Here is a 72089-nt window from a genome sequence, read left to right as displayed (position 1 = left end):
AATGCACAACAAAATTACACTACCACAGAAAAAGCGATGCTTGCCGTAGTTTTTGCTTACAATACCTTGTTTGATTCGATGTATTCTTCTTTTGCAGTAATTTGATTTTGAGATGAGGGATAGGAGAGGTTGTGAAAATGTGGTAGTTGATCACCTGTCGAGGATTGAACATAACGATCCCAAGACATTTCCCATTACAGAAGATTTTCCTGATGAGAAATTGTATCAGGTAAAGTCTAATATTCCTTAGTTTGCTGACTTTGTTAATTTTCTTGCAGGAGGAGTACTACCACCGGATCTTAAGTCTCATCAAAGAAAAAAATTCTTGCATGATGTAAAACATTACCTGTGGGACGAGCCCTTACTTTCAAAATTTGTTCTCACCAAATCATTCGAAGGTGAGTTCCAACTGAAGAAATTAATAAAATTTTGCATGAATGTCACTCATCACCTTATAGCAGTCACTTTGGACCTACTCGTACTGCTGCTAAGGTGATATGAACCAAGGAGCTACCTTTGTTATGCCTCATGGACCGATTACAAGATCGAGAGCTAAGAAACTTCAACAAGCTTTGCTACTTCGTGTCCAAGCGTTCTTGAACTCGACAAGAGGAAAAAAGGAAGATGTACAAGAAGTTGGAACTATGCACTTCAATTTGGTGCAAGTTATGTATTTTTAAGTGTTTTTAAGGCAAGTCAAAGTCCACTTGGTCAAGGTCAAAGTCAACTCCATTAAGACAAGTCAAAGTCAACTCATTCATTTCAAAAATCAAGTCAAACACTCACATCCCTCATTATGGACGAGATTGCACTTATTTTGGTTGGATTTCCATGTTCTTAACCTTTTCATTTGCTTGTCTTTTCATTTCTTGTAAGTTATGTCTTCTCATTTACAAGTCTTTTCATTTCTTGTAAGTTACAAGTCTTTTCATTTGCTTAAGACTTTTCATATGGCTTGCTAGGATGGCTATATATAGCCTTGAGATGTCTTGTTGTAACACAATTTGAAGTGGAATGAAAAGTGAGTTTTCTCATTAGCTTGGTTGAGAGATTTATCTCCCATTTCTTGTGCAATTTCTTGTGTCTTTAGAATTTGCATGATAGGATCATTCAAGCGGTCTTGATCATACCTCTTGTGGAGTGATTCGAATCACGAGTTTAGAAACAAGTTTTCTCTACTCTTGATATTGATCATCAAGGAAATCCGTTCTAACTTCTTCCTTGGGTTGACATCATCTCGATTTGGGGGTTTTAGCATTTGTGATCTAGGGGTTTGCATAACCATAAGGGTTCTTAGATCCAATTGGCTATTGTTTTCTTATCATAAGGTATTGCAATCTGGTCTTTATTGGCTTACCATCTTTAAGGATTGTTATACTTTAACAAAGACTTGTGACAGGTGCCAGAGAACAAATAATATTTCTCGACGTCACGAAATGCCCTTAACTGCTATTTTAGAGGTAGAATTATTTGATGTTTGGGGTATAGATGTTGGGATTTTCTCTACCTTCAAAAAGACTCGAGACTCGTGCAAGCGCACACGGTCACAAATAATACTCGGAAGTAATCCAAGGCCGAATCATCAGGGACTTGTTGCTTTTAAAAATCAAGTAATGCAGTGAAATGGTTCGAATATGCAATTGTGATTTAGGAAGAAAATAATGGTGAAATGTTGTTGTTTTGGGTTTTAACTATCAAGCAATTTAATGAAACTCAACCTCCTTGTCTCCTACCTTAGTTTTGATGCAAAACATGGAAAACACACTATGTTGAGAAAATGCACCAGGCGCAATTCTTGACTTTTCTTGGGATTTAAGTTCTACTCTTTCACTACCGCTTTTAGTTGCTGCAGAAGCTAGGGTAACCTACAATCATATTCCTATGTGTGATTACAATCCTAGAGAATATCTACCAACTCATTTGTATTATGGGTCAGAGGGCTTATGCCTAGGACCATGTTTTATGCGCTTATTCCTAAGTCACATCCCATATTGGTTTCCTATTATTTTACCTAACTCACATTTCCCAAGGTTGAGCTTTGGTGTATAAATCAAGTTCCCACTGGCCAAATGGAAAAAAAGACGTAAAGAGAGGTTTTTAGGAACCAACCCAAAAAAGTGTCAGGCACAATCTGGCCAAAATCCTGAGCATGTTGAAAATCATATCATTTGACTAAGGCATTCCACAAGGAGGTTGATAACTAATTTAGAACATAATTAAATGAAAGTAAATGCACGAAAACATAAAGAAAGTATTTTTCATTGAATTTAAATGAATAAATAAGTCGTACAAAGAGTTCTAGCTTGACCCTCTTCTCTGTCGAGCGTGAGGGGAGTTGAAACTCACTAAAGAACTTTAAGATAACAGAATGAACAAAGAACGGAAGTAAGAACCGAATTAAAAGCACTACAAAAGGTAAAAGCGTGAAAAACAAAGAATTGAACAACTAGAACATGAACATAAACCCTAAAAACGTGTTCTACAACTAGAGTGCATCTAAAAGAAGATGAAATGAAGCTTGGAAGGGATGATTTGCTGAGGGATGGATGACTTCCTTTTATAGCATCATAGGTTGGTTGAAACTCCCCTCCATTTTAGGTGGAAAAGGGTTGAGATTCACCTAACCACCTCACTTGGACTTGGACTCACGGTTTTGAACATGTGGGAAATGTTCTCCTTGCCCTTCATTAATCAAAACGTGCGTTTTGACAAATTACCCTCCAAAAATGCGCTAGGCGCAATTCTGCAAAAAACAGAATTATGTTATTTTCTTCCAATTTTGACCGCATTTATCTCATATTTTTCCTAAAGTACCATAGTTTGACTTTATGCAGAAATAATCTATGAATGTTCTACTTTAAGAATATGTGGTTCTTTTTGGCAAATAATAATGGGAAATGGGTAAAAAACGTGGTCAAACAGAACTACCGACACATGTTTCGGCAGTAAAAAGTCAACCCTAACAATAGATTTCATGGGTCAATTTCCTTATTCACATGGATATCTTTATATTTTATTGGTTGTTAACTATGTTTCTAAATAGGTTGAAGTTCTGGCCACAAAAAAGAATGATGCATGTGTAGTGTTACTATTTTTGCATATAAATATTTTTACTAGATTTGGCACTCCACGTGCTATTATTAGTGATGAAGACTCGCATTTCTGTAATAAATTGTTTGATTTGATGCTCACCAGGTATGAAGTTAAACATAAAATTTCTATAGCTTATTATCCTCAAACTAATGGTCAAGCTGAAACATCTAACAGGGAAATCAAAGCAGATTTTGGAGAAAACAGTCAAAACAAACCGAAAGGATTGGGCTTTGAAGCTGGATGATGCGTTATGGGCTTACAGAACAACTTTCAAGACTCCAATCGGTACGTCGCCATATCGATTGGTGTTTGGGAAAGCTTGTCACCTTCCGGTGGAATTGGAACACAAAGCTTATTGGCCCATCAGGAAATTGAATTTTGATTTTCAAAAAGCTGGGGAGAAATGCCTTTTGCAACTTAATGAGATGGAGGAATTTCATTGTTAGGCTTATGAAAATGCCAAGCTTTACAAAGAAAGAACAACAAAGTGACATGATAAGATGATTCAACATCGATCTTTTGAGTTCGGGCAACAAGTTCTTTTATTTAATTCTTGATTAAGTTTATTTCCTGGCAAACTAAAATCTCGATGGTCAGGTCCTTTTACCATAAAGTCAGTTTTCCCACATGGTGTCATTGAACTACAAGCAAGTGATGACAGATCTTTCAAAGTCAATGGGCAACGACTCAAACATTATTTTTGCACGGAAGAGAGAAGTTTCAAAAAAATTCTTTTGGATGAGCCAATTTGATCGACAGCTGCCCCGTCTAGCTACATACATTAAATAAAGCGCTTTTTGAGAGGCAACCCATATATTTATTTCCTTTCAGTTTAATTTTGTTTTATTTATTTATTTTATTTATTATTTATTATTGTTTTTTTCTATTGTTGGGTTCTTACTAACTTATTTGATTTTTATTTTTGTTTTTTTCTTTATGTACGGAAAGAAGATGAAAAAAAATATATCGCGCATGCTGGACGCGTGGAAGCGCCACGGCACATGCAAGGGCGCTACAACGCTTTGTAGCGCTTGGCCCAAAAGAGGAGGGCAGAGCACCATGGCGCTCACTTATAGCGCTCCTTCGCCGCTCTCCCTCCCTTTTTGCTTGGTTTTTTTTTTTATTTTCCTCTGTCTTAGGCCGATTTCATCCTCGATTCATGAGTTCTACCTTTTATTTCAGGCTTGTTGTTCTTTTGGAGTGATTTTGGGTGTTCAAGTTGTGGGTTTTTGTTAAATCCACAATTTCTTCCCAACGAAGTAAGATTTTGTTGTTTTGGGCGGATATATACACTAATTATTGGTTGTTGTTTTCTTTATTGAGATTGTCGCACTTGGGTTGGAACTTTTTGAAGTGACAGTACTTTTCTAGAGCGTTTTTTGTCGTTTTGTTGTGTTTGTACTGTTATGGCTCCAAAACGAGCACGTGGTGCTTCCTCCTCCTCTAGTTCATATGACAGAAATAAATCTGTTAATGAAGAGCATCCACTTGGTTCTCTACTGTAGTGGCCCATAAGAGTCTTATTCAGGAACGTGACCTATTGCCTGATGATGTCCACCAACAGATTATGTATGAGAATATTGTTCCTAGACGATGGGTAAGTTTTCTTCAGCAGCCCGATGTCGTTGTGGTCCCCCTTATTCATGAATTTTATGCTAATATCTAAGAGGGTTCCAATATTTCTTTTGTTCGAGGAAAGAGCGTGGCTTTTGACAATATCTCTATCAACGAATTTTATGAGCTCCACAACTTTGATCGAGATGACTATAATCGATATGCTAGTGAGGAGCTTGACATAGATCAGATCATCCATAGTTCGTGTCGTCCGAATGCTGAATGGAAAATGCTGCACGGTGAAGCCATTACCTTCAAATTTGCCGATCTTAGTGTTCACAATAAGGTATGTCATAATTTTATTTGTTCAAAGTTACTTCCAGTGACCCACATGAGCGACGTCACCAAATAACGGGCCATATGGCTTTACACCATTGTTACCGGTAAGTTTATCGATGTTGGATGGATTATCAAGCATAGAATTAAGCATGCTAGACATGGTAGCACGACAGGTGGTCTTCCCCATCCCATGCTGATAACCGGCCTCTGTAAGAAGTTTGATGTTGTTTGGGACCCCACAGAGACATTACTAGGTCCCAAAAGTGTGATGGACAAGAATTACATTTTGTCTATCCGTGGGTGGGAGCCTCTTATGGAGATTGAGCGCCTTGCAGAAGAACAGCTAGAAGTCCATACCAATCCATCTCCACAGCGCGCTCCCCAACCACTTGAGGAGGAAGTTCGTCATCTTTCATGCCAGTTCCATTGTTTTCTGGTGAACCAGAGGCTGCAATTTGACTATCTTGTAAAATGCTTTCAAGCTCAACAATCTATGCAGCTTCTTCCTCCACTTCCCCACTTTCGTGATTCGAGGATAAGGACCAGTGATGTGCATCCCCAAATAGGGCAGTTTCCTTCTACTACCTCTTTTTTTTGGACTGTATTTTCTATTTCCATTGTATTTGTTTTATTTTATTTTATTTTGTTTTTTTTACATTGGACAATGTAACATCTAAGTTTGGAGTAGTGGAATCTGGTCTGTAATAATTATTTTTTCGATGATAGTTTACTCTGAATGATATATGCTGATTTCTTTTTTGAAACCTTGAATTCTGATTAATATCATTGAATACTTTGTGGGTTATGAATGCATCTTTGAGTGGCTTCCCTATGCATGAAAGAGTTAACTATGACTATTTTTGTTTTCCTTCTTGAAAATTTTATGATGGTTTCTCGTTGGATTATTGAATAAAAATTGTCATTAACTTTACACTATTTACATACCCAGTGAGCTTTTGAGCCTTAGAGCAATTCATTACATCTTACTCATTTTCTTTCTTGTGTGTGATCGAACTTGGCATATTTATTCTAGAACTTGCTGGTGAATGCATTTTGTGACCACTTGTTTGAATTTGTGTCTAAAGATGATAAGGGCAATTTAGGTGTACTCATAATTTGAGACTTCGAAATAGCCTACCTTGTTATATTTTCCTTTAGAGAGCCATATTTGAGCCAAATTTCCCATTCTTTTTCTTGGATTGAACACATTTATTAACCATGAAGCCTGTTTCGAATATTATCCTCCATGTTTTTTTACCAGTGTCAAGACAAGGGATGAAAAGTTGCATGATCTAATTTGTTTAAGTTCAAGTCAACTTTGTAAGTTATGAAATGAAAAAAAAAAGGTATGGTAGAAAAAGAAAAAAAAAAAGTTATATAAGCATATTCTCTCTTCTTTGTTGAGTAAAGTAGAAAAATCATTTGGAGAATTATCTTTGAAGGAATAATAAATTCTTGTACTTCTCTAGGAGTGTTAGTGTTCGATGGTGCATTATAATCACTGTTCATTGGCTTCAGTACATTATGTAGTTAGCGTGCAACCTAATTTCTCATTTATCTTGATTTTGAGCCTCTTAAATTCCTATTACCTCACTTTTACCTAAGCCCTGTTACAACCTTTATCAAAGTCGCTTTGATTTTGTGCATTTAATTCATATTTGAGAGGGGAGATTTGATTCACTTGCAAGCTTATGGTAATAATGTGCTTTATTCTGATTCTGAGAGTCAAAATACCTTGAAATTACTTTGAGAGATTTGAGCGAAGTCATGTGAGAGGATCAAGTCTTTGTGTTTGATTTCATGAAGTCAATGAGATGCTTGAGTTTTTAATTTTCAAAATATTTTGTTCACTACTTAATCTCTTGATTGTCATTTGGAATTTTCTCGTAGAATGCGTGATTGGCTTCCTGTATTGTTGGAGATTAAAAAGTTGAAAGGATTTAGGAAAAAGATTTAGTATTTTGAGTTACGAGATGTTTAGGAATGAGCGCTATTTCGATGTCAGTTTTCTAGTTTGATTTAGTGGTCATTCACTAGTTTTGTTTGCTTAAGGACAAGCAAAAACCTAAGTTTGGGGATATTTTGATAGTGCATTTTATAAACCACATTTCATGACATTTAGGTGAGATTTATCTAGAAATTTCAGTCAATTATGGCTTGTTTACGTGCATAACTGATATTTTGACAAGATCGAGCCATTAGAAAGAATTGAAGCATAATTGATAAATTAAGAGGAAGGAGGGGAGCTTAATTCAGCCAAATCAGCGCCGCAGCACCATAATACAATGCCATGGCGCCTGCAGGTCAAAGTTGGGAGCAAAATCCCGAAGAAGCAGCGCCACAGTTCCAGTACACAGCGTCATGGCACCTGCAGACGAAGCTTGGGCCTCTTTCCATGATGACAACGTCGCAACGCTGTATTGTAGCGCCATGGTGCTACAAACTTGCACGTCCGTCACAAATCTGGGACAGCACCATGGCGCTCACTAATGGTGTCATGGCGCTGTAGCAATGCCCTCTCATAAAACAAACCTTAGTGCGCCGTTTTGAAGGACTTTTTGGGAGATTCTTACTTGGGAGAACTGGAGTCGTGAGAGGTTTGGCTCGAGAGTTGAAGCAAGGAGGGTGATGAGATGATTTTCGAAGGCTCGTGATCGTGGAGATTGAGTCGAGGACGGTCAATCGACACTACGACTTTAGTTTCTCTCCTTTCCCTTATCTTTTGTAGATTTATTATGAAATTCTTCGTGGAATTTTATTGTGTTTTCATGAACATGAGCAACTAATCTTATTGTTTTAGGGATTGATGTAGCCGCTGGATTTATGAGTTGGATTTATTAACAATTATCTTGATTGATTTGTATTTAATTTATTTGTGCATTTATTCGCTTAATTCTTTTAATCTCTTGATCATAGATTAATTGGTGCTAAATTTGAATCTTACGTTCGGGAGAGGTGGTTTAGATTGGAACTTGAATGCATGACTGGGGTTGTTCTAAGATCGGGAGATTTAGAATTATCTTAGAGGTTGTTAAAAGAATAAGACTTAATGCCTTGCTTGTTAATGAAAATGGATAGGGATATTGGTTTCTTAATAAGTGAGAGAATTAATTGTGCTCGGAAGAGACAATTATGGTTCTTGATTTCTTGACTTATAGATTAATTGAACATTCAATCTTGGCATGTTTAATTTGTCCACTTGTAGGTTGAGTTGGTGAAATCACTTCCCTAGGACCCGTTCTCCATAAGAGTTTTCTTCAGAGTCTTTTATTCGCTTTATTATTTGATTTTTGTGTGTCAAAAGAAATTCCTTGTTCTTTCTCTAGATAAAATTGGACAATAATATCTGTAGTACTTGAGTGACTAAAAATCTGATCCAGTGGATGATATCGGTATTGACTTACCATTTTTTTTTTGAAACTTGACTTGTACACTTGCGGTAAACATTTTCTGCTACAGCAACAAATCAAGACAAAGTTTTCCACAAGAATTTTCTTCGAGAGTGAAGAGACCACTATAGCTTGTTCACACTGATCTCTGTGGACCTATCCAAACCAAGTTCTTTTGGTAAAAATAGTTATTTCTTATTATTTATTGATGATTTCAGCCGAAAAACTTGGGTTTATTTTCTCATGGAGAAATCAGCAGTATTTAGCATGCTTAAGAGATTCAAAGCTCTTTTTGAAAAAGAAAGTGGTATTTATATAAAAGCCTTGAGATTCGACAAAGAAGGAGAATTCACTTCGAATGAATTCAAAGATGTTTATGCATAAAATTGAATTTGTCAGCATATGATAGTTTCATGGACTCCACAGCAAAATGATGTCTTTGAGAGGAAAAATATAACTATACTAAACGTGGCTCGGGAGCATGTTGAAGAGTAAGAAGATGGCAGAAGAATTTTGGGCACAAGCTGTTGAATGTGCTGTTTATTTGTCCAATCGTTCTCTCACTAGAAGTGTATGGAACAAAACTCCGCAAGAAGCATGGACGAAAAGAAAATCATCTATTGCTGACTTTAAAGTATTTGAAAGCAATACTTAACCCATGTACCAGATCAGAAGCACAGTAAGCTCGATGATAAAAGTGATAAGCATATTTTTGTTAGCTATGATGCAAGCTCGAAATGCTACAAGCTTTATAATCATGCTACATAGAAGATGGTGGTCAGTAGAGATGTCGTGTTTGATAAAGAAGCTGCATGGAATTGGAGTGATGAACCAAAAGACTACAAGTATCTATTTTTTCCGAAAGATAGTGACGAAACTAGTGATATTGCTTCTCCATCAACACCACCTCCATCACCGGTCACACCAGTGCATACCACACCTTCATCATCTACATCAAGTTCGGTGAAGGACCTCATAGCATGAGAAGTTTACGAAACATATATGATGAAACTGAAGAGTTGAGTGAGAGTTTTAATGATCTAACTCTTTTTTGTCTATTTAGTGATAGTGAACCTTTAAATTTTGAAGAAGCTTTACAAAATGAAAAATGAAAGACTACAATGGATGACAAGATAAAGGCAAGAAAGAAGACTGGCACATGAGAGCTTTCTACTTTTCCAAGTTGAAAGAAAACATTAGGTGTCAAATGGGTGTTCATGTTGGGTTTTATGCCCTAAACTCGTGGTTTGTAAACATAAAACAAATATTCATTCAATAAAGTTGTTATTCATAGAATTGCATTAACCCAAATCCAATAAACTAATATCCGAGGTTAGGTCATGTAACTGGAACAGTATATAATAGATATACAGTATATATTTAATATACATCGTATATATTTGATATACAGTGTATATATGTACAATATGTATTTGATATACAAGTGAATAATGTTCCAGGAGTAACCTAAAGGGTCTATAGTATATGGATAAGGTTGGTTACTATGGATACGGCCTACTTTGTAATAGTTACAAATGACTTGATCCAGGTTATTCATGTGAAGACATGCGAGTGGGGGTATCCTATACAATGAGTTTGTATAAAATCAGACCACGAAATAATTAATCTTTAGTTATAACACCGTTAGCTAATAGATTAATATTTCAATAGAATGACTAGGTAACTCGATCTCAATCCTGAGTGAGTTATGGACTCCTGCCTGTTAGGGCTCGTCCTTTGATTTGTATGAGTGAGAGTGGCTCGAGTCGCCGACTCAATATGCCTACCATTTTGGGGATGAGACCGAGTGGGGAGCTGGAAACATAACTACACAATATGGAATTCACTTTTTCCCTACTTTAGGTTAAGTAGATGAGTGTTCTTTTAGTGCTGACTTCGAGAGTTGAACAAATGGCCCCACCTTCTCACTGGCCCAAGAGGGACTTCCAGTTATTGGTTGGACCATGACAGGGTTGTTCAATAGAGGATCAACGGTAGTTAAGGTACAAGATGTAACACAGGGGTAAAATGGTAATTTGACCCAACTGTGGTTACGAACACTCGTGAAGGATTGACTTACCGTTAATGGTCAAATCCATGGACGCAAAATATTCTACAGTGAGAAGAGTGCAACTGTGGGTCTTTAGTGGAGTGACCGACAGTTAACGAATGTTGATTAATATGGTTAATGAGTTTAATCAATTAATCTCCCATCGTTGGAGCTTCCGATCTGTAGGTCCATTAGGTCCCTTGCTAACTCGTAAAGGATAGTTAAGAACATTTAATCTTGAAAAGAATTTGAATTGTTCAAATTTGTTAACTGAATTAAAGTTAATTGTATGAGATGCAATTAACATAATATAAATTGTTACATTATAATATAAGGTTAATTTTTGAATTGGATTCAAAATTATGAGAGAGATTTATATTGGAATTTGATTCTAATATGGTTAATTAATTTAAGGTTAATTTGATTGAATATGATTTAATTAATGAGATACGTTGATTAATTTAATTAAATTAATGACATGTTAATTTGGTTAAGTTAAATTTGATTTAATTTAATTTAATTAATAATTTTTTTTTGTAATTAATTAATTATTAATTTAATTAAAATAGTTTTAATTAAGTTAAAATAAAAAGAAAAAAAAAAAGTGAAAATGAAAATGGGAGGAAAAACCTCTCACTTTCCATCATTCCACCATTATGGTGGAAAGTGGGGAGGTTTTCCCACTTACCACCATTAATGGTGGGAAGTGTGACTTCCCCACCACTCTTCCTCCATTATAAAAGGAAGGGCTCTCCCCTCCCATTTTGGTTCCCAGGTTCTCAAGAAAATCTCTCTTGCTCTCTCAATTTCCCTTCCAATTACAAGATGATTCCCACAAATCGAGTTCTTAACGTCCAGAGGATAGCGAGGAAGACTTTGTGGTGGTGTTGATATCTACATTGAAGAGGTGTCTTCAAAGGTATGTATAACTAACTTCTTGTTATTCATGCTTATGTGTCTTTTCTTTGTTGCAATTCTAAAGCAAAATCGAAGCACACAAGTTCGCGCGCTTCTGTTGCGGGTCAATCCCTTCAATTTAAGACAGAGAAATGAAAGAGAAGTGGAAAGACATAAAGCGAGATTAGTTGCGAAATTAGGCTACTCTTAGAGAAAAGGGGTTGATTACAATGAAGCATTTGCTCCCGTTGCTTGCTTGGAGACCATAAGATTGATGATTACACTTGCTACTCAAAATAGATAGAAGATTTTTCATATGGATGTCAAATCGACATTTCTGAATAGATATCTTGAACAAGAAGTATATTTAGAAAAACTTCTTGGTTATGTGGTGAAAGGATAAGAGGATAAAGTTCTAAAGTTGAATAAGGGACTGTATTTGTCGAAACAGACTTCAAGGATGTGGAATAGCAAAATTGACAAATATTTCTATGACAATGGGTATTTAAGATTCCCACATGAACATTCTCTTTACATGAAGACTAATGATCATGGAGATATTTTGTTGGTTTGTCTATATGTGGATGACTTGATTTTTACAGGAAATTGTCCAAGCATGTTTGACGAATTAAATAGGCAATGATCCAAGAATTTGAGATGACAGACATGGGCTTTATGTCATATTTATCTTGGCATTGAGGTGAAGCAAACAAATGCATAAATTTTTATATCTCAAGAATGATAAACTAGAGAAATTCTTCAGAAATTCAAGATGTTTAGTTCTAAACCAGTTGCAACTCGAATCGAAACTGGAATGAAATTGTAAAAATATGGTGATGGAGATATTATTGATCCTTCATATTTCAAAAGCAATTGGGAGCTTGAGATATCTAACGTGCACAAGACCAGATATTCTTTTCAGCGTTCGATTGATGAGTCGATTTATTGAATCTCCTACAACTACTCATTTGAAAAGTAGCAAAGAGAATTCTTCATTATTTCGAAGGTACGCTAGATTATGGATTGTGTATTCTTCATATGGAGAATTCAAACTTGAAGGTTATTGTGATAGTGATTGGGCTGGAGATCTTAATGATCGAAAAAGCACAAGTGGATTTGTGTTATTTATTGGCAATATTGCTTTTACCTGGAGTTCTAAAAAGCGGCTATTGCGACACTATCTAATTGTGAGGTCGAATATGTGGCTGCATATCATGATGTGTGTGTCATGCAGTTTGGTTAAGGAATTTATTCAAGACAATTGGAATTGTGCAAGAAGATGCAACTATATAATCTATCTCGACAACTGTTGGAATCGGATGATAACCCTAGATGGAGAATGAATAGGGTTTTAAGTAAACTTTATAAGTTTTTAATACGGTGGGCCCAATTTAAACAAATAAGGAAACTTTTTATGAATAAATAATATTAACACAAATTATTCAATAAATTATACATACATTTCATGCATTCTAATTAGTTCTAATGTAAAGATTCACAATAAACATGAAGAACAAAATACAACAATTAATTCATGCAACAAATAAAAATATAAAATTAATTTCATAGTTAAATAAGAGAGGGTTAGAGAAAATGACACCAAAAATTTAGAGTGGTTCGACAACACCGGCCTACTCTACTTCCCAAGCTCCTCTTGGGTGTTCAATTGAAGAACTCGACTTTTTCCACGGGTTAGAGTCCAATCGGTATAATGTTATTTTTCTGGGAACAAGAATAAACCCGATCATTTCCACGGTTTAGGATCAAACCATTACAACACTCTTTTTCGGGCTTAAGAGCAACCCTCAATAATTGGAATTTTGAATGCACAAGCTTACAAACTCTCTCAATTAATAGATATACAAATTTGTAAGAAAAAATCTTATAAATAAAATCCCTCAAATGGTTAAAAAGAAAATAAAATTGGAAGCTTAAAGATCTCTCAAAATGAAATCTCTCAAACGAATTAAAACGTGAATAGAAGCTTTTAGAGATGAATAATGGATGAATTGGTAGAGAAAATGATCTCTTGTTATATTTCAAGCAAGTGTGTGGAGAAGAAAAACAAGAGAGTTTGTGAGAGTTTGTAAACCAAGTATATTTTATGAGAAATTTCAATATAAGTGAAATTTTTTATTCTCAACAAACAAGTCTTGTTGATTCTAAATTTGTGATTGTCCATCACATGCTTCCAACGACCGACGGAAAGAAAGACGAGAAATAATTGATTGTTTGAAGTTACTTAGATATGTATGTCTCATATTGAATCATTCCCCACAAGGGAGGCCCACCATAATTTAGACTCGAGTGGACTAACATCAAACTTGAATTCCAATTACTCACTCCTCTCTTGGCCATATGCGTTTGTAGACATTATACACGAGGGAATCAGCTGCCAATTTTATCTCCTATAGGCTTCAGAGTTGAAAGGGAGAAATAGAAGCAATAATGCAGCCTTATTCTGAGTCGTGGTTTGCTATGGCTATGCCCGTAACCATAACCATAACCATAACCCTTCTGGCTACGTTGTTCCTTTCCGTATCCGTGTCTGTGTCCGTGTCTGTTCCTTTGAATGACAAAATTGAGAAGTTGCCTGACCAACCAGCTGAGGCGGATTTCCAACAATTCGGCGGATACATCACAATTGATGAGAAGCAAGGAAGAGCTTTGTTCTATTACTTTGTTGAAGCACGAGCTCCGGCCGCTTCTTCCAAGCCTCTCGTCTTGTGGCTCAATGGAGGTAATATTTTCCTCAGTATTTAAGTAATATTTTAATTCCAACAAAAAAATTTCAATTAATCTTTAAATTTTTAAGATATAGAGGGATAAAATAGAGAGAGAGAGAGAGAGAGAGAGAAAAAAGGCTTTACAATCTTATTGATTTTTTGAATTTAATGGGTGCAACAGAGGGAAATAAATAATAATTGGGATTGTGTGTTTGTATTTGTAGGTCCTGGGTGTTCGTCGCTTGGAGCAGGAGCTTTCGTAGAGCATGGTCCCTTTAAAGTTAATGGACAAACTCTTGTCAACAATCACTACAGTTGGAACACAGGTCAGATATAAATTTTAAACTTTTTTTTTTCCTTCAAAAAGAAAAAATTATGAATTTCGTTCCTATATTTTAATATTGATATTATTTTATTTAATATAGTCATAATGAAATCATCATCTTTTCTATTTGTCTTTGTGTTGGTTGATATAGGATTTAGAGTAGATAGAAAAAGAAAAACAGAAAATGCGTATATTTTGGATTGAGTGAAATATGTTTTAAGAATGATTTCTGTAATTTAACCAAACCATAGGGATGAAATTGAAAATTTTAAACTATATGATTTTTATTTTTATTTTTTGAAATACAAACTATGTGAATTAAATCTTTTTTAAAATAATGAAACCAAGCAGTTAAAAAATATATATATAGTTTTTGATTGTTGATTGTTGATTGTTTTATTTTTATTTTTATTTTTCCTTGTTTGTTGGTTCAGAAGCAAACATATTATATTTGGAGTCACCAGCAGGAGTTGGTTTCTCGTATTCTGCCAACACATCTTTCTACTCCAAAATCGACGATGCTATAACAGGTTTGTTGTTGCCCCTAGCTATTTTCTCAAGTTTCTTTAACCTTGTTCTGTTTTGCAAAAATCCAAAGAGAAATTACATTTAATTATGTTAAATAACTGATAACTGGCTCTGATTATTATTATTATTTTTTTGGTTAAGCACGAGACAATCTCTTATTTCTCCAGAATTGGTTCGAAAAATTTCCAGAATACAGGAACAAAGATTTTTACGTTACTGGAGAGAGTTACGGAGGTATCTATATCCACTCTGCAAATAAATTCTATTATTTCGAATACCTCCTACATGCCTTTTCTATTGTTATTGTCTAGTAGTTTTTTCTTCCTCCTTTTTAAAGTAGGTTGGGTGTTAAGCGCTGTTATATCCTCACCATCGAGAAGTCCTAATAAAAGTCGTCTAGCTAACACAGTATATTTAGGTACAGGAATGAAAACACTCACAAAATAATAATAGAGAACAAATTACTCCGAAAATATAATCTGCCCTGTGTACTGCCAACTCTAGCCGCTGTCACAAAGATGCTGCCAATACCCTCTTGAAATCGACTGCAAACATATACCCATGGCTGCTACTTTAATTCGGCTCAAAACCAAAATGAAAGAAAAATGCCCCTTTTATAAAACGTCCTAGCGTCTTCAACGTCCAAATAAGCGTCCCGCATTTTTCGTTGCATTGCCGCGGTGTTGTGCCTGCGTTTATTTATTTTCATTCCTTTGATGTCCCGACGCGTCTTGACTCGTCCAGACTCGCTCCTAGCTCATTCCAATGTCGATTTGGTTCCACCAATCCCAACAGATTGAACCTATGACTTCAAGGATGACCCGTTAAGGATTAGAGGATTAAGTAGGTGTTATGCATTTGATTACCTCAATAATTAAAATTTGTATTGTTGACAAACTGAGCATGTTCAATGATTTGCTCTTTATGATACGGAGATGTATTTGTTGCTGCGAAACCGATTGAGAAGTTCCTGACCGTGAAAGTTTAGCAAAAAGTATTAGTAGGCACTGCAATTTGAGATGTTAGGGAACTTACCTCATCTACTTTTTATGTACACCAGCAACTATCTTTGACGTTAAACATGCACTAGGCAATTGATAACTATTTGGCAATCATATCTTTCCATAAAGTTTAAGAAGTTTTGGACAGTAGAGTGCCGCCAACTTCATCATCTAATATGGTCCCCAACTGCCCATTCCGCCTATTGTAAAACATTTTAATTTGTAGCCAATATAGATACCCATGTTGCGGTCGTTTTCTCAAGTATTATTTGTATCAATCTAATGCCTCACAACGCTCCAAGTCTTGCTACCGAAATGACCCAATTTCCATTCTAAGTTGGGCGTTGTGTTGGTCGTGGAAACAATTTGGTAATTAAGAATGCCTAAATTCTCTCCTTCCAATAAGTAAACTTGTCTAGCTGCAGAGATTGTAGATAAAATATTAGGCATAAGTTAATGGCATCCTAATGGCTCTTTGATTTTCTTGAGCTAATATCTGTGGCTATTGTTGAAAGGGTGGGACTTGCGGAATTTGAGAAACGGGTGGAAGTTGGCACAAAGGTGGAATGAGTGACGTTCCTTGGATTTTTTTTTTCATCATCATCATCATCTTGCGAGTTCTATGGCAATGACAAGTTTTCTTAATTTTAGGATGCTACTTCCCTGTCTTTGGACATGAGTAATCGATAACATCCCTCACGATAAAACACACCACACACCCTCATGAGAAAACACACCACACAAAAATCAGTAAGATAAAAAAATGTAAATTAAAACCAAGTGAGTTTTCAATAATATAAAGTAAAACTAAATAATTGTCAATAATTCCTGACAATAACTCAAATGTTTGCGATTTGTGGTACCAAAAGTGTACGGGTCCTTAGGTTGAATTTCTAGGTCACGCTTCGATACCAGAGTTACAAACACTCAAATTAATTTAGAGAATGAAGTCAAAACGAGTGAATTACGTAATTAAATGGACACAAATGACGAGAAAATATATGAAAAGAAAGTCATAGGAAATTCGTTTAGTCAATGAAGTTATGAGTTAATCAAATAATTACTAGCTCAATATTGAACCATCAGTTTGGTAGGTCAAGAGCCTTTTCAATTGCCCATCTCGAGTGCTAGTCAAATTTCTTTATTAATTAAGAAACCACTATTTTTATCTATAGTTTTTATACCAAGCAAATACTTTAAATGAACTAAGTACTTTAATGATCTCTTATTCTAAATCTCTCGAGGATCTTAAAACTCATTCAGTTATGAAATTCAATTTTGACTCTAAACCGTCTCTCTCAAGCATAAGGTTTTAAGTTTAAGATCAATTAACCTAAGATCAATAGATCAGTGGCTTGAAGAATACATGAACATAAATAGAATATTTAAAATCATTCCATCAAGATAAATAATTAATCAATTCATTTATATAGTTTGAGTTGCTACATCAATCTCTAAGAATTAGCATTTTGATCAGGTTGCATGTAATCTACTCAAACTGGCCATCAACCCTTACAACTTCATTATTACAAATAGATTGTTCACCTGATGGTTCAACAATACTTGAGTTTTCTAATTCCCATCTAAAACAAATTTGAAGACATATTTTATTTAGGGATTAGTGGCAGCTCACACTACCTGAATAACTCTTAAAGGTATGTCAAATTTGTTAAATTTCTCATCTCTACTATAAAACATCGTCTATGACCTGGTTCAAACAGTCATAGTTTATAACCTTCCACTTCCACCTCATATGGATAACCAAAGAAGATACATTTTCTTACACGTAGCTCTAATTCATTTTATTTAACACATGCTTATGCAGCATATTCCAACACCTTCAAATAACTAAGATTTTGAGGTTTTCCTAACTGTCTTCTTGAGAAGTTTTCATATCCAAGCAGGTGAAGGACGCTTAAAAGTGAACCTATATATATATATATATTAACTACACCTCCCTCTGTCTCGTAACTAATTAAAACCTCCTTTATAAAGCTGGCCAGGAGAAATTTCTCTTAAGTTTGGAGCAAACGGATAGTAGACAAAATATTCTTTCCTTCCCTCATAAAGTTTCAATTTGATTCTATATTCTTTACAAAACAATGCTGATTGTTGCCTTGCTACCTTCAAGTTACTCAAAATCTTGAAAATAATTCATGTGAGGTGTCACATGATAATAACATCTGGAATCAAATATCCACTCATCAACAACTGCATTCTCATACATAATTAACACTTCCATTGATTCATACTACTTTCATGCAAATTTGCCAGCAGTTTATCACCATTTTCTCCTCCCTTTTGATCTTATGTTTTAGTTGGGAGCAATTTATAATCAAATGTGCTCCCTTATGGCCATAATAACATTTTATCTTCTCTTTACTTCTATATTTATATCTATGCTTAGCGTTCTTTACTTGTGTTTCTCTCGCAAACCCTTAAAGCTTCAACATTTTTTTTTCTCATATTTGATTTCAATTTTGATCTCAAAACATCTTAAATAATAGTAGCTCGTAGCTAATGTCATTATATTTTATTGCAAGCCATACTTTATTAGAGCTTCTCAAATAATGAATTTAGAAGATATGATAACTTAGTTTTCATCCTCCTACATTAACGACTAAAATACATATCTAGCGTGTGTATCATGTATTTATAAATTCAACATATGTAATTTTAAGATGGTTTGAAGCTAATTTTCCAACATGTTTTACTTCCTATGGTAACAGGCCACTATGTTCCACAATTGGCGCAGCTCATTATTAAGTCTAAAGTGAATATCAAACTGAAGGGGATAGCAGTGAGTTGGAAGAACACAATTCTATATATATTTAAATGCAGTTCTAAAAAATTATATTATGATGGATTGAATTATCATTTTAATTCCTAAGGAGCGCGTTGGTCTCAATTTCGTCCCAATGATTATACCAGTTCCAAATTTTAGTTCTCATAATTTCGTTAAATTTTCTAAACCATCCTCATCCTTATCATATATATTAACCAATGTGGCAAAAGAAAGTCGATAAACTAGTATTTAATATAATGCAGGTGCAAGATAAGAAAAACTCTTAAAATTAACTATATCGGCCAAATTGAAACTTTAAAAACACTGGCTAAAATTATATGGAAAATCAAATCAATCATAGAGACTAATATATGGTAATTGACGTTGGATGCAGATAGGAAATCCTCTTCTAGACTTGGGCAAGGACTTCAACGCGAGGGATGAATATTTGTGGTCACACGGCGTCGTTTCAGACTCGGCTTATAAGCTTCTCACTTCAGTGTGCAACAGTTCACGACTTGTAGTAGAGGCCATCCAAGGCACCCTTTCTTCGGATTGCCAATTCGTTGTCTCCAAGGTTTCCAAAGAGCTTTCTAACTTCATAGACTATTACAATGTCATCGGTGATGTTTGTCCCTTCACCGACAAATCACAGGCCACAATTCTGATTCATCCACTCACCTCATTGTTCTATACCTCGTCATCCACTCGTCACCAAACAACCGCTCAAAGTCACCTGCAGGTGAGTCTAGACCTTGCGCTTTAAATTATTCTTGCATTTAGGTCTTTATTGGTATTTCATTTTAAAATATGGTACATTTTTGTTTTTTTGTTTTTAATTAGCATGTGATTTAACATGGTATTAAAAGTACAAAATTTGAGAGTTATTGAAGAAGAAAAAATGATACAAAGTTTAAGCTCAAATATTGCATTTGTTAGTCCATAAATATCTAGATTTTTTTTTTTTGATATTAGGATTTTATTTGGTATTGGAATATGGATTCAACTTATAAAAATAAATATCAATAAAAAGATTTATAATAATATTTTTAAAATAACAAACTAAATAGACACAGCCCTAAAAGATTAACCAGAAGCTTTTAACCTAAATTTTATTTGTATATTTAATACTTTAACATTATACTTACTCATGGGTTTCAAGATATGAGTAATACCCAAAAAAATAATTATCAATATTAACTATGGAGAAAATATACTGTGTAGGAGTTTGAACAAAAATCATTTTTCTGTCATTGATAACACGTTCAATCACCAATGAACTTAAAAACTTAAGATAATATAGGGTTAGAGTCCCACTAATATAAGTTGATGCTTTATTGGTGTTTTAACCTAATGAATTAGAGTAAATTTAATTATTTATTCATATTAATCTAACTCCTAAGCGTAGTTAAGAAACTTGTTCTCGTGGAGCTTTGGTGGTTTAGGAAAACTATGTGAGAGGATTTTGAGCAACAATATTGTTGAAACCCGCGATTATTTTATCGAACAAATTCTAAAGGCTTGATAAATCCATGGCGAAAACATGAAGACGACATCTTAAGCCAACCCATTCCTAACCAAACCCTCGGCCACAAACACCCTAGATCTGACTAATTACAATTTAACCTCATTTATTATTAATCCAATATGGGACAATTGCCATCTCCTTAACCATCATTGGTGCAAAGGGATTAGGGTTAATTAAGAGGGAATGAATTCAAACTCAATGATGACCACCTAACTTAGAAATTAGTAATTCTTATGTGTTTCTTAGCACCATATATTGTAGGGTCAGGTGGTTATCCCGTGAGATTAAAGCTGATCTGACACTCACGGATATAAAAAAAATTGCCCCCTCCTTCCTCCTCGATAATGTTATTCGTTTCTTATTTGATATTAATAATTAATAGTGTTGATGTGACAGGAAACAAATGGTGGCAATAGTAGAGATGCGTGTTCACAAGAAAATACAGCAAAATATTTAAATAGAAAAGATGTGCAGCATGCCCTCCACGCCCAACTCATTGGAATTACTGAATGGAGCTTGTGCAACAACAATTTGTCAGTAATGCAATCTCTCTTCCCAATATTTGAAGCCAAGAAATCAAACAAAAAAAATTGCTGTCTGCCATATCCCTTTTTGTCGTCCTTAACCATTTTAATTAATTACTTGCAGAGATTGGTATTATGATCAAAAGAACAAGTTTATACCAATGCTTGATGTCGTTGGCTCACTTGTGAAGTCTCAAATCCGAGTCTTGGTTTACAGGTAACACATCCCAAAAATCTAAAGCATGCATGAGTATATTAATTGATGGGAATGATAATGATTTTTTTAATAGCCACCGACCCAATTTATCAATATTCACGACATTCCATCTCAAAACAATTAGCAATGTAGAGGAGTAACTCACTTATATTATAAATGTTTATTAGATCCTATCTTTTAAATGTGAGATCCTTAACATGTCCCTCAAGATTGTAGCTATTTTGGTTCATTGATCTTAGTCGAATCCCAATTTTGGACTTGATGCTCGTTTGAGTTTTTTGGGCTCTAATATATATATCATATCAATATCCATCGGAATCAATCTCAAAACCAATTGGCAATGAAAAAATAGCCTATGTCTATTACAAACAATTATTAGGTCCCTTATTTTTTTAAGATCGTGTCTCTTTCGACTCATCAATCTTGGCTGAATTATTCTATTTGTGAACTGATAACCTTTTATTCATATTCTTAACAATCCTCTTATTTGTGAGCTTGAACAATTACCACGAAATAGCCCAACAAGTGAATATCAATATTAATTTAGGAGGAAATGACGGGATGGAAATTTAAATTTAGGACTTCCAACTCTGAGATATCATGTATTAAACTGCCCCTGAACTAAAAAATATATAAACAAATAGGTTAATTAATATCAATTGAATCTTTCATTTATATTTCTAACAGCGGTGATCAAGATTCAGTCATCCCATTTATGGGGACTCGAACCTTGGTGAGTTCATTAGCGAAGGCTTTGGGTCTAGATACAACTGTATCCTACAGAGCTTGGCTCGTGGATAACCAGGTTTGTTAGTTTCTTAACATAACAAAGGAAAAAGGGTGTTGTGGTAAATTACATTTTTATGATTGTCATTTGACAGGTTGGTGGCTGGACTCAAGTGTATGGTAACTTTCTATCTTTTGCAACCATAAGGGGTGCTTCCCACTTAGCTCCAGAAACTCAACCCAAGAGATCTTTGGTGCTTTTCAAAGCATTTTTAGAAGGAAAACCACTGCAAGGAGTGTGATCCTTTTGTAATATTGATGAATGTAATATCACCCAAAAACAATCATAAAAAATAAAACAAGAAGAAATAGAATAGACATAAAAGAAAAGTATTATCTAGATGAAAGTCTAGTTGTGTTATTGTTTATTCAAAATAATGGGAGAAACTGAATGGATGATTTGTCATAACACCATCACAACGTGGGGTGGCCAATGTAATCCGTCCTTAAAGGGTTTCTTCCGAGAAAAGAGGAACCATCTATGAGGTGTGATTAATCACCTACAAATAAAAAAATAGTATGCAAATACAGATTGGAATATGTTCGAAAATCTTGAAATAATCTTCCAATTTCGGACAGTGGTTCGAGAAAAGAGCTAGCAGCTGACAACACCTATTTGAAAGCGGTCACTAAATTTTGTCTTAAATTATCCCATAATTTTTATTGGTCAATAGAAAAACAATTTTTTTGTTTTATTTTAAATGTCTCAAGTTTATTAATTCATATTTTACGATAAAACATGAATTAATAAATTATGAATGCCACAAAGACCATTAGAAATATTTGTTGCCTCAAGGATATTGTTTCCAATCTCCATCATTGGAGCTTTTAAAAATAACTTGTTTTAAGGAAAAAAAAAAGTTTACTTTAAAACATGGCATATTTCTGCTACTCAAGTGTCTTGTGCATCTTGTCTCTACCCCTAGTTTCTTGAGTAGTAGTAATGCTAGCGTTTATGCAGTTCGACAAGTTTGGATTACTCTAGGGCTTTTAATTTCAAGTAGCAAGCTATTATGTTTTCTCTCTAGTTTAGGTTTTAGTTAGTACCAAAGCCCAGCATCCTTCTATGAATACTAGTCACAAACTACGAACACTTAGCTGATAATTTTCCATACCTCATCTATCCAGATTCAAACCCTACTTTAGTATTACTACGTTGGACCTTACACCCTCTTTAGACACCAGTTCTTATCCCCATCTATACGCTACACATTCGATTAGTGAAGCCTACTGCCCTTCACTTCATATCTTCTTTGCATCTTAAAGTTTGAGGGCGTGCTGGAGCATATATCAGTTTGTCCTTCGTTGTGTTGAGGACAATGCATGCTTTTAAGTTTGGAGGTGTACGCATTCACATTGCTTGGCACCCTTTCTAGCTCAAATTTGTACATCTATTTATCTTTTTAATCCTGTAACTCAGTCCTAAAAAATATTATCAGTACGAGGCTACAGGATTAGGAAGGGCTAGTAGCTCATAGTTGAGAAGCCCAAACATGTAATAAAAGAGTTAGCAATTTTTTTGCAAGGAAAAGAGAGTCTAAGAAATGAGTCTCTAGGTGAATTGAGTTTTTTGAAAAGGAAAGTAGGAAGATGCTGGAGCAAAAGAAAATAGCCTTCCCTAGGTAAGAGCAAAGTCCGAGTTACTCTCTTTTAGTTGGCAGAAGCATATTTAAGGGACTGTGTATTGTGTAGAAAACAGAAAGGAGGGCTTGAGGCAAGACGTTCCATGACTTTATAGAATTTTCATTTTTCAAGGTTTTTAGGTATACTCTTGTTCGAGGGCAAGCAAGGATTCAAGTTTAGAGGTGAGATAACTTTCCAAAAGAGAGTTATTTTATTACTAATTTGGGTTAATTTGTGGTTTAATGTGAGGGTCTTTGTCTGAATAGCATGCTAAATTTAGAGATTGAGTGAAAAAGTTTATTTCCATGTTCTAAATCCTCATTTTCTTGATTTCCACAAAATCTTGCTTATTTCGCTAATTTTGGTTTAATTGTGCAGAATCCAGAAAGGTTGACAAAGTGCAACTGAAATAGAGGAGAAAAACTGGAGTTTTGTTGTGCCACAATATGCCATGCTAGAGCATTTGTTGCAGTTTCAAATCTGGACAGTGCAGTAACTTTTCTATACTCGAATTTGAGCCACATCCGTACAAAGCATGCGCATTGCCCTAAATTAAACACATTATAGAAGCTTCTATTGAGCAAGTCGACAAGATAGATCACAAGGAAGGAATTATTCTCGAAGGTGCTGAAGACAAGGAAATTTGTCCCCATTTCGAAAAGAAGTCAATGGAAGGAAGCTTGAGCCACTGGTTTTTCTCACTCAGCTGGAGATTTCCGAGGACTTTCTAAGGGTTTTTTACCAAATGGGTTTCTTCTCTCTTTTACCCACTATATTTTTTCCCATTACCCATGAACTAAACCCAATTTTTTAGGGATCTCTCGCTGTAATTTAATATTTCCACCTTACTGATCTTGTTGGCCACCATCATCAGTTTGTGTGCTGTTGTATGACTTGGAAGAGTGTATAGAAAGCTTGTTTGGCTCTAGTTGTGGTTAGACGACTTTTTTCTAATGGGATTGTGGATGCTTAGGAGTAAGATTCACCTAACCATGTCTATAAACTGTTTTCGATGCTTGATTATTTAGCGTTGTGAATAATCATTTCAATGTGTCTCGAATGTTAAGGATCTCACATTGAAAAGATAGGGGACCTAATAATGATTTATAATATACATGGGCTACTCCTCTCATTACTAATTGGTTTTGAGATGGAACCCCATGAATATGGATATGGTATCAGAGCTCATTGTCTAACAACGTGAGTATATTGATCATGGCTTCTTCTTCATCTCGAATGTATTTAATGTTAGCTTTAATTTAAAATGCAAACGACGTTGTTTTTCAATTTCCAAATTACGTTATTTTAAAACGATTCGTGCGCGCCTATTTCTCTTGTATTACCATGACGTTTTCTAACCGACATTAATTGGTACATTTTAATGTCGATTCTTAACCGACATCAAGTATGACATTTCCGGAAAATAAGGCACCTCACTGTAAATCCGACATTATTTAGTCAACCGACATTGTTTATAAATGACTAACTTACATTGAAGGTGACAATTGTTGTAGTGGCACAACGCCAATTCCGCATCATCACAAGTCCTAAATTCTGTGAATCGCTCATCCTCGTCTTTCCCTTCTGGTAACTCCGTGTCTATTTCAGATTTGTGGCATTAGAGGTTTGGTCACGCATCTCCTTCAATTGTAAACCAAGTTCAAAACAATGTTCTATGTTCAGCTCAAATAAAAATTTCTCATTTTTGCAATGCATGTGCTATTGGTAAAAGTCATGCTACACTTTATCATAAACTTCTTACACAGCTTCATTACAACTCATTGTCTCTAATTTATGGGGTCCAGCACATAAATCTTCACGTAATGGATTTCGTTATTTCATAAACTTTGTTGATGTTTATTCTTGCTACTCTTGGATTTATTTTCTTCATAATAAGTCAGAAGCATTTCAAGCTTTTCTTAGCTTTAAACTTCATGTTGAGAAACTTTTTGGTACCTCCATTATTTGCTTTCAATTTGATGGTGGAGGTGAATTTAAAACTTTCACTCCTTTTTTAAAAGCACATGGTATTGAACATAGCTTTTCCTGTCCATATTCTTCTCAATAAAACAGAATCATAGAACGAAAACATAGACATATAGTTGATATTAGCCTTACACTTCTATCTCATGCCTGTTTGCCTTTAGAGTTTTGGGATGACGTATTTTCTACTGCTGTTTTCTTAATTAATAGGCTTCCTACACCGGTTTTGGATGGTTTCAATCCCTTGGAGATTCTTTTTAAACAGAAACCAAACTATTCTTCCTTGAAAGTATTTGGTTATCTATGCTTCCCTTGTCTCCGATCCTATAATAATCACAAACTTGACTTTCGTTCTGTTCCATGTGCTTTCTTGGGCTACAGTAATATTCACAAAGGTTTCAAGTGCTTTCTTCAAGTGGTCGCGTTTATATCTCTCGAAATGTTACTTTTGATGAAACTTTTTTCCCTTTTCTACAGCATTATCTCCTCAACCTTCTTCCTTTATTTCCCCCTCTATAACCTCTTCTATTCCTTTACTTGTGTCTCCCACTACCTCTTCCATGTCCGATTCCCCTTCCCCTATGGCGTCTTCATTACCCAATCATAATCCCCCATCTAATGTTTCCTCTCCCAATCACTTCCCCACCCCAAATTCTTCATCCTCCCCCACAGAGGTATCTGATCCTGCTGCTACTTGTATGAATGAACCAAGTCTCACTATCACTGAATCAAGCTCTATTGGTAATTGCCATCTTATGGTAACCACCGACAGTCACTGAGGCTTTGAAACATGACCATTGGAGAAAAGCTATGCATGATGAGTATACAACTTTAATGAATAATAGTACTTGGGATCTTGTGTCTCAACCTCCAGATACGAAAGTAATAGGTTGTAAATGGGTATTCAAAATCAAGAGGAATTCAGATGGGTCATGTTTATGCAAAGAATTGCAGTAAGCTGTTTAACGAATCAAGCTCGAACCCGGTCCTCGGCTTGACCTAAATACCAAGAGTAAACCTGCACAAGAGGGCAAACTCTTCAACGCTCAAGTCAATTCTGGTCGGACTCGATATTAAGTTTGAGGTGAGATTCGATACCTGACTGTGAAATGAAGCACTCTATTTATAGGTGGCGGGTTCGACAGTGCTCACGACCGGCGATTACCTTTGTCTTTTTTATGTCGAACCTGTCGGGTTTGAGCATATCGAACCCGTCCAGGTCGAACCGGGGCTTTTTACATTTAGCCTTATTTATGGGCAAACCCAGTCTCCTCGATGGGTTCGATGTGGACCTGGGATACTTCTTTTATTTCCTGAACACCAATGAGCGTCCTCCACGTGTCCAGGGTATTTTTATCCCCAAACATTGGCCCCCTCACTGTCAGGTTCGATCTCGATCTGGCAGAGAAATTACCTGATTCAATTTAGGACACGTGGCAATCTTTTATTTGTAGAGGAAATATGAACGTTGTGGAAGATGTTTCGATCTGCCAGGCTGTCGAAGCACTCGAGTATTCCGTCGTTACGAATTTCGAGATGATCTTGGCCGCTCGTTCATTACACTTGTACGTTGTAGAGGTTTTTCCGATTAGCTATAAATAGTTCCGAGACTTCAGGTCAAACCTTACGTTCCCTGAATTTTTGGAGTTCGATTTGAAACCAGCTCGAACCCTTCGTAGGTCAGTCACTCTCGTTTTACTTCTTTATTTCAAATATGGTGGTTTTCATGTCCTCCCCCTCCAGTAGTGATAGCTTAAGTAGCGTAGGTCGGACTATAAGTAGTTCGCCTCCTCAGCCAAGTGACTCTGGGGAGGATTTAGCTCGTAGGTTGTCCAACCTAGAAGAGGTAGAGCATTTTAGGTTTTTCGACGATGGGGAAGATAGCGACACTTCCACCTCGAGCCAGGGTTTGGAATACCCTTCAAAAATGCCTGAGCACTATCTTGGACCCCTCCGTAGGGAGTTTAGTATTTCGGCTGACATCATCCTTAGAATTCCAGAGGAAGGGGAAAGAGCTGACAATCCTCCAGAGGGATGGGTCACTCTCTATTTAAAAATGTTTGAGTACGGCCTCAGACTTCCCCTTAACCCTTTTGCCCAGGAGTTCCTAAACCGAACTGGACTGGCTCCTGCTCAAGTGGTCCCCAACAGATGGGGTGTCATTTTTGCTTTGGCCATCCTTTTTTGGTTGCGAGCTCGAGAAGAGGACGAAGCTGATCTGCTAGATGTTGAACAGCTTCTAGGGTGCTTTGAAGCTAAAAGGATAGCTAAGAAGCCATGTTGGTACTACATGTGTGCAAGGAAGAGTGCGGGTGGTATAGTCAAAGGGCTGACCTCCATCAAAGGATGGGTGGGGAAATGGTTCTTTGCCTCTGGAGAATGGTTGGCAAAGAACGAGTCTGGTCGTCCCTTCTTTGACGTTCCTGTTAGGTTTGGGAATTTAGGTATAAGGTCGTTACAATTGTTTTTGCAACTTTAGATCTTTCTACTCTGTCTTTTCATATCTAACTTGAATTCTTCTTTGTCCTGTGCAGTGTCGATCAGACCAATTCCCGAGCTCACGCAAACTTTGATTCAGGGATAGTCAACCCTATTCCAGCCCACGCAAACTTTGAGCTTAAACCAATGATGTTCCAAATGTTGCAGACAATTGGACATTTTGGAGGGCAGGAACATAAGGATCCACATGATCATCTGAAATCATTCATTCAAATTGCAAATGCATTTCGATTACCTGGTATAACAGACGATGCTCTGAGACTAACACTTTTTCCATTTTCTTTGAAGGACCAAGCTAGAGCATGGCTCAATGCATTTCCACCGGGATCCATCACCACATGGGGGTCGTTAGTGGAGAAGTTCTTAACAAAATTCTTCCCACCTGCTCGCCACGCTGATATCAGAGAGGAGATCATCTCCTTTAGACAGTATGATCGTGAACCTGTTCACGAGGCGTGGGAGAGATTTAAAGAACTAATCAGGAAATGTCCGAACCATGGCTTGCCGGCATGCATCCAGATAGAACATTTCTTTAGAGGTTTAGATCATCCTACTAAGATGATGCTAAACAATGCTGCCAACGGAGCCTTTACAAAGAAGACATTCAACGAGATAGTTGACATCCTAAATGACTTAGCTTCACACAACGAACTATGGTGTTCGCAAAGATCTAGGGCAGCACCAAAGAAGCAAGATCCAGCTGGAGTTTTGGCTCTGGACATTGCGACCTCGATGCAGAAAGAGATGGTTACAATGAACCAGAGGCTAAAAGAGATGGCATTGGGAATAAAAAATCCATTAGCCACGCCGATACAACCTGTGCAGTCGGATTATTGCACTCCTGCCCCTGTTTGCCAAGTCAACGATCTCATTTGTTCATTTTGCAGTGAAAACCATATTTATGATAATTGTCCACATAACCCTGCTTCTATTTTTTATGTAGGACATAGGAACAATAGGAACTTTAACCCACATTCGAACACCTACAACCCAGGTTGGAGGCACCACCCTAATTTCTCATGGGGAGGACAAGGAGGTTCGAGCGGTTTTAATCAAGGGCAGAGCCAGCAGAACAAGCAGCCCTATGTTCCACCTACACAGCAATACATCCCACCACCGCAACAGCAGTACAATCAGAGAACACAGACTCCACCAGTTCAAAATAACAACTCAAATCTTGAGAATATGATGAAGGAGTACATGGCCCGAACCGACGCAGTGATACAATCCCAAGCGGCATCAATGAGGAATTTCGAGACCCAATTGGGACAGCTCGCCAATGAATTGAAGAATAGACCACAAGGTTCTTTCCCAGACCATACTGAATTACCAAAACGAGAAGGGAAAGAACAGTGCAAAGCTGTCACCCTCAGGAGTGGACTGGCATATGATGGACCAACAATGCCAACAATAGATGTACAGATTCCGTCCACTGAACCAATTGTAAAGATACCAGAAAATCCAACAACACCAGAAAAAGAAAATATTAGAAAAGGTAATGAGGACACCCCGAGTGTTCCTCCACAGGTACAGCCTTCTTTTACCCCTACTCCCCCGTTTCCACAAAGATTAGTTAAGAAAAATAATGATTCCCAGTTTAGAAAATTTTTAGATATTTTAAAACAACTGCATATAAATATACCATTAGTAGATGCTCTAGAACAGATGCCAAATTATGCTAAGCTTTTGAAAGATATAGTTTCTAGGAAGAAAAAAATAGGAGAGCATGAACTGGTAGCCATGACAAAATGTAGTAGTGAAGCTGTAGGCAGCCCGCTACCCATGAAATGTAATGATCCTGGCAGTTTTACCATTCCATGTTCCATAGGAGGAAAAAACTTAGGTAGGGCATTACGTGATCTAGGCGCTAGCATTAATCTTATGCCATTATCAGTTTTCAAATCTTTAGGCATAGGAGAAGCTAGACCTACTACGGTTACCCTCCAACTAGCAGATAGATCTATCATAAGACCTGAGGGAAAGATAGAAGATGTTTTAGTCCAGGTGGACAAATTCATTTTCCCTGCGGACTTTATCATTCTAGATTGCGAGGCAGACTTAGACGTTCCCATTATTTTGGGAAGACCATTTCTAGCCACTGGGGATACAGTTTTTAATGTGAGGAAGGGAGAAATTACAATGAGGGTAAATAATGAAGAAGTTAAATTTAACGTTCTAGACGCCATGAAATTACCAGGAGACTTTGAAGAGTGCTCTGCTATAAATAGCTTGAATCCTGTTATGTTTGATGAGTTTTATGACTTATTAGTTACAGAGATTGAAGAAGAGCTTGATAAGATAGCAGAAGGACCAGAAGATGTGGCTAATCCTATTGAAAAAATACAAAAAGAAGAATGCAAGTCGTTACTTCCGTCCATAGTGGAACCACCCACGTTGGAGCAGAAGCCATTGCCGTCGCATTTGAAATATGCGTATCTAGGGGATAACGACACTTTACCAGTTATTATAGCTTCCAATTTATCACCTACTAATGAATATTCTTTATTGCAGATTTTGGAGAAGCACAAAAAGGCCATTGGATGGACGATAGCAGATATCCGAGGGATAAGCCCAGCCTTTTGCATGCACAAAATTCTATTGGAAGAAGATGCTAAGAACTCTATTGAGAGTCAAAGGCGGTTGAACCCGAAGATGAAAGAGGTTGTAAGGAAAGAAATTCTTAAATGGCTTGACGCCGGTGTTATATACCCAATATCCGACAGCAGCTGGGTAAGCCTAGTACAGTGTGTACCAAAGAAAGGGGGTATAACCGTGGTGGCCAACGAGGAGAATGAGCTCATCTCAACCCGAACTGTGAGCGGGTGGAGAGTTTGCTTTGATTATCGCAAACTCAACAAGGTAACAAAGAAAGACCATTTTCCTCTCCCGTTTATTGACCAGATGCTCGACCGTCTGGCAGGTAAGGATTTCTATTGTTTTTTAGATGGATATTCGGGTTATAATCAAATTACTATTGCTCCAGAAGACCAAGAGAAGACAACATTTACGTGTCCGTATGGTACGTTCGCTTTTAGGCGAATGCCCTTTGGACTATGCAATGCACCCGCGACTTTTCAGAGGTGTATGATGGCCATCTTCTCTGACATGGTAGAAAATATTCTAGAAGTTTTTATGGATGACTTTTCTGTTTTTGGAAATTCTTTCGACGCTTGTTTAGTTAATTTGGAGAGAGTATTGGAGAGATGTGAACAAACAAACCTAGTCCTAAATTGGGAGAAGTGTCATTTCATGGTACAAGAGGGTATTGTTTTGGGTCACAAAATTTCCAAGCAAGGAATAGAGGTAGACCACGCTAAGATAGACATCATTTCAAAGCTACCTCCTCCTACAAATGTCAAAGGGATTAGAAGTTTTTTAGGGCATGGGGGATTTTACCGCCGCTTTATAAAAGACTTTGCTAACATTTCTAAACCCTTGTGTCAATTGTTAGAACATGATAGACCATTTGTTTTTGATGATGACTGTTTAAAATCATTTGAAATGTTGAAAGTTGCTCTAAGTTCAGCTCCTATAATTATCGAACCTAATTGGGATTTACCTTTTGAGCTCATGTGTGATGCCAGTGATTATGCAATAGGAGCTATGTTAGGACAACGTAAAAACAAGATCTTGCATCCTGTGTATTATGCTAGTAAGACTCTGACGGGTGCACAACTCAATTACACTACTACTGAAAAGGAACTGTTAGCAGTCGTGTTCGCCTTTGATAAGTTTAGGTCTTACTTGATAGGCACAAAAGTCATTGTTTTTACTGACCATTCTGCATTAAAATATTTTTTTGCTAAAAAAGATGCTAAACCACGTTTGATACGGTGGATTTTGTTACTTCAAGAGTTTGATATTGAAGTTAGGGACAGGAAGGGTACTGAAAACCAAGTTGCTGATCACCTGTCTAGATTGGAATCCCCGCTCTGTGATGATGGAACTGTTATACGTGAACAGTTTATTGACGAGCAACTCTTGCGAGTTGATTCAGTTCCGTGGTATGCCGATATAGCAAATTATTTGGTAAGTCGAATAGTTCCTTATGAGTTCAACAAGCAACAGGTAAAGAAATTTCTAAATGAAGTTCGATGTTATCGTTGGGATGAGCCTTTTTTATATAAGCTAGGACCTGACAATATCTTACGCAGGTGTGTCGCAGAAGAAGAGCACGAGGCGATATTAGACGCTTGTCATATGTCTCCATATGGAGGACATTTTGCAGGACACAAAACCGCAGCCAAAGTTTTGCAAAGTGGGTTCTTTTGGCCCACTCTGTTCAAAGATGCACATAAGTTTGCCCAGGTTTGTGACAAATGCCAACGGACAGGTAATATATCTAAACGCCACGAAATGCCTCAAACCCCGATCCTGGAGATTGAAATATTTGATGTGTGGGGTATAGATTTTATGGGTCCATTTCCATCTTCTAATGGTAAGCTTTATATATTGTTAGCAGTAGATTATGTTTCGAAATGGATAGAAGCCATTGCAACTGCTACCAATGATTCCAAAGTTGTCATTCGTTTTCTGCAAAAGCACATTTTTACGCATTATGGAACCTCGCGTTGTCTGATAAGCGATGGGGGGGCTCATTTTGTGAATAGGTCTATGCAAAAGTTGCTGACTAAATACAATGTGCGTCATAGGGTTGCAACAGCATATCATCCTCAGTCGAATGGGTTAGCCGAAATATCTAATAGGGAGATAAAAAACATTTTAGAAAAAACTGTAAATCTTAACCGTAGGGATTGGTCTTTTAAGCTTGATGATTCACTTTGGGCATATAGGACAGCATTTAAGACTCCCCTCGGCATGTCCCCCTATAGGTTAGTTTTTGGAAAAGCATGTCATTTGCCTCTTGAGCTAGAATATAAAGTATTTTGGGCTACTAAGAAATTAAATTTTGATTTGTTGACTGCAGGTGAAGCGAGGAAGTTACAATTGTTGAAATTAGAAGAACACAGGCACTTTTCTTATGAGAATGCTAAGTTGTTTAAGGAAAAAACTAAACAGTGGCATGATAAGCGTCTTCGGCCGAACAATCTTCAAGAAGGTGATCTGGTTCTGTTATTCAACTCTAGGTTGAAACTTTTCCCTGGAAAACTTAAGTCTAGATGGTCTGGTCCCTTTCAAATTTTTAAAGTCTACCCATATGGGGCAGTGGATCTAGTTGACTCTAAGGGAAATGTTTTTAAAGTAAATGGGCAAAGACTTAAGCCGTATTTTGGAGAACCAGTGGATAGAGGAAAAACCTCTATTCAACTTTCAGGTCAATAAATTTTTGCGAAAAATGTTTTTTCCTTCTTATCCGTTTTTGAAAGAACAAAAGTAAAGGAAGGAAGTCTTTGTATCTTGTATTTTCTTTTTGTTTAATTATAAAGTTTTTCTTATTAAGAGAATGTTTGTGAAAACGTTGAAAAAAAAAAAAAAAGAATTATGCAGGCGCCTGGCGCCTGCCCTGTTTTTCCAGCATTTCGAAAACTCTCAGGTTCGAGAAGTCGTGCAACATATCTACAACTTAAGGGCTTCATTGGATTTTGCGGTTTTACCTTCATGGCCTCCAGCGCTAGCTGCTATCCTTGGTCATCCATCTCCCAGTATTGACACTGATCCTAGTCCACAACCTCCGACTTCATGAAGGGGAGGTTCCTTCTTTGCTATTTTTTGTGTTTTCTTCTTTTGGTTAATGACGTAGTTTGCATATTCTAGCATTACTACGCATGTTTTTTTTTTTTGTATTGATTATGTTTCGAGCTCAGTTGAAGCATGAATAAATTAGTATCGTTTATCTTCTGATCACTTAAAGTATGCCTTCACTTAACCTTAGTTTAGCTTTTCACATGCCTATTTTGAAGCATCTGTGCTGTGCATGTGATTTCATGTCGATGATGATTATAAGAGATTGTTGAGTTTTCTGTTCTATGCCTGACTAAGCTTTGAGCTATTTCCTTTGTTTATGTGATAAACTCATTTTCTTTTATGTCTTTTTGATCTTTACAAACTTTAAGCTTTTTCTTTGCCCCTATATAGGAAGTCCTTGTCCTTTGTATTGTTAAGCCTTTTTCATCCGATGCAAAAGTCTTTTCCCAGTGAGGACACTGTCTCTCTTAAGTTTGGGGGGGACAGTCGTTGTGTGAGTCGTTGTTTCAGAAAGATAAAGTGTTATTTATATTTGAAAAATCATGCTATTTTCTTTTGAAAAAGAGTCAGTTGGAAAAACAAATGCTATTAAAAAAAGAAAGTGTTGAAAAGAAAAAAAAAACACAACAAACAATCAAAAAAAATTGCAAAAGAGTAAAAAGAGTCTTGTTGAGAGAAAGTAAGAGTGGGGAAAAGACTTGTGTTAGAAAGAAAAGAGCGGTAAAAACAATGAGAGTTAAAGAAAATGTATTTATGATTCCCGAGTCCTACTGTAGACACCCATTTAGTTTTAGGTTGGGTGTTGACTTTGAAAATAGCAGTAAAGATGGTGATAAGTGACTTCGTGTTTCTCATTGTCGTCGTTTTATGACCTAGCTGTTAGTTCAAAGTCTTTCTACGAGTAGCTGTGGTTGAAACCGATGTTAGTGTGTGGAAACCTCAGGGGCTAGTAGCCGGTCTGTCAGATGTAAAAGTCTTAGTGTAAGGAGGGAGTGTGCAGATTCCTTAGGGGTATTTGAAAACGTTTTTTGTTTTTGAAAGAGAAAAAAGATTTTGAAAGAAAAAGTTTTTATCATTTCAAACTTGGTTTATAGTGACTAAGTTTACAAAGGCAATAGAATGGTAGGCTCTGACATCTTTTCCTTGAGACAATTTATGATTGAACATCTCGGTTGCTTTTGCTTTTCCTTATCCATGTGTTAGAAAGCTGATTAAAGTTGCTAAGTTTTGCTTGAGGACAAGCAAAAAGTTAAGTTTGGGGGTGTGATTACGCTTGTTTACATGCGTAAAAAGAAGGTTTTAGATGCTGTTTTTACAATGTTTCAGCTTTGTTTCGGATTTTTCTCGGTCGTTTGAGTTCCAATTCATGCAAAATTCATATAGTATGGTTTGTGGTTGGCTTATATTGTATTTATGACATTTTAGGACCATTTGGGAGTGCAAATTAATGAAAAGAAGCAAAAAGACGAAAAAAGCTTCATGGGAGGCGCCAGGCGCCTGCGTGCCTGCAGAAAAACAGTTTTTCTTCCAACTTTGCCCTTAATGAAACGCATCTTCCAATGCGTTTTGGTGGTTCCAACCGATGCATACGTGTAGAAGAAGTGTTCCACTATCAGTTTGAGCACGATTTGGTCAGTCAAAAGAGTTGGAAATGGGTGATTCACCATCGTTTTAGGACCTACCTAACCAATTCTGCACAGCTATAAATTCCAGCAACTTCTCCACCAAAATCATCAAGCCTTGCTTCCTTCTCTTGATCATTTTTAGTGTTTCTTTGTTGCTTTCTAAGTACTTTTGAGTTGCTTTCATTAGTTGCTTTTGGTTTTTAAATCCCGAGTACTTTACATTCTTTTATTGAGCTTTGTTTTGTTTCCATTTGTACTTAGTTATTTACTACTTATTCAAATATATAAGAATCTAGCACTTTGCTTATCTTCCCTTTGCCTTTACTTTATTTTTAGTTAAGAGAGTTGTGTTTTTGGAGGAAAGAGCACGTGACACTCTCCCTTGCTTGAAAGAGAAGGGCGAAGCTCTCAATCCCGATAAAAACTCTCCGTTAGTTAACTTTTGTTTTTCACACATGCATTCCACATTCAACCGTTTTACTTGCTGTATTTTCTTCAATATGTCTTTCTAAATTCCTGTCTCTAGCCCGATTATGGATAGTTAGCCTTTTATGTCTAAAAAGGATTGCTAAGAGGTAGTGTTTTTGCTTTCCATTCATTGCTCAACATGTTTTCCCAAAAAGTTAGGATTTAGAGAAGGCCACTGTAAGTCTTAACAAGTCAATACTGAAAAGGTTGCTTATTTGCATTGTTGAGTGGTTAAACCAAGGAGAGGAGCGCCTTAGACATAAGGGTTCCGCTTAAGTAGCCTAGACATAGGACCTTAACCCGAGGTTGCGACTATTTCCATCCTAAAACTAAGATATATCTCATAATAGACATATTAGGGAATGTCTTAGGACTTTGAACTTGCTTAGACATAAGTAAAGTGAGAAGCGTAGTCGTTAGTTTCTAAAGTAAAATGCATATTATCCTTAGCATGTCCTTGATTCTTTGTTGGCTAACTTGAAGTAAATCGGGCTAGGTTTTATTATTATAAGTCCAAATCCCAAATCCAAAACCATTATTTGTGACCACTTCCCATTTTACAAGAATCACTCATTTCAACATTCACTATTCTTTAAAACTTCAGAGTTTGGAAATTATTTAGAAGTCCTTGAGGATCGATACTTGGATACTTCATCCATTTTATATTACTCTGACAGGTGTGCGCTTGCATCTATATAATTGTTACCACGCTTAGTGCGTGCGTTCAGCATAAACACCCAGTCAGCAGGTGGGGGCGCGGGCGTAGACGTGCGCGTGCTAGATGCTGGCGGGCGCACGGGGGGCAGCGTCTTGTGAGTTTAGATCGTCGTTGGTGGCGTAGGCACGCACGTTGTGGGCATTTTGTGTGCGGTCGGGCTCTCTTCTTGGCTTAACTTGATTCCAAGGGCTTGAGGCCAAATATGATCACATCATGTCCTTTTTTGCATTCTCTGGTGTTTACTCTTCAAATTCCCTTCAAATTAGATTAAAAAAAATGTATTTATAGGCATTGTTGCAAGCATTCAAGCACCTGTTTTTTTTTTTTCTATTCGCGTGGTTGTCCCTATTTAGGCACCTAGCTGCTATGATTTTTTATTTTTATTTTATGTTTATCTCAACAACTTTGAAATCCTTCAAATTCAATCTTCAAGATTCAATCTTTCTTCACATATAAAAATAAATTAAAGGCATGAATTAAGGCCCAAAAACTTGAATAAAAATAACTTAATCTAGATATGATAAATAAATATAAACTAACTAAGAATAACATAATCTAAACAACTAGGTCTCAAAAGTTATATCCTTTCAAAATCAAAGGAAAATTTTAATGGTTTTCCTGTATTGTAATGTAACTCCATATATATATGTCGAAAAAAATGTAACTCAATATGAAATAATCAATTTAAAAAGAAAAACTCCATGGAATAAAATAATTATAACTATATAGAAATTGATCCAAAGAATTGACAAAATTGTTGGGATTGGTGGAGCCAAATCAACGTCGAAACGGGCTAGGGATGAATCGAGATCAAGCCAGGATGCATCGGAACAAAGAAGGAATAGAAATCAAGTGAAGTGGGTGCTGTAGGCATGGGAGGTCGAGGAGGCAGCATTGCAGTGCTGTCAATTGGGGCGTGGGTGGATTTTCGTTCCATCCGTAGCGTCATGGCACAGTAACAATGTCTATAAATCTGCAGTTTTCGGGTTTCGAGTTTTCTAAGTTGAAAGGGGGTTTTAGCATCCGTTTTTTAGATTTGGCAGCGAATTAGTGGCAGTGGCTCGGGTGTTGGCATCACACATTGGGGAGATCAAGATCATCGTTGTTCGGGGTATTGTATCTTGATTATTGCGAGTTTCTCATTCCTGTACCTAGGTATTGTTGGGTTTAGAATATTTATAAGCTAGGGGGCTTTTGCTGGGACCTCTGGGGGATAAATTTGAGGAGAGTTATTGTAACCAATCATCGACATTATTAGTGAATTATGTACATCTAAGTGGAAGACTAGACGTAGCCCTTAGCAGTGAACCAATATAATTTTGCTGTGTATTCTTGTGCTTTACAGTTTTCTTCCTTATTTGCATATTGTTTGGATATTCCTGTGGAAGAGAAAATTATACAGGGCCATTAATTTCCCAACAAGCAGAGCTGTAGGGTTGCAAATTATGTGAGATAAATATCATGCACACCATTACAATGAATGAGTTCTGAAGTTTACTGGAGAGAATTTCAGCTTTTTTAAGATGCAAGTAAAGGAATCTTATTACATGCAAGAAGATACAGAAGACATTGAGGGATAGACCAGCGGAGATGACCGACAAGAATTGGAAAGAGATGGATAGCAAGTTGTTGCAAACATCAGAATGTCTTTATTGATGGAGATATGCAGTCTGGTGGCGAAACAGACTACAACGAAGGAACTATTTAGGCCTTGCAAGACAGGTATGAGAAACCTTCTGCCAACACTAAAATACTCCTCTAGATGAAGTATTTCAACATCCACATGGAGGAGAAAACCTCAGTGAATTCCCATATTAAATAGCTCATCGATATATCACTACTAGAAAAGTGGTCTTCCATGATAGATGTGAATAGTAAAAAAGTTTGGAGGAAAAAAATTGTCATAAATCATGGGGGTGCATTTTTTGCAGGAAAAAACGTAACTTTTTTTGTTTTATGACAGTTAAAAACTGTCACAAAAACCAAATTTTCAAGGACAATGAAAAACTGTCACAAAATGGTGGAGGTACGATTTTGACTGGAAAAAACGGTGATCTACGAAAATTTCCATGTTTTATGACATTTTATAATTGTTAAGAAAAATAAAAATATTTCAACTATTCCATGACAGCTACCTAGACCATTTTGAGAATCTATGACATACAAAAAGTGTCACAAATTGAGCGCGTTTCATTTCAGTCAGAAAAACTGCAGCTTTATGGATGATATTAATTATTTCGGGATTCTCCAATCGTATCAAGTATAGATTTATGATTAATAGTTTCAATTTCATGAAATAGATAGAACATGGTATTTGGTATAATGGTCTGTTTCTCTAAATACCTAATTTATATTTTTTCAACCCTTTATTATTATATTTTTACAAAAAAAATTACTACGATAAAAAATTAATTTAATTATATTTTCCATTTAAAATAAATAATATATATTTGTTTTGTATCCACATTTCCGTGAATAAATCTAATTAATCATAAAAATTAAGATATGATGATAAACATAAAATAATATAAGTTAATTCTAGTTTCATCACGCATTCTGTGAATAAAATATTCATATTTATGATGGAAAATATACATACATACGTAGTGGAAGCACGCAAGGATCGAAATAACAATCTAGATGCATATTAAAACCTAGGATTAAACATGCATGCTCATACATTATGATGCTTACACTAGTAGAAAAGTGGTTTTCCATGACAGTTGTGAACAATAAAAAAGTTTGGAGGAAAAAAAAGACATAAATGATGGGGGCGTGTTTTTGGCCGGAAAAAACACTATTTTTCGGATTTTGTAAGTTTTATGACAGTTAAAAACTGTCACGAAAACTGAATTTTCAATGACAGTGAAAAACTGTCACGAAATGGTGGAGGCACGATTTTTGCGGGAAAAAACAGCAATTTACGAAAATTTTCATGCTTTTATGACATTTTATAATTGTCAAGAAAAATAAAAATTTTCAAGTATTCCATGATAATTACCTAGACCATCTTGAAAATGTATGACATACAAAAACAAATGATTTTGAGCGTGTTTTATTTCTGTTGGAAAAACTACAGTTTTGTTAATGATATTAATTATTTCGGGATTGTCCGGTCGTATGAGTATAAATTTATGCTTAATAGTTTCCCCAAATACTACATGAAACAAGTAGAAAATGATATTTGGTATAGTGGTATGTCTATCCTACGTAATTGTGCCCTTCCTCTCTTCGGTCCCGAGTTTGAGTCCTATGAATTTAAATTATTTTTTCAACCTTCTATTAATATATTTTTATAAAAATAATATAGGTTAATTCTAGTTTCACCAAGCATTTAGTAAATAAAAGTATTCATATTTAAATTATATTTTTTTTATTGGAATGAAAGGTAGTCAACTTAATCAAATGCTTAAGAATTATTTTAGGTTTGGAACTAATTAGGTTTGTTGGAGACTATCTATCGCAAGCCACGTGTCGACAAAAGAAAGGTATTGTTATTTAAGAATATCTTTTATCATGATACTCTGTGCAAGTCTCTTTAGGTCAGAATGTTTTGATGAGCTAAACTGTTCATTATGTTTTATCGACCAACCTAGAAGGTTAGAGCCGACCTACGTGAAGATGTTCGCAGGAGTGTTGAATAACACATTAATCAAACAACATGTTGCGTTTTATGGGTAGTTGAATGACCATTATGCCATTGTCGGGAGTCTTGTCGAAGATCTTCTCTATAAATAGAATTCAATTTTATTATTTATTGGGTGTGTATTTTTATTTTTTATTTTTGCAAGAATTTATTACTTTCTCTTATCCTTGTTTGCTAGCAGGAATGTTCAACAAATGATTTTAAATTTCATGATTTAAAGTCAAAGATATGATTGAAAATTCTTTATCTTGTTTGGAACAAAAATAATTTGAAATGAATATAATTAAATTTAATTGTTTGATGTTTGTTGGATGATTGAGTTGGATTTTTTTGTTTACACAAGTTAACTAGTTCGTCTGAACCGAAATTTTTTTATTCAAATATCATTTTTACTACAAGAAATTGTTCTTACCTTTGTAGACGTATACTTTTCACTTTTTGAAATTCTCACATTTTCTGTAACACCTGCGTTCTTTGGCTCGTTTATTTTAAGACTTATTTGTGCCCCTGGATTTTTTCTCTATGCTGATATTTAATTTCATGAATTTTCTAATATTGAAGTTCTAATTTTGGATTTTAAATTTAGTTAATCTTTTAGATAAATTTTCTAAATCATTTTTAGAGAGAGTTCTTATTGGGAAAGGATAATGGAACGTTGTTATTTTTTTATATAAGACCTTAAACATTAATTTGTGTGCTATTTTAGTTTAATTGGACGGATTTGTTTTTGGTAAAATAAATAAAACAAAAAGAGAAAGGGAAAGGGAAAGAAAATAAAAAGGAAAAAAAATGAAGGAAACCTAGCCCCCATCTCTTTCCCCTTCCTTTCACGTGTAGTCTCATTCTTAAGAAGCTTCTTCTTCCTCCATAGCAATCCCATTCTTCTTCTTCTTCCTTCATAGTAGCCCCATTCTTCTTCATCATTGGCGACGACTTCACGACAGTATTTCCCAGCGGACGGCAAAGCAAACGAACCCCATGGCGGTATGACCCTCGGGCTGTAGCGTTTTCAGCGGTGGTGCGACAGCAACAAACGCCCAGATCTGGCGTTCTTCAACGGCCCAGCAGTGCGTGCGGCTCCTTTTTGGATTCGTTTCGTGGCAGTGCAGTACTGTGGACTTGAGGGAAGTTATTTCTTTTCTCGGTCGTGAATCGTGATTTTTTACTCAGTTTTCTGTTCATTTTCTGTCCGATTTTGCTTGTAAATTACTGTTTGCTTTGAAAACAAAGTCCCTCGAAGGTTCGTGAAAATGCCGAGTTTTAACTGATTATTTTGTTGCTTTGATTTTACTTTTTAAGTTGTTTTCTGGTTCAGTGAGAGAGTTTAGATCGTTGAACGGCGGCGAAAAGTTTTGGTCGGAATCGGCGGTGGATTTTTATGTTTCGTTTTGTTAGTAATATCGTGCATGATCTTGTAGTCGAGATTTAGGAGTAACTTTCAATTTTTATTTTTTTCTCCCTTGTTCGTGTTGTTCATTGTAGAGCGAAAGAGATTTTTTTGTATATTATTGTTCAGTTTTCAAAAGTGAGAAAGAAAAAAACTGTTTGTTTAATAATTATTATTCATTTTTAATTCTTACTGATTAATCTTCTTCTTCAAAGCAGGAATGAGCATCTAAACCGTGCAAAAAGGGGAAAAAAATTCAAAGATTCGAAGTTCAAAGCAATGGAAGAGAGAGAAGCCATAAGTGCGTGCGGCTCCTTTAACGGCGGCAAGGAGCATTCGGTGGTAGGGTTGTTGCTTATTCGACAAATCAATGGTAGGATTGTTGCACACTTATTAGATGTTGATCTGGAAAATTTATTTTGAGTCTATTTCATTATTTTCTTGGTGTTTCAAGGCAGTGCAATATAATCTCGACTGCTACTGTTAGATTCTGCTCACTTTGTAAATTAGAATTTTGTTTTCAAGTTTCTCGATTTAGGTTGTGTAGCTTACTTTTACGATTTTTACTAATTGAAGATGTAAACAACATATTGTTGTTTGTGGCAAACTGTCTGGGTAAATAATTTTTCTCACTTTCTACTGTGAAATGTGCTACTTTGTAGTTCTGCCAAACTCTGTGCTTTTTTTTTAGTCACGTGATTGGTTGGATGTGTGGTAAAGAAGAGATTTCTATAAAGAATCAATGATGGTTACTAATTGGATTTGGCATCTGAGTTCAATTCTTAAGCTTAATTAGTTTTCACCTAAAAGTTTAAGTTTAGGGATAAGTGGTTTGGAGGATCAGTTTAATGTTAATATTAAACAAATAGGCTTTCATCAGTTTGAAAGTTACAATTACCATCTTTTTTTGGAGGATTGCTCTCTCTAATAAGGTAGCTTTTAATCATGGTCATTGGAGGTATTATGCAATATCAAAACTTCCCGGTGATCTTATCTTGTATTATGGACTCTCTATCTAGAAAACCACTTCAATGATTGGATTTTCATTTAAGCTTTCAACCTATTGTCATCCGAGTTAAGCAAATCAAATAAAGCCATGAGGATTGTTATCAAAACGAAATTCTATCTCTTTCTCCTCTTAGGTTAGGATTGTGAAAGATGGTAAAAATCTAATACAGATTTTTTATTTTATAATTGTAGAAAATGTTTAATTAGTTCTTGTGTCTTATCAAAAAAAGTTTAATTAGTTCTTGTGGTAGTTTTTCTAAATTGCGTTGTTTTGAAAGATTCGCAGTAGATTACTCACTTACATGGTTAGTCATGAATTTTTTGTCTTGAAGAGGTAAACAATAGCATTTTGTATTTAAGTCTCTAGATTTAGGTTGCTTAGCTTAAGCTTTTAGGATTTTTAGCAATTAAAGTTGTTTTGGATTTTTTGATGACTAAAATTTCTCGTTTTGTTGTAGGTGATCACTTTCTGAAGATGATGATGAGGTTATTGAATAAAAAAATTAAAGCTTTCTTCGATGATAATGTATGGATTTTCAATTTGAGTCTTTGAGATAAGTGACTATTTTGTCTTTCTAATCAACATTGTTGGCCTTTTTATTAAATGCACTTGTCGGCTCTTACTTGTCCGGTTTGATTTGCAATAGTTTAGGCTTTTGAATTGAAGAAAATGCAGACAGACATACCTATAGTTGCAATGCCTTGGGCTTTATCATCAGCTTTTCCAACTATGTGGCCATGATGAAAAATATCATTAATACATTTTTTGGTACATTTTTATGTCATCCATTATATTTTAATGGATTTACAGTAACCATTATGTTTTTAAATTATGTATGATCATAAAATTATTTACACCGTTTGTTAGTGTTGTGTATATCCTTACGGATGAATTATCTTTCAACTGTGTTGTTTCTTCTCTAATTTTTGTCCCCCACTTCGATTCAGGCGTTGAGTATATCCTTTACTACATTGGGTCTTTGATGTGGCTTAGGAAGGATAAGTCGAATACTCTAATATCCACAAAGTATACAACCTCAAAATTAAAGAAATGGCCACTTATCTTATTTACCTGTTTTTAACTATTTGAGCATTAAAATGCATTTAAAGTAAGTTATTCCAGTTAATTCAAAACTTATGATATAGTTACCTATTTAGATGAGCTTTACTGCGTTATATTTCTGAATTGATTTGTCATTTTGAAATAAAATGAAATGGCTTCAAATACGGAATTCCTCTAGGGCAAAATATAATTTTGTTAATGTTGATTAATTAGTAAGGATGTTTATTTGCTGATTTTGATAATGAAATCCTTCCGTCAATTGTCAAGGACTTTTCTAGTGACAAAACATATAGCAAACTAATTTCTATGCATATGCTGATTCTAGTCGCACAATATTTTTTTGTTATTCTTTTTGTTACATTTACTTCTTCGTCGTTGCTTTTGATAGTAGTATAGCAAATATTCTCATTTTTTGTGTTTGTCAATCATCACTTACCATTGTAAGAAGAATATGACATTGATGTTTGTTTGACACTAGGGGTGATGTTTTTGTCTAATGTATTCTATTGATACTTCTTTCTCTTCCATTAATACATATTTGTGTGGCTATCCTGCAACAAAGATAGTCCATTAAGACTTAATGTTTATATGTGTCATGCATATAATATAAAGTATAATTGGATAATTGTGTGGTTTAAAGTTTACACGAGTAGAAAGTTGGTCTTCCATGACAGTTGTGAACGGTAAAAAAGTTTGGATGAAAAAAAAAACTGTTATAAATGATGGGGCACGTTTTTGGCGGGAAAAAACGGTATTTTTCGGATTTTGTAAGTTTTATGACAGTTAAAAACTGTCGCGAAAATCGAAATTTCAATGACAGTGGAAAACTGTCACGAATGGTGGAGGCGCGATTTTGGCGGGAACAAACGGCAATTTATGAAAATTTTCAGGCTTTTATGACATTTTATAATTGTCAATGAAAATAAAAAAATTTCAAGTATTCCATGACAATTACCTATATCATCTTGATAATGTATGACATACAAAAACAAATGATTTTAAGCGCATTTCATTTCTGTCGGAAAAACAACAGCTTCATTAACAATATTAATTATTTCGGGATTGTCTGGTCGCATCGAGTATAGATTTATGCTTAATAGTTTTCCCAAATACTCTATGAAACAAGTAGAAGATGGTATTTGTTATAGTGGTATGCTTAGCGTAATTGATTGTGCCCTTCCTCTCTTCGGTCCCGAGTTTGAGCCCTATGAATTTAAATTATTTTTTCAACCCTCTATTAATATATTTTTATAAAAAAATAATATAAGTTAATTCTAGTTTCACCAAGCATTCGGTAAATAAAAATATTCACATTTAAATTATACTCTAATTTTTTTATTGGAATGAAAGGTAATCAACTTTTTTGAACTATATATTAGTATATTTTATATTCTTGTATTAATATTAATTTGTCAATTACCTTCTCCGTATATGATTAGGTCAACCTTGTATATTTGTCTATATATATAGACTTTAATAATGAGAATACATAACATTGGATTCTCTCCAACCTTAGTTTCTACAAACTTAATCGAATTGTTAGGAATTAATTTAAGTTTAAATTGGAACTAGTTAGGTTCATGAAGCTTTAAATTTTTATAACATAAAACTTTGAAGTTTAGATAGAAATTTCCAAAATTAAATGTTAGTTTTGAGAATTTGTTTTTTTTATTAGATTCTTGTCTAAATTTTTAAGAATATTAATAGTAACTATTTGAAAGAAAATAGAAACAAGTCAATAAAATGAAAAATAAAAACTTAGTAGATATTTATTTTTGTAATATATATATATATATATAATGATAACGTATTTAGTTACTTGTGTGAATTGAACGCTGAAGACCACTGAGACTTATGGACACATGTGTACACCAAACACCAACAAAATAAGTTGATTTTATGAAATGTTCAAGTATAATATTAATATAGTAATCATTTTTTCATCGTAGGTAATTACAATTAAAATAAATTAAATCAAACCACGCCATTTGCAAACTTCTTTCTTCCTCATCTGTTTTCGATGTTCTTTTCAAAAAACCAAAAGTTCATTATCTTCATCGCGCCGTCGTTCAAGATTCGTTACCTAGATGATGCAAATTCACATAATCGATCGCTGACACTACAAGAATTATGAGTTTTTTCCAACGCTTTTATTCTCGACGCTGGGCAAACATCTTTTTCCCAATTAAAGAATAATAGTCGAGACTCTGCCGACTATTGACTAAAATAATCTGGAAAGGAATATATTTTTCGCTTTTATTATCGACACTGGGTGAAGTTACTCTTACCGACGCTTTTGCCTAATAGTCGAGTAAAATTTTGTTTTTATATATTACCACTCCCGACGATTTTTGAAATAGAAGGGAGAGATTTCTATTCCCGACTATTTTATTATATAGTCGGTCAAAATTTTTCTTAATTTTTTGAAATTACCACTCACGACTATTTTTAGAAAAAAGTTGAATAGTGGACTTTACACCAATATTTTATTAAATTGTAGGGCGCTATTGTTTTTTATTTTTTTAAATGTTACAATTGCCAGCTATTTTTGAAATAGTCACTACCAGAAATATGACTTTTAATAGCTTTTGGGCATAACATTTTAAAAAATGAGCTACGAAAAAGTAAATAAAAAAAGGGGGAATTTGAGAAATTTTTTTATTTTGGCGCCTAATGAAAAGTTGTACAGTCTCCAAAGTAGAGTCATCTCCTCCTTGTTCTTCGTTTTTAATTTTCCTTCGTGCTCCCAGACCCGAAAGTTACGCCCCCCCCCCACCATACTCCAACCAGATTAGAACACTGTCGCCGCCGTAGTGCTCCTAGAACTGAAATCTGCATCTGCCGTCCTGCTCTAAGTAGATCCAAACGCTGCTGCCGCCTTCTTTCTCCCAGATCCAAAAGCTGTCAAGCTGCGCCGACTAGATCCAAACGTTGTCGCCGCACTGCTCTAGCCAGATCTAAACACTACTGCTGCTGCACTGCCCCAACAAGATCTGAATGCTGCCGCCACCTTCGTTCTCCCAAATTCGAAAGCTGTTGTCGTCACTCTACTCTCAGATCTGAAGCTTATCACACCGCCCTTAGTTCATTCTCGAGGTCTGTTACCCACACCCTTCACGAAATCGCGTGGGGATCTCATTTTATCACGAGAGAAAACAAGGTGATGAACAGCGAAATGCTAGTTCTCTATTTCTAGGAAAAAAAATTAAATCCCTCTAAAATTTCACTTAAATCTTCAGTAGAATGCCTTTCCGCACCACTTTGCAAAGTGACGATGGTGCTACACCTCTCGGTAATTTTGTTAGGTCTTCTTTTTGCTACCTATCAATATCGATATCTTGATATGTCTACTTGTGAGATTATTTTAGTTGTGGCATGTGGTAAACTTATTATGGTTTTCTTTTTTCAGTGTTTGATTGTTGCTTCTTCACGGAAGTGGTGCAAGAAGAAGAATAGAAGGTCTATTTGGATGCCATTGTAGCACAGTTACAGAAAAACTTTCATGATGCTTCTTTCATGGTTTTTAACTTTAGAAAAGGTGAAAGGCGAAGCCAAATTCCTACTGTATGACTTATTCTCTCGTATTAGCCATATTAGAATTGCATAGGTGTTCACAAAGAATTGTCACGAAAAACATGAATCACATGGAATGAGCACCATTTAATGTTTTTTTAACAAGGAAGTATGAAAAGATAAAGATGTAATCAAAACCGTTCAATTTATATTTATAGGGAGTGACTATTATCTTCTTCTATATTTGTCTTCACTTTTTGAACTTAATGGCCTAAATTTGTAGACGGAGTTTACCGCTTCAATTGAGTTGGAAATCTTCATTTCCATTATCAATTGAGGAATTGCAAGACGACCACATTTGTTGCACATGATACTTTCGATATTTGGTTTATATTTAGCAAAAATGGTTTCCTACTTTATCATGTGAATTATTTATGTTTAAAAGAAATTTGGTATTTACATGTTAAGTTTTTTGTCATGTTATTATTATTATTTTTTTTTTGAAGTAGGATAAAAGTCAGAGAAACTTTTTTTTTGGGCAAGCAAACAACTTTCATCTAGCCGTTCTTTGTTTACTAGTTTATATTTGTCATAATTTTGAGAAGCTTTACAACTGGTTTACTCTCAAATTTGATGATATTTTGATTTAAGAGGCCAGTCATTTTTTATTCCTAACATCTGATCTTTGATTAGCTTTCTTAAATGTGCAACAGTTTGAAAAGTGCAGACCATAACATTGGGGTTGAAACTTCAATGTCCACCCTAGTACTAAGCAAGCACATAATAGTTATCTCTATCATCAAAAGCTTATGTGTTATTTTTCCTCAAGTTTGTACTTCTTTACTTGCACTATTTGGTTTTTGATTCTCATGTGGTTTTCTTTTCATCTAATCTGGATTTCATTTTATCGTTACCTAATTGACTACTATTGCATCATGTTCTAGTTTTGCTTCATAATATTTGCTGATAAACTATACTTTTATGGTTGTTTCTTTCGGATTAGTATTTTCATTTAGCATTAGACTCCTTTTGTAAACATTTCTGGGATCCCTTTCCAAAAATAAAAAATAAAAAACATTACTAGGATAATAGTAAATCTTTGTTGTTGATTTTTGAAAATTTCCACGTATGTAATATTTCATTCCTTCTACCTCTGTTCTGACAAGTCACGAACACTGAACTTGTTTAATTTAATTGGCTCTCTTGTAAGCTTGATTCTCATGATTGCATTGGTGTAACAACTTACACTAATTTTTTTTATTCATGTTCCTAGGATTGAATGACAAGGTCCGGTGAATTTCTTTGCTGAAACAATGAAAAATATTGTATTTTCAAGAAATTCATAACCAGGTTGGTATTGCTCGTAATGGCGGCTTAATGCCATTAGTGAAGTTTCTTGATTCAATAAATTGTTCTCTGCACTTAGATTTTGGACACATACTAGCAAAGGAAAGATTTTGTTACTTCTTCACTTAGATTTCTCTTATCCTGACCTTGTTTATTGCTCCGTTAAGTAGTACTTTGTTCTCAAGAGTTGCTCCGTTTACTTCTCCTTTTAATGACCATTATACGTCATGGTAGTTTCTTTATTGGGATGGTCCTCCCTACGATGCCTTTAATGAGATGATCTAATGCTCTTGAAGTTTGACAACAAGTTTAATCATACTGTCCATATTTGATGTACTTTGAATAAACCTTAAAATTAGTCTCGACCTGTAGTTTCTTTTTTTTCCATATTATCATGAGCAAATTGTTTACGTCATCATTTAATAAGTTGTCTAATATCATGACAATGGACAAATCATGGATGAAAAAAAATAGATTGTCTGAGGATTACGAGTTAGGAGTCGAGTCATTCATTGAATTTGGGTTCCATCATGCAAATGGTTCTAAGGTTATATGTTGTCCCTGCTTGAAATGTGGAAACCGTATAGATAAGGATGCTGCAACCATTAGAAATCACTTGTATGAACACGGTATTGATCAGAGCTATAGGGTATGGTTCTGGCATGGTGCAGAATATGAACCTAGAACAGATGAGGATAGGTTGAATGGTGAGTTCAATAAGAATCACGAAGATGATAATGATTTGTTCGATGTGATTGACAGGATTCAGACTGTTTATGATGGAATTTCACATGTACCGAAATCGTTTGAAAATATGTTTGATAATGCTAAGAAACCATTATACCCTGGATATAAAAAGTTCACGAAGTTGTCAGCTTTAGTAAGATTATACAACTTGAAAGTACGATATTCGTGGACCAATTCCAGTTTTCAGAATTACTATCTGTAATTAGTGACCTCCTACCAGAATTGAAAGAAATGCCGAAATCCATGTACGAGGCGAAAAAAACATTGTGTTGTTTGGGTTTGAATTATGAGAAAATTGATGCATGTCCTAATGATTGTTGCTTATATAGAAAGGAATACGCACGCATGAACCGATGCCCTTTTTGTAGTTTGTCTAGGTGGAAATTAAATAAGGATACAACTAAGGAGAAAGAAGGAGTTCCCGCAAAGCAGCTGTGGTACTTTCCGATAATTCCAAGATTCCTTAGACTATTTAGGAGCTCCGATCATGCTAAGAATTTGACATGACACAATACCGGTAGGAAACTAGATGGGGTTTTGCGACATCCAGCTAACTCTTCCTCTTGGAGGTTAATAGATCACCTTTGGGCGAATTTTGGTTTGGAATCAAGAAATTTACGTTTGGGCTTATCAACGGATGATGTTAACCCATATGGGGATAGGAACAATAAATATAGTTGTTGGCCAGTGATAACTACAATATATAACCTTCCACCATGGTTGTGCACGAAGAGGAAGTTCTTGATGTTGACCATGTTAATTTCAGGACCGAAAAAACCGGGTACGATATAAATATATATCTAGCTCCGTTGATTGAGGACTTGAAACTTTTGTGGGAAGCTGGAGTTCAGTGTTATGATGCGCACAAACAAGAATCGCTTATTCTAAAAGCTGTCTTGTTGTGGACTATTAACAACTTTCCAGCGTATGGAAACTTATGTGGATGCACTGTGAAGGGTTATAAAGCTTGCCCCATACGTGGCACTAACATTTCTTCAATACGGTTGGTTCATGGGAAAAAAATGTGTACATGGGACATAAAAGATTTTTACCAAGATATCATCCATACAGAAAACAAAAAAAAGACATTCAATGGTAGGCAAAAGCGTGCAAATGCTCCGCAACCTTTGTCGGGAGATGCTATTTTTAGAATACTTACTGACATGAACTTCCCAAGGGGCAAGAAAGATGACAATAAGTTGAGTTGGCAAACTGCCAATACGTATTGGAAGAGAAAATCTACATTCTTTGAACTCCCATATTGGAATAAGTTACATGTCAGACATTGTCTGGATGTAATGCATATTGAGAAGAATATGTGGATAAATATCATGGGAACATTATTGAACATTCCAGGAAAAGGTAAATACGGAATAAATGCTAGGCTTAATCTGGTTGAGTTGATTATTCGCACTGAACTTGCACCAGTAACAAGAGGGAAAAGAACTTACATACCTCCTGCGTGTCACACATTATCAAGAGAGGAGAAAAGAACTTTATGTAAGACTTTGTATGATGTCAAAGTTCCTGAAGGGTACTCCTCCAACATTCGAAGTCTTGTCTCTCTAGAAGACTTGAAACTCAACCAGCTGAAATCTCATGATTGTCATGTTTTGATGCAACCACTACTTCTAATCGCGCTACGCTCAGTTATACCCAAGCATGCGCGATATACCATTATCAGGTTGTGTTTATTCTTCAACCGAATATGTTCTAAAACTGTTAATGTTGAAGAATTGGATAAATTGCAAGATGATATAGTGGTTACATTATGTCTATTGGAGAAGTACTTCCCACCTTCATTTTTCGATGTAGTGGTGTATCTTACTATTCACCTTGTGAGAGAAGTTAAACTTTGCGAGTATTGAAGGTGGATGTAACCATTTGAACGATATATGAAGGTATTGAAGGGATATGTGCAGAATAGAAACCGTCATGAATGAAGTATTGCACAGTCATATATAGTGGAGGAAGCTGTTGAATTTTGCACTGAGTTTCTTTCTAGACTAGATGCGGTTGGACTTGGCTCGCAAAACAATGTAGAAGAGAGTCTCCATGATAGGCCATTATCAGCTGGATCATACGTAAAGCCGAGTGTTGAACATCTAAAGCAAGCTCATATTTATGTACTGGAGAACACTGAAGAAGTGAAACCATACTAAAGGTATTAATATTTCAATCTCATAAGTATATTTCAGTTGAAGATTTTCATAATACTCAACATTTGTTGCAGACAACACATGAAACACTTGAAAGGGGAAAATCCAAATAGGTCAAATAATATGAAGTGGCTTCAGAATGAACACACCAGAAGCTTCGGCAACTGGATACGTGATAAGGTGAACAATGTCCATAATTCAAATATCTTGTACACTTGATAGGCATGCAGTATAATCAGATGTGTCCTTTTTTTTCCTTTCCATAGGTGATGAGCGAAATTACGAACGGTAAATGCATTTCGGAAACCTTGCGCTGGATGGCTCATGGGCCGAAGCCAGAGGTTAGGATGTATGATGGCTATAGGATAAATGAATGTTCTTATAGCACAAAACAATGTGACAATATTAGAAATTTTCCAAAATAGTGGGGTAAGCTTAGTTGCCACGACAATTCAACTGTCTAGTGCAAAAGATAAGAATTTAATAGTTGGAGACATGTCATTCTATGGGCTCATTCAAGAGACATGGGAGATTAGCTACAACACATTTAAACTTCCACTATTTAAATGTGATTGGGTTGAAAACCACAACGGTGTTAGAACAGACGAACTTGGATTTACATTAGTTGATCTGAATCATATTGGACACACGTCAAATTCATTCATATTGACATCACAAGCTAGACAGGTTTTCTATGTAGAAGATCCAAGTGATGTACAATGGTCAATCGTAGTGACACCCCCACTGAAAGACTTCAGTTACACTTATTCCGAGGATGATCTTGATGATTATTCGTTGTACTATACTTCAATCTCGAAGGACACACCATCAGCTGAAGTTGGTGAAAATGGCCCATTATATACAAGAGAAGATTGTGAAGGCACATGGGTTGATATTTAATTATGTATTGAGTACGTGTATACAATATTTTATAATTTTTTATTTGTTGTTGTGTTAATCAAATTCTAACACGTGTGAACTGTTGTCTTTTTGTTTTCCGTAGGCAATCAGTTCAAGCGGATATACTAGAAGACCTTGTTTTAAATTATTTTGTTATCATGCATCGCTTTGTTCACATAGACTATATTGAGTTCATGTATTCTGTATTCTTTTGCTGTTTGTTAATGTAGTATTAGTAATATTACTGAGTTTTTATTTTATTGTCTTATTTAATGTTCAATTACTATTATTGGTTATCTTTACATTGAATTATTTCGGTAGTGCAATTTCCACATAACTAAAGAGAATTTGTACCAGAACGACAGAATGACAAATGTAGGCGAAACCAGCAAGACGAGAAAGAAGCGTGGACCTACGGGGTTGCACGAGATTACACGAATTAGCAGCGAAGGTCACTGGTGGGTTATTAAGTATAATGTGAAAGGGCAACCGATTGGACATAATGCGACGAAATTGAAGACTTTTATTGGAATAAGTGTACGACACCATATTCCCATAATATACGAAACATGAAAATCGGTTCCATCCGAGGCGAAGGAGAAAATCTATGACTTGATACAGGTATTTTTATAATTTTTTAACTAGTTATACTTGGTTTACACGATTTGTATTGGCCATATAGGATGGATTTGTAGTTGATCATAGAACCAAAAAAAATTTAATTCAAGTGGTTGGGATTGATTTTAGAAACTTTAAGTACAGGCTCACGAACAAGTTCATTAAGCCATTCATAAACGTTGGGAGGTGTTCTTGAAATCTAGATTGACTGAAGACTTTGAGGTACTGATAAGAATCTTGATACTTTGCAAATCATTTATCTATGTTCTATATCAAAAAATGTAGTACACTGATACATTAACGCCTTTATGCAGAGACAAAGTGAGACGAACAGAGAAAAACATAAAAAGCACGTGTATAACCATTGCATGTCGCGGAAGGGTTATGCAAACCTTGCTGAGGAATTGGTACGTTATATATTTATTATAACAATTTAAGCAATAATTATTAACTAAATTGAACTATGTGTGTAGAAAATTGATGCATCACATGAGAGACCATCAGATCATTGCATCTTATGGAAGAAGGCTCGAACAAATCGCAAGGGGAAGATTGTGCATAGACCGACACAGAAAGTTGTAGAGCGCATAATAAGTGTTATATTAATTTTTAAGCACGAATAATAATTGTTTCAACTTATATTTGCTGTTACAATTATAGGATGATCTCATGATAACGCAAGACTTGCAAGAAGAGAATGTGGACAAAGATGAGGATTTGTTATCCATCGCACTAGGCAGTCGAGATCGGCCCGGACTTGTTAGAGCAGTAAGTTGGGGCATAACAAAAATCCAGTAATTCCATAATCCAACCAAACACTCAGCGCCCCTAGTAGGAGATAAAAAGGTGGACATCGAAGAGTATGATCGAATGGCAGCTCTTGTGAAAGAACTTCAAGCGAAACTGAAGAAGTATGAAAAAGGTTCCCCAAAATCAAAACATGGCATGCCAGTTAAGAAGACTCCAAAAAAATCTTCTAAACTGAAGCGTACCACACCATCTAAAAATGCACCAAAGAAATCTCCTCGGTCGAAGCGTACCACACCATCAAAAAACGATCCAAAGAAATCTCCTTAGTCAAAGCGTACCACACCATCTAAAAACGCTTCAAAAATATCTCCGCAATCAAAGCGTGGTACTTTATCGAAGCATGAGCGAGATGAAAACGTTTTAAAAGAGGAGAATATAGATGAGGTAAGTGTTTATATTTACCAAGTTGTCTTATAAGAAATGTAATGCACGTAGTTACCGATACTTAACTGATGTTACTGTATGTGTTCACTTGAAGATATTGAACAAGGAAGAAACTTTGGAGTTCAAGGTAAGTGTTCGCCAGTTTTTCAATTTAACGAAACAAGAAATATAACGTCGTCAACTGCTTATAAATATTATTTTCGATACAGGAGGGAACTCATTGTCGTCTGGCACTTGGGTCCATCGATAATGTTGTCGCTGCGGGCACTTTATTTGAATCTGGGAGGAATGATGGAATCGTGAAAGTGTCCATAGACGTGGTGGTTGATGACGACTCTCAACTTCCAATTCCGATGCATGGAGGAAAGATATTCTCTCGCAATAAATAGGTTCACATTTTTTATGGCCACAAAGTCTAGTCATATCCGATAATGAGAAGGTAACATCTCGTAGTTGATTGTAAGAATTCATTAGTTCATCGTTAACAACCATATTATCTTGAATTGAAGGAAATAAAACATTCGAGAGAGCTGTTCAGTTTGGAAAGTGGAAAATCTCCAACACAACCTGCAGCCATTAGTCTAACATGTTTAACTCGTGAGATAAACTACATTGGAAGGGCAATTCAAATGATTATATCGAAGGATGTGTTCGGCCATGAACATAAGTTGTTTATCATGGTGGAGGATGTACAGAAGTTGTTTCATATGGAACCGACAACTACTTCGTGCATTGATGCCTACACGACGTAAGCTATTTGCTTTCAAGTTGATTTTCTGTTGGTTGTAGAGTACGTTATGTTGATCAATATATTGCTTTATTAAATATTGAACTTTCAACGCCTTTGTGTAGGTTCTTACGTAGATCGTTGGGCAATGAAAATGAATCAAGCCCGTACAAGTTTCTAGATGTTGGGGTCACTTCTATAACTAATCTGTCTAAAGAAAACCGCATGCAAGTATTGACAAAAAGACTCTCAGAATTGGAGTTGAACCAACTGCTGATGTTTCCATATCATTCCGGGTAAGTTTTCATATTGGCCATAGATAAATATTTCATACGTGCCAATAAGTAATTATTAACTTGAATTTGTAGAGATCATTGGACATTGATAGTAATGTCTCCCGCAAAGAATATGACATTTTTTCTTGACTCGATGAGAAATCGCCTGACAGATGATATTCTTAGTGTCATCACCATGTAAGTGTATTGCATGCCTCCTCATGTAGTATTAAATATTTATTAGCATATATAATGATGACATATCTTATATGAGTCACTTGGTGTAGGGCTGTAAGAAATATACAGAAAAAACCATTTGCTCTCAAGCGTGTACTGGTAAAGCGTTTTTCGAGTTCAATTATTTGTCTGGATTTATATATAACTTATTTATCGAGGTGTATTATTTATATGTTATATTCACAGTGCCCAAAACAACCGAATGTAGTAGAATGTGGATACTATGCATGCGGTTCATGCGTGGCGTAGTCTTCGCTTGTAACACAACAATCCCAGAATGCGTACGTAAATAGCCTAGTGTGAATGTTTGAACAATAATATATATTCTCACATTGCATTGCTTTGACTTTGATATAAATATGTATAGATGAAAGGGGCACCGTAGTGTTACACAGGAGCACTTGGATGTGATTAGGAGGGAGTTGGCAGAGTTCATACTCTAGCACATATATTTTTCGTAGTACATGTGTTATCTTGTTTTTTGGCTTCCCCGTTCATGTAACTCATTGTCGTTTGGTTGGCCGTCGCATGTTGGAGATTGAAAATTTTTGTTGAGTGAAGGGTTCCATCGAATACTTTTGGGCAATACCCTCAGCATGAACACATATACTGTAACGGTATATTGAGGTATGGTTCTTGGTCACTGTTAACACCTCATGTTGTTGACTATATTCTTGAGCTGAAACATATCGTATGATCTTGAGAAGCATGTTGGTCATAGTAGAATTATTTGTTGTGTCATTTGCTACCCCATAAGATTGGTGTGTTCATATCTTGTTTCTGGTTGTCTTTCTCTCCCGTTCTGGCTACTTATGTGGTCTCTTTTGTGAATATCGTGCATTGATTTTAGGCTTGACTTGCTTATGTAAGATTGTGCATGTAGCCAATTAAGACTTAGTGTTTATACGTGTCATGCATATAGTATAATGTCTCGTTGGATAATTGTGTGGTTTAAAGTTTAGTTGGATAATTGTGTGACTATCCTGCAGCAAAGATAGCCAATTAAAACCTATTGTTCATATTTGTGTCATGCATATAGTTGAAAGTCTAGTTGGATGATTTTCTGGCTATCCTGCAGTAAAGATAGCCAATTTTCATTTCCGTTTGTGTTTGTTAAAGCTATGTTGTTTAGATTGGTGTGTTCATATCTTGTTTCTGGTTGTCTTTCTCTCCCGTTCTAGCTACTTCTGTGGTCTCTTCTGTGAATATAGTGCATTGATTTTAGGCTTGACTTGCTTATGTAAGATTGTGCAAGTAGCCAATTAAGACTTAGTGTTTATATGTGTCATGCATATAGTATAATGTCTCGTTGGATAATTGTGTAGTTTAAAGTTTAGTTGGATAATTGTGTGGCTATCCTGCAGGAATGATAGCCAATTAAGGTTTAGATAAGTAGATTGTTTTTGTTTGTTAGTGTTCAACATCTGTGGTGTTCCTAAATCAGTTTTATTTAGGTAAAGTCTTTAGTATTTTGAGAATTTAAAAAACCGTTTGATATTGCCTTTTAGAGCCTTTGTTTTTGTGAAAGAAGGGTTTTATGTGAGTGATTTGAAAGAAAGAAAAATATCTTAGGTGCGTATTGTGATTGTTAGCTCTCTGGCACTACATAAAGGCTATGAAAGTATGTTGATTCCGAAGGTTTGAAATATAATTTTCTTTTCTACTATGTTAACCTTTACAATGAGTAGAAAGAGAAACTAAACTCAGTGTAAGAGATTTGAAAGTTTAGGTTATCTACTTTTGTGTATATTTGCCGAAGTTAATTCGTGTTTTCTTAATTGTTTGTTTTGAATATGTTGTTCAGCATGTGGGAGCGAGGGTTGAAGGAAGCAGGGCCTAGCATTTCTGTAATATGTTAGCTACATTTTGTAGTTTGACCTTTCACGTTTACACGGTATGAACTCTAAAACATATAATAGTAATATGTTAGCTACATTTGTTGTAGTTTGACCTTTTGCATATACTATTGTGAAATATTTGAGGTTTTTATCCATTGCTTAGGTCTTCCAAGAAGAGCCTAGAGAACCACGACGGGTAGCTACTTGCAATATCTAAAAGATGACTGTTGGGTAATTTTTTGTTGGGTTAATAGTTACTTGGTATAGTTTTTTTATGTACGGGGTTGATTGACATGAAAAACCTTCGTTCATGTATATATAATTTACTATATGTATACACTTTATATTTGTAGGTGGGTTGGTGTACTAATGGATATATATGTTCTTGTATGTAAAATACGTTACAATTGACAGGTACAAGTACAACTATGGAAAGTGATTTTTAGAAACATTTCAAAACAAGATTATATGAAAAGTTACATTTATAAAATGTCAACAAAATAGGTTTCGTGACAAAAAAAAATTAAAACTATTTCTTGACAATTAAATGTCGACATTATCAAGTATATCATGATAGTTCTAAATTGTCGTTGTAAACCTTTACGTGACATATATCGAATGTCATTATTTAATGTTGCATGACATTTTTAAGTTGTCATTATACAATTTTTCGTGATTGTTAAAACTGGCAATATTGTGATTGGAGAAAGAAACATTCTTAGACAGAAGAAAAGAAGAATTTTAGAACTGTTTATGAGATTGAAAATTTTATGCAGAAATAAGTTTTCAAACCACCATATTGCTGTATCTAGGTGATTGCCCGTATGCTATAAGAATGTGTTTCTATAGTATACCTAGAAATAGAAGGTCTTTGGGACCATTAGACTCCACATGTTGAGAGAATTATTCTACTGTGTATATTGAGATTACTCTATGCCAGTGGACCAGAAATAGAATTATTCTGTTGTGCGTATTGAGATTACTCTACGCCAGTGGACAAGAATAGAATGTGGATACATATGTGGTGTTGAGTTTTCTTAACCTGTTTTAGGTTTAAAAGAAGACATTTGATATGTATTTAGAAGTGTTTTCAGAAAGTATATGTTGTTACAAGTATTGTTTAGAAAATTACTGAATTTTTGTTTGCTCAAGTTTTTACTGAAGAAGCTTATTATTTCAATTTTAAGAAGTTTGTTTTAAGAGTTGTAATTTCAGTTGTTGATGAAAGAAGTTTTATGAAACTATTTTCTTATTAAATTGTCATTCACTGAACTTCCTAACTCACTGTTTATCATTTTTTTCCTCCACCAGGCTGCACTTGAGTTTCAAAGAGATAGCTGACCAGTTTCTGCCACTCATCGTCTTAGAACTTGCATATCATTTTGTATGTATATTTAGAATGACTTGTAATGGAGTAGTTGTACCTTTTGTGGTTGTAAAACATGTTTAGAAATCATGGCCGAATATTTATTTCTGAGCTGAATTATGTTACACTTTATGTTTTATATATTGAAGAATAATCTAAATTAGTTTTAGAAATTTAGAATGAAATTTGACTATAGACTCTATAGTAGGTTGGAGTTTATGGTCAGCGCGGCTTGTTCTAGAACTAGTAGGTGTTTTTGGGGCGGGTCATGTCATATTGGCTCCGTCAACAACCCTTGTTCATGGTCCAACAGTATCAGCAACTCTTGTTGTCGTACTGATAGCTTATTTGGAAAATTTATTTATCATTTTACTATGTGGTTTATGATCTCTTACGTGGTCTTCTTCTAGGAAAGTAGCATTTGTCGATACAAATTCTTTATTTGAAGGGATTGGATCCCGCAGTGGAAGTGCGCGAATGCGTGTGCTTCGACTTGTTTTAGAATTGCAACAAAGAAAAGACACATAAATACGAATAACAAGAAGTTAGTGATACAAACTTTGAAGACACCTCTTAAATGTAGATATCAATGCCACCACAAAGTCTTCCTTGCTATCCTCTGGACGTTAAGATCTCGGTTTGTGGGAACCGTCTTGTAACTGGAAAGGAAATCGAGAGAGAGAGAGAGATTTTCTCAGAGACTGGGGACCAAAACAGAAAAGGAGAGTCTCCCTTTTATAAAGGAGGAAGAGTGGTGGGGAAGTCACAACTTTCCCACTTTCCATGGTGGGAAGTGGGAAAGTTGTGACTTTCTGACTTTCCACCATTAATGATGGAAAGCGGTCATTTTCCATTTTTTTCTTTTTTTATTTAATTAAATTAATAATTAATTAAATCATATTTAATTAATTACCAAAAAAATAATTATTAATTAAATTAAATTAAATCAAATTTAACTTAACCAAATTAACATAAGTCATTAATTGAATTTAATTATATTTAATTAAATTAATAAACATATCCCATTAATTTAATTAAATCATATTTAATCAAATTAAACTTAAATTAATTAACTATATTAGAATCAAATTCCAATATACATCTCTCTCATAATTTTGAATTCAATTCAAAAATTAACCTTATATTATAATGTATCAATATACATTATGCTAATTCCCATTAACAAATTTGAACAATTCAAATTCTTTTCAAGATTAAATATTCTTAACTATCCTTTACGAGCTAACAAAGGGACCTAATGGACCTACAGATCGGAAGCTCTAACGATACGAGATTAATTGATTAAACTCATTAACCATATTAATCAACATTCAATAACTGTCAGTCACTCCACTAAAGACCCACAGTTGTACTCTTCTCACTGTAGAATATTTTCCGTCCATGGATTTTGAGCATTAAGGGTAAGTCAATCCTTCACGAGTGTTTGTAACCACAGTTGGGTCAAATTACCATTTTACCCATATGTTATATCTTGTACCTTAAGTACCGTTGATCCTCTAATGAACAACCCGGTTATGGTCCAACCAATAACTAGAAGTCTCTTTCAGACAAGTGAGAGGGTGCGGCCCCTTGTTCAAGTCCCAGAGTCAGCACTCAAGAGAACACTCATCTACTTACCCTGAAGTCGGGAAGGAGTGAATTTCATCTTGTGTAGTTATGTTCCCAACTCCTCACTCGGTCTCGTCCCCAAAATGGTAGGCATATAGAGTCGGCGACTCGAGCCACTCTCACCCATACAAATCAAATGACGAGCCCTAACAGGCAGGAGTCCATAACTCACTCAGGATTGAGATCGAGATACCTGGTCATCCTATTGGAATATTAATTTATTAGCTAACGGTGTTATAGCTAAAGATTAATTATTTCGTGGGCCGGTCTTATACAAACTCATTGTATAGGATACCCCCACTCGCATGTCTCCACACAAACGACCTTGATCAAGTCATTTGTAACTATTACAAAGTGGGTCATATCCATAATGTTACCAAGATAAAGTACCCAACCCTATCCATATATTATAGACCCTTTAGGTTACTACTGGAACATTATTCACGTATATATCAAATATATACTGTATATATATACACTGTATATCAAATATATAGGCTTAAATATATACTGTTCCAGTTACATGACAAAACCTCGGATATTAGTTTATTGGATTTTGGTTAATGCAATTCTATCAATAACAACTTTATTGAATGAATATTTGTTTTATATTTACAAACCACGAGTTTAGAGCATAAAACCCAACATTATTTTCCTTAGGATCGAAGAAGTAACCACCTCTTGTTTTTTTGGGATAACCTACAAATAGGCATATCTTTGAACGTGGTCCAATTTCTTTGGACATCCCCAAACTCTGAAGTGTCGTAAACTAGGTTTACGACCTCTCCAAAGTTCAAATGGTGTTTCGGAAACACTCTTTGATAGAACATTGTTTCGGATATAAACTACAGTCTCCACTACATAACCTCAAAACGAGTTAGGCAATTGAGCATAGCTTATCATTGATCGAACCATGTCTAACAGGGCTCTGTTTCTTCTTTCTGACACACCATTTTGTTGTGGTGTACCGGGTGCGAAGAGTTGGAAAGCGATACTATGTTCTATCATACATTGTTGAAATCTTAAGTCCATGTACTCACTATCACAATGTGATCAAAGTGTTTTAATGGACTTACCTAATAAATTTTCAACTTTAGTCTTATTCTCTTTGAACTTTTCAAGTTTCTGACTTATGTTGCATTAGGTAAAGTTGCCCAAATCTTGAATAATATGAACGAGATGAAATATTCATACACACCTCGAGCTTGAACATTTATTTTACCACAAAGGTCTGAATGTACAAGTTCTAAGGGTTCTTTGGCTCTATAACCTTTTGCTGTAAATGGTCTTTTAGTTACATTACCCTCAAGGCATGATTCACATATTGGTAAAGAGTTGTCGTCTAACTTAGTTAGGAGGCCACTCTTAACCAGCTTCTCAATCCTATTGAGATTAAGTGGCCAAGTCTGAGTCGCCAAAGATGGGCATTTTCTTTAGGAGAAATTCTTTGTTTTTTGGGCTGTGTTGTTGCAGTTTTAAACAATTCATTGTTTAGAATTTTTTTAGTTAAAGTTGGTCTTAATACGTACAAGCTATTTTCTAATTTTGCTGAACAAATTTCAACACCTTTTCTTATAATAAATGCTTCATTAGAAAGAAAAGAGATTGACATAGATTGTTCAAGTAAGTAAGCAACAAAAACTAAATTTCTCTTCATTTGAGGGACAATGTACACATTATCTAATAACATGTATCTATGCTTGCTGAGAAATAACTTGACGTTGCCCACCGCAATAGTAGAGATGATCTCCCCGATTCCAACTCAGAGAGAAATCTCTTGCCTCCAGGAACTAATTGCTTGTAAAGAAGAGCAAACATGATTAGTGGCTCCTGAATCAATTATCCAAGACGAATCATCATTCTCCATGAAAGATGTTTCTAGAACAAGTAAATCAAATTTACCTTCTACTTTCTTCTTATCGGCCAAGTACTTCGGGCAGATTCTTTTCCAATGCCCGTCAACACCATAGTGGAAACATTTCCATTTGGTTGCAACCTTAGCCTTCTTCCCCTTCTGGACAACAGCGGGGACAATTTTATTCACATGTTCCCGGACAGATGTTCCCTCCTTCATCCATGAGTTGAAGATGAATTTGAGAACTTCATGCATGACTTGTAAGGAAGGTTTTCGAAGCATGTCACGCAATGAATCCATGATCTTGAGTGCAGTTATCATGGTTCTCATGTTTCGCCAAAACATCAGATATACTGGCCAAGATGTAGACTCAAGCCTTTGAATTACCTGTCATATGCGCCACGAACAGCTTTCGTGGCGTCAGGTCTAGGGATCTCCGGACAGGCCTCCATTAAGACAAAGTAGAGATCATCTACTACAAGTATGGTGTTAAGGTTCGTTTTCTACGTGGGATAGTTATCCCCAGTTAGTTTATCGGCAACAAAAAGTGAAATTAAAGATGTAGACATAATTCCTTAAACAAATAAATTATTTACATTAGAACTTTGCAAAACCTCTTTGAACCAATCAAATTTAGCAAATTAAGAAATAATCAATCCTACAATTAAATAATTTGCAATGATACTTCAATGATTTAGAACAACCGCCATTGAAGGGTAGTCAATTATTCCTTTGCTGAATTGAGACTATCTCAACCAAGTACTATACTAGGATAACTCTTACCCCTATAATGATTAGCTATCATTTCATTTGGTCTAGAAATCATTAACTAACTTAATAATTTCTTGTAAGTGAGCCGTTTCATTTTTTACCCTAAAAATTCCGCCCCGACACACCCACCGAAGGGTAGGACAATACCGTTGAAAAAACTTTAGAAACCTATCCATTTTTGTAGTTTGCCATAGCACTGGTCTCATGCAAACACTTTCCAAAGTGAGGATGCTCCCAGGACACCACAAGGCCAAGCATGAAACCCTTGCTTTGCAAACTAATAAAGGAAACTGTAGGAAGTGTTGTCACACGACCTTCTCCCACTTACTTTAAATACTTTCTCAATTCATCTTGATATTGACCCAAGCAAACACCTTCTGAAGGGTGGATGCTCCTAAGGCACCACGAAGCCGAGCATGAATCTCACAGTGTGAACTTCACGGAGATCGTGAGGGAAAGAGTATATATTATACATACCTTGTATATGAAACATACTAGTACGTTATATACATACAGTAATCCTCCCACTAAGTATTTTATAAGTTAGGGTTTATTATTTAAGGAAAAACCGGCTAAAACATTTTTCTTTAAATAAAAACATTTGCCCAATACAGCTTGTTTATATTGGATTGTTCTACACTAATGTTTTTAGTCTATGTAACGATTTAATAAACTAAAACATTATTGCATGCTTTTATAAAATATTGACTAATTCAACCCCTAGGTCGGTGCCCAAGTAGAGGTTTTTACTAAACGTTTAGCTTAAATACCTCAACCTAGATAGAACCTTGCTAAGATAGGGTTCCCTTATAGACAATATTTTATAATTAAGTTTTTCTTTAAGAAAAAACTCTAATCTTATTAGGGAAAAAATAACGAAAGGTTTAACTAATTAATTTTAAAACCATTTTTTAAAATTAATTAATCCTAAACATGCAATACTAAACTTTAAATATACATATAACATATACATATAATTAAACTTATAGGCATGCATCAAAGGACATTTATAAAAATAAAACAATTATATTTACTAAATAAATTTTATGCTCAATGCGACTTATTTTTCCATTAATTAACATAACAATTATATTAATTACAAGAAAAATACAACATGTTTCATATAACACTTATATTAATTTAATATAAGAAAAACTAGAAAAAAATAAAACAAAAAACACAGTTTCAAAGATTTAAACTTTGGAACTATGCTTCAATAGGATAGCATTGGACACTTTGGGGAATATTACTACATTGTATCTAAGTGACCAATCCGCAAGTACATGAGTAACATTTAAACGTGAATTTTTTTTTCCAGATTTACAGCTTCGGGTCTTCTCCTTCAACATCAAAAAATCTGCTAAATCATGGCAAAAAAACCTTAGAATTCATCCAGTAGGTACAACACAGACTTACACAATGATTTACAATATTAAATGCCCAAAAACACCGGGTCCTTTACATTGATCAAATCAAACAAATTTGTAAATCTAAATGTCAAAACCAACAAACATCCAATTGCAAAACCCATAAACCTTAAACATCAAAATGCAGAAGAAAACCCACCATATTCTGTACAAAATTTTACCAGAAAATTCAGAACGAAAAATCGTACTTTGATATCAATTGAAGGGGATGTGAATCTTGGAGTGGAAGCAGTAGAACGCGGTCTTGAGTTTCTTATGTAATTTAAAACACAGAAAAATATAAAACAAGAAACATTGTCGGATTTTTACCTTTGAAGACTCTTCTTCGTGTAAACCAATGAGAGAACACCACTTGATCTTCCTCGCTATATCTCTCGGTCGAGAATTTGGATTGTGGGATTCAATTGCAAGGGATTGAGAGAGTAAGAAATGTGAGAGATTTTTAGCTTTTTTATAAAGAGGGAAAATCCTAAGACCATTAGAATATCTTTATCATTTTGGATATGCGATATCTTCTCTTGAATTTAGGGGAAATCCCATGACCATTGTGTGTTTTCCTTTTTTTAATTAATAATAAATCAATTAATTAAATCAATTAACAATTAATTAATAAATAATTAATTAAAATCTAAATATTAATTAAATAATTAATTATTTATTTAACTTTTAATTAAATATCACATATTTAATTAAAACTATATATTTGAATCATATTCAAATGCATATCTCTTGTATAGCCCATAGTTTTAATATGAATCAATTCATATTAATTATTTGAATCCTATTCAAATATTTCTCTTATAACATATAGTTTAATTTGAATCTTTATTAAAAAAAAATAACTATATATATAATGTATCATAATATACATTATATACATTATCTGATATATAATTTTGAACATTTCAAATTCTCTCAAAATATTGAACCTCGTTTTACCCGTTGTGAGCTAGCAAGGGGACCTGATGGACCTACAGATCAGAAGCTTCAACGATACGAGATGAATTAGTTAAACTCATTAACTGAGTTAATCAACCTTCGTTAACTGCGGGTCACTCCAGTAAAGACCCACAACTGCACTCTTCTCACTGCAGAACATTTTTGTGTCTACGGATGTACGACCATTAACGGCAAGTCAATCCTTCACGAGTACTTGCAACTCTAGTTGGATCAAATTACAATTTTATCCCTGAGTTACATCTTGCTCCTTAAATACCACTGCTCCTCTAATGAACAACCCGGTTATGGTCCGACCAATAACCGGAAGTCCCTCTCGGGCCAGTGAGAGGGTGAGACCCCTTGTTCAAGTCCCGAAGTCAGCATGTAAGGGAACACTCATCTACTTCTCTAAAATCGGGAAGGAGTGAATTCCATCTTGCGTAGTTATTTTTCCAACTCCCCGCTCGGTCTCTCCCCCAAAATGGTAGGATTATTGAGTTGGCAACCTGGGTCATTCTCACCCATACAAAGCAAAGAATGATCCCTTATATCAGGAGTCAATAACTCGTTCAAGATTAAGATTGAGTTACCCGATTATCCAATGAGATAACAATCTATTGACTAACGATTTTAGAGCCAAGGATTAATTATTCCGCGATCTGGTCTTATACGAACTAATTGTATAGGATACCCCCACTCGTTTGTCTCTACATGAACGACCTGGATAAAATTATTTTTAACTATTATAAAGTGTGTCGTATCCATAGTGTTACCCGGATAAGGTACCCAACCTTATCCATATACTATAGACTATTTAAGCTATTACTGGAATATTATCCATTGTATATCGAATATACGAATATATATTGTATATCAAAAAATATATTGTTCCAATTATATTAAATAACCTTGGATCTTAGTTTATTGAAATACGAGTAATGCAAATAAATAATAAGATAACTCTTTATTGAATAAATAATTTGTTCATGAATTACAAATACACGAATTAAAAGCACCAAACTCAACACTTCAAGCATTGTTTGGGCTAGGGTAGTACTGACCCAACTACTAAAACCTATGTTTATGGCTCAATCCATAGGCTTAACTCAATGAGCGAAAGTTTGGTTGGGTTTAGATTTGCCCTTTGGATCAAGTTTAAATTAGCCCATATAATAAGTTACTTTTTCAATATTTTTTCAAACCAAGTTCTTGAATTTTAGAATTTATGTTTTTATTTTATTCTTTTGTAATTTTTTTTAATTTTTAGAAAAATTATCAATAAAATTTGTTATATCATATTTTTTTACAACTTAATTTATTTTATATTTAAAGAAATAATTTTTATATTTATATTATTTTTAAAAAAATTTAGAGGATTGAAAATGACAATAAAGAATGGTCATAAATACTAATTAATTATATATTAATATTTTATACTTGTATATATAATCATAATAATATTATTATGTGATTATATTATTGGATCGTGTCTTTGGGCCGGTCTAACGAGCAATCAAAGTACGGCCTAAGTAGGTTGGCCCATGTTTAAAAAATGAAGATATAATATCCAATAAAACTTATGGATGAGCTGGGCTGGGTCAGATCAATCAAACGTTGACCTTTGGCCAACCTTGGATCGGGCATAGGCAGAGCTTTTGCTGGCCTTTAGCTTAAAGCTCGATGATAAGGTTGACCTAGAATGTTGACTCTAACTCTAAAATATTTTGGTTTGCCTGCAAGAAGATTTATTATCCATATCCATACCGTTTCTTTAGGGTGGTTTTAAACAATATAATACATGTTGTAAAAACGGGCAATTCATTCCGCATCGAAATTTTGATTTATAAAAAATTTAGAAATATTGAATTTACATTGAATTTACATTTGGAAACTAAATTAATTAGAAAGGAAAAATATATACCTTCGTAAAATCTCTCCACAAGACATCCCTTGCCATGACTCGAACATCGGACAAAAGTTGGTAGGAATTCCTTTGAAACCACATAGGAAATTTTTTTGAAAAATTAGAGAAAATTCATGTTTTTTGGCTTATCCCAAGGGTCCTATTTATAGGAGCTTGAGTAAAATATTTTAATATCTCATATTACAAAATTTTATATTATTTGATTATCATATATATTTTATTAATATATCTTATATATAAATATAATATAATTTTTCTTTTAAATATATCAAATACATTAATTCATCATTCCCTTTGTTGATGTAGAAATTTGGCCTCTTGAGATTCCGCCAAATTTGCACCAATCTTCTAAAATAAAAGGGATCGATGAAACCTGCAAAACAAAAGAGCACTAAAGATCGATGTGGCTCTTGCCACACAGGCTCTGATGCTTAAGTAAGAATTGGAATATTTGAGTATGGAGAGTAGGGTAGTTCCGCGTAGCAAATAGTAGAGATTTGTAGCATCCCTTCATTATGAGTATTTATCAAACAATCCTAAGGCCATCAGAATATCTTCTCCTTTCGAATAAGAATAAAGGATATATTCTCCTGAATTTAGGGATATATTCTCCTGAATCTAGGGAAAATCCTAAGACTCTAAGGATATCTTCTCGTTTTGAATTCCTCAAATAAGGGGAATTCGAATTTTAGAAATAGGGATTTTCTCAGCCATACATTAGCCTCCACTCTCAAAATAGAATGCAATAGTCATGAACAAAATGCTAAGGCTTCTATATTGAGAGTACTTGTCGCTTGGTCGTTTCATGGATGACTATTTTTGTGGAATACCCCCAAATCCTTTTGTCATAGTTGGTTGTAGTCAAGTCTCTTGGACTCTACCATACAATTAGTTTTAACTGTTTATGTTTTTTGTTGGTCTTGCGATCTAACTTTTAGCTGGGCTAGTTGTACCACCCTTGGGTTTCTAACCTATTTGGTTTTTACCCATGGTTTTATACCCACAGTTTACCCTTGAGTTTCTAACCTATTTGGCTTTCGTCAATGGTTTAATACTCTGAGTTTAGTCGACACTCTTGGGTTTCCAACCTATTTGGCTTCTGCCTATGGTTTTATACCCTCAGTTTAATCAACACCCTTGGGTTTCTAACATAATTTGGCTTTTTTCAAATGGATTTATACCTAGATTTCGTTGATTGTTTGGCTCGTTTGCTTTCCGTTTTAACCTTGCTAGGTCTATATGCATATCTTTTTCAGCACATTTGGAATTTGATCATTTAGGCTTAACCTGCCATTGATCTTCTCCGGTTTCACTGACTGTTTTCTAGCTTATCGGCCTGCTTCTCAGTCTGTCCCAATTCGAGTTCATTGACTAGTTGAAATAGAACTCTGCATTTTAATCAGTTGTTTCTTAAGGTAGTGTAGTTGCATTCTCGTGATACTCATCGTTCTTCGTCTTGACTTTTAGATCTTAGTCGTTCCCATATATGGTACCAATTGTTGATGCATAAATTTGGTCTCTTGGGATTCCGCCAAATTCGCACCAATCTTCTAGAATAAAGGGATCGACGAGACCTGCAAAACAGAAGAGTACTAAAATCGGTGTGGCTCTTGCCACATATACTCCGATGTTTAAGTCAGAATTAGAGTAGTCGAGTATAAAGAGTAAGGTAGTTCCGCATAGCAAATAGTAGAGATTTGTAGCATCCCTTCATTATGAGTATTTACCTTCTATTTATGGAGGGAAAATCCTAAGGCCATCAGGATATCTTCCCTTTTCGAATAAAGGATATATTCTCCTGAATCTAGGGAAAATCCTAAGACCATCAAGATATCTTCTCCTTTTGAATTCCTTAAATAAGGGAAATTCGAATTGTAGAAAATAGAGATTTTCTCACCAAAAACATCTACTATTATTTAATCTATCAAAATACGTTAAGTATGAATTTGAACAGTTCAAATTCAATTTTCTTTCAACATAATTGATTCATTAATGTTATTATGGGCTAGCAAGGGTAGACTTTATGAACATACTCATTTATAAGCTTCAATAATAATACAAAATTAATAAATAAACTCATTAATTAATTAATTGTCATTCATTAACCAATGTTATTCTATTATAAACTAGGAGTTGCACTTTTATTCTCTATAGAACAGGTTATATCCAAGGATATAATCACTCCCTGCAAGTTGACCATTCATGAGTTATTGTTCGAAATTACAACTAAGTTAAAACTTCGCTTTACCTCTGTAATTACATATTATGCCTTAAGTATCACTGTTCCTCTATTAAACAATTTTTTTATGATTCAACCATAAACTAAATCCCTCTCGGGTTAGTGAGAGGGTGAGACCCTATTGTTCAAGTCCCAAAATTAGCAGTTAAGTGAACTACTCATCTACTTACCCTATAATGGAAATGAGCAAATTCTATCTTGTGAGATTATGTTCCCAACTCTCTTTCGGTCACATCTCAAAAATAATAGGCTTATTGAATCCCCTACAAGAACCATTCTCACCCATGTAAATTAAATGACATAGCCTCATAAGAAAGAGTAGTTTATAAATCACTAAGGATTAAGATGAAGTCACATATCATCATCTTGTAAAATACTTATCTTATCTTATAACATATTTACAAAAAATATTAAATATTTCGTTGTCACATCTCGTACAAACTCATTGTCTATGCTACCACCAGTTACACGTCTCCACATAAATGATTTGATCAAAGTGGGTGGTATCCATACTGTTGTTTGGATATGGCACCCAACGTTATCCATATACTATAGACTTTTTAGGTTATAACATAAATATAATTCTCTTGTATGTCAACTACATATTCTTCAAAATTACATTTATAACCTTGGATTTTTGCAAAATTAGATAATATTTGCACATGACAAAGTAAAATCAAATTACATAATATTTGCACTTTTATTCACTATAGAACAGGTTATATCCAAGGATATAATTACCTACAAGTCGACCATTCACGAGTTGTTCGAAATTTCAACTAGGTTAAAACTTCGTTTCCCTGTAATTACATATTATACCTTAAGTATCATTGTTCCTCTAATAAACAATTTGTTTATAATCCAATCATAAACCAAATCCCTCTCGGTCTAGTGAGAGGGTGGTACCCTATTATTCAAGTCCCAAAATTAGCAACTAAGTGAACTACTCATCTACTTACCCTATAATGGAAATAATCGAACTTTATCTTGTGAGATTATGTTCCCAACTCTCTTTCGGTCACATCCCAAAAATAATAGGCTTATTGAATCCCCTACGAGAACCATTCTCGCTCACGTAAATCAAATAACATAGCCTCACAAGCAAGAGTTCATGAATCACTAAGGATTAAGATGAAGTCATATATGATCATCTTGTGAAATACTTAGCTTATCTTATAACAAATTTACAAAAAAAATATTAAATATTTCACAGTCAAGTCTCGTACAAACTCATTGTATATGATACCACCAGTTACAGGTCTCCACATAAACGATTTGGTCAAAGTGAGCGGTATCCATAGTGTTGTTTGGTTATGACACCTGTTAGAGTTGACTTTTTACTACAAAAATATGTGTCGGTAGCTCTGTTTGACCACATTTTTTACACCTTTCCCATTATTATTTGCCAAAAAGGACCATATATTCATAAAGTATAACATGCATAGATTATTTCTGCATAAAAGTCAAACTATGTTACTTTAGGAAAAATATGAGATAAATGCGGTCAAAGTTGGAAGAAAATAACAGAATTTCGTTTTTACAGAATTGCGCCCGGTGCATTTTTGGAGGACAAAATGTCAAAATGCATGTTTTGATTAATGAAGGGCAAGGAGGACACTTCCCACATGTTCAAAATCGTGAGTCCAAAACCAAGTGAGGTGGTTAGGTGAATCTCAACCCATTTCCACCTAAAATAGAGAGGATTTTCAACCAACCTATGGTGCTATAAAAGGAAGTCATCCCTCCGTCAGCAAATCATCCCTTCCAAGCTTCATTTCATCGTCTTTTAGATGCTCTCAAGTTGTAGAATACGTTTTTGGGTTTATGTTTATGTTATAGTTGTTCATTTCTTTGTCTTTCACGCTTTTACCTTTTGTATTGCCTTTAATTCAAGTTTTTACTTCTGTTATTTGTTCATTTTGTTCTTTTAAAGTTCTTTAGCGAGTTTCAACTCCTCTCACGCTCGAGAGAGAAGAGGGTCAAGCTAAAACCTATTGTACAGCTTATTTATTCATTTAAATTCAATGAAAAATACTTTATTTATGTTTTTGTGCATTTACTTTCATTTAATTATGTTCTAAATTAGTTATCAACCTCCTTGTGGAATGCCTTAGTCAAATGATTTGATTTTCAACACGCTCAAAATTTTGGCCAGATTGCGCTTGACACTTTTTTGGTTTGGTTTCTAAAAACTTATCTTTACGTCTTTTTTCCATTTGGCCAGTGGGAACTTGATTTATACACCAAAGCCCAACCTTGGGAAAGGTGAGTTAGGTAAAATAATAGGAAACCAATATGGGTGTGACTTAGGAATAAGCGCATAAAACATGGTCCTAGGTATATGCCCTCTGAACCATAATGCAAATGAGTTGGTAGATATTCTCTAGGATTGTAATCACACATAGGCATATGATTGTAGGTTACCCTAGCCTCTGCAGCAACCAAAAGCGATAGTAAAATAGTAGAACTGAAATCCCAAGAAAAGTCAAGAATTGCGCTTGGTGCATTTGTTGGGTGTGTTGCCCTAAACTCGTAGTTTGTATTTTGTAAAAACAAATGTCTATTTAATAAAGTTTTATTCGATAAATTTTTTGTTGAATCATAGCTTTGCATTGTCAAAAATCCAATAAACTAAACATCCAAGGTTATTTTTGATGTAATCGGGACAGTATATATACTGGGTATATAGTTGATATATGGGGTATATATTTGATATACCCCTGATATATGAATGGATAATATCCCGTGAATAACCTAAAGGGTCTATAATATATGGATAAGGTTGGGTACCTTATCCTGGCAACACTATGGATACGGCCCACTCTGTAAAGGTTACAGACGACTCGATCCAGGTCGTTCGTGTGGAGACATGCGAGTGGGGGTATCCTATACAATGAGTTTGTATAAGACCGGACCGCAAAATAGGCAATCTTTAGGTGTAACACCATTAACTAATAGATTGCTATTTCTTAGGAT

General features: G+C 35.1%; 3 protein-coding genes, 2 long non-coding RNA genes, 1 other non-coding gene and 1 pseudogene across 7 annotated transcripts; 5 read left to right on the top strand and 2 right to left on the bottom strand.

The window, feature by feature from the left end:
• The first annotated feature begins 13664 nt into the window (after nt 1–13664).
• Nucleotides 13665–22282, top strand: LOC111024586 (serine carboxypeptidase-like 45). 2 transcript variants are annotated; one of them, XM_022302300.2, is made up of 10 exons: nt 13665–14062; nt 14273–14374; nt 14808–14903; nt 15091–15135; nt 18632–18702; nt 19082–19429; nt 20612–20748; nt 20864–20956; nt 21644–21761; nt 21838–22282. In XM_022302300.2, the coding sequence occupies exons 1-10, from the start codon at nt 13771–13773 to the stop codon at nt 21982–21984; spliced, it is 1449 nt and encodes a 482-aa protein (XP_022157992.1). In that variant the 5' UTR covers nt 13665–13770; the 3' UTR covers nt 21985–22282. The 2 variants fall into 2 exon arrangements, with proteins under 2 accessions (XP_022157992.1, XP_022157991.1); XM_022302299.2 differs by having other exon boundaries at nt 13666–14062; nt 15043–15135.
• A 3647-nt stretch (nt 22283–25929) lies between these two features.
• LOC148211423 (uncharacterized) lies at nt 25930–37429 on the top strand. Its single transcript, XM_088124415.1, has 6 exons — nt 25930–26106; nt 27450–27792; nt 29496–29603; nt 30456–32026; nt 32525–33072; nt 37339–37429. Exons 1-6 carry the CDS (start codon nt 25930–25932, stop codon nt 37427–37429), a joined length of 2838 nt encoding a protein of 945 aa, XP_087980541.1.
• Nucleotides 28244–28350, bottom strand: LOC148211424 (small nucleolar RNA R71). Its single transcript, XR_015791169.1, has one exon. It is a non-coding gene; the product is annotated as a small nucleolar RNA R71 (small nucleolar RNA).
• A 3250-nt stretch (nt 37430–40679) lies between the features above and the next one.
• On the top strand, nt 40680–42974 carry LOC111024591 (uncharacterized). Its single transcript, XR_002603372.2, has 2 exons — nt 40680–41710; nt 42804–42974. It is a non-coding gene; the product is annotated as an uncharacterized LOC111024591 (long non-coding RNA).
• A 6757-nt stretch (nt 42975–49731) lies between these two features.
• On the top strand, nt 49732–54275 carry LOC148211422 (uncharacterized; annotated as a pseudogene).
• Nucleotides 54276–54980: 705 nt separating this feature from the next.
• LOC148211421 (uncharacterized) lies at nt 54981–55343 on the top strand. Its single transcript, XR_015790782.1, has 3 exons — nt 54981–55086; nt 55176–55224; nt 55312–55343. It is a non-coding gene; the product is annotated as an uncharacterized LOC148211421 (long non-coding RNA).
• Nucleotides 55344–61720: 6377 nt separating this feature from the next.
• LOC111024598 (uncharacterized) lies at nt 61721–62143 on the bottom strand. Its single transcript, XM_022302307.1, has one exon. The coding sequence runs from the start codon at nt 62141–62143 to the stop codon at nt 61721–61723; it is 423 nt and encodes a 140-aa protein (XP_022157999.1).
• Nucleotides 62144–72089: the final 9946 nt, after the last annotated feature.

This window comes from Momordica charantia (genome assembly GCF_013281855.1).
Source record: "Momordica charantia cultivar OHB3-1 chromosome 5 unlocalized genomic scaffold, Mcharantia_2.0 BLBB01000005.1, whole genome shotgun sequence".
NCBI classification, from domain to species: domain Eukaryota; kingdom Viridiplantae; phylum Streptophyta; class Magnoliopsida; order Cucurbitales; family Cucurbitaceae; genus Momordica; species Momordica charantia.
Note: the sequence above shows the minus strand (reverse complement) of the source record. Positions and strands in the feature narration are given on the sequence as shown.

Coding starts and splice junctions, on each gene's coding strand:
- LOC111024586 (XM_022302299.2), top strand. CDS start 13,771: ATGCAGCCTTATTCTGAGTCGTGGTTTGCTATGGCTATGCCCGTAACC. Junction 14,063..14,272: donor CGTCTTGTGGCTCAATGGAG/GTAATATTTTCC, acceptor TTGTATTTGTAG/GTCCTGGGTGTTCGTCGCTT. Junction 20,957..21,643: donor ATCCGAGTCTTGGTTTACAG/GTAACACATCCC, acceptor TATTTCTAACAG/CGGTGATCAAGATTCAGTCA.
- LOC148211423 (XM_088124415.1), top strand. CDS start 25,930: ATGGCGTCTTCATTACCCAATCATAATCCCCCATCTAATGTTTCCTCT. Junction 27,793..29,495: donor TGTTAGGTTTGGGAATTTAG/GTATAAGGTCGT, acceptor ATATACCATTAG/TAGATGCTCTAGAACAGATG. Junction 29,604..30,455: donor AGCCATGACAAAATGTAGTA/GTGAAGCTGTAG, acceptor TATTGGAAGAAG/ATGCTAAGAACTCTATTGAG.
- LOC111024598 (XM_022302307.1), bottom strand. CDS start 62,143: ATGAGAACCATGATAACTGCACTCAAGATCATGGATTCATTGCGTGAC.